Source organism: Tursiops truncatus, chromosome 20, assembly GCF_011762595.2.
Source record: "Tursiops truncatus isolate mTurTru1 chromosome 20, mTurTru1.mat.Y, whole genome shotgun sequence".
NCBI lineage: Eukaryota > Metazoa > Chordata > Mammalia > Artiodactyla > Delphinidae > Tursiops > Tursiops truncatus.
Genome location: NC_047053.1, coordinates 35,388,143 through 35,459,616, shown reverse-complemented (window position 1 = coordinate 35,459,616; position 71,474 = coordinate 35,388,143). Strand labels below are relative to the sequence as shown.

General features: G+C 47.7%; 1 protein-coding gene across 1 annotated transcript; it reads right to left on the bottom strand.

Moving 5' to 3' along the window:
• Nucleotides 1–28,903: 28,903 nt before the first annotated feature.
• Nucleotides 28,904–60,976, bottom strand: TTLL6 (tubulin tyrosine ligase like 6). Its single transcript, XM_033847702.2, has 14 exons — nucleotides 60,172–60,976; nucleotides 58,748–58,866; nucleotides 58,480–58,610; nucleotides 56,830–56,986; nucleotides 55,912–56,055; nucleotides 55,226–55,311; nucleotides 50,360–50,585; nucleotides 48,868–49,043; nucleotides 47,382–47,570; nucleotides 46,527–46,704; nucleotides 45,292–45,573; nucleotides 33,472–33,841; nucleotides 32,726–32,994; nucleotides 28,904–29,027 (listed from the first exon to the last, which is right to left on the bottom strand). The coding sequence occupies exons 2-13, from the start codon at nucleotides 58,766–58,768 to the stop codon at nucleotides 32,726–32,728; spliced, it is 2,229 nt and encodes a 742-aa protein (XP_033703593.1). The 5' UTR covers nucleotides 58,769–58,866; nucleotides 60,172–60,976; the 3' UTR covers nucleotides 28,904–29,027.
• Between the last annotated feature and the right edge of the window lie 10,498 nt (nucleotides 60,977–71,474).

Sequence of the window (71,474 nt, the reverse complement as noted above, 5' to 3'; positions counted from 1 at the left end):
TCCTCAATGAATTTTGTCGTATTTGAAAACAACATGAGGGAAAAAGGAGGAGATATCTCTTTGATGCTTTCCAGTTTCTTATTACAACCTCTTGTTTGTCTGATTATGAAAGGCAGAAATACCAGGATTTTTACCTAAAGACTAAGAATTTTTTTTTACTAGTTTTTGCTTGGTAGATGACAGCACGGGCATGAATAGATCCCTAAATTTTAAAAATAGACCAATCAATTCCATTTCTGGGAATATACCCAACAGAAATGAATGTTTATGTCCATCAATAGGCATGTACTGAAGTGTCCAAAACAGCTTTATTTATTATAGCTCAAAAATAGAAACAACCCAATGTCCATCAATAGTAGAACGGGCAAATAAATTGTACTATAATTAAAGAATGGAGCACTAAACATCAATTTAAAAAACAAGACTGCTACACACAACATAAATCGCACAGATAGGTGGGTGAAAGAAGCCAGACAGAAAAGAGTAACTTTTGTATGATTCTATTTCTATGCAGTTCAAGGATAGCCAAAATCTATCTATGGTGACAGAGGTCAGAAGAGATCACCCTGGGGAGGGGAGCTCCTGACAGGGAGGTGATGTAAGGAAGCCTTTTTGGGGGCTGGAAATGTTCTCAATCTCAATCTATATGACACTTACACGGGTGTGTTCACTGTGAAAAAATTCAAGACGTACACTGGCTATTTCTTCGCTTGACATCAGCCTATCTATTTTTTAGAAGGAAAAAGAATTGAATACAAAAATTTAAAGATTCATAGCAACACTGCCTGCAACTGTGCTTTTTGGATATTAGTGTTCTTATCTGCGTCCATGGAAATAAGCAGCTAAATGCATGTAACTCTGCATCATTGTGGAATGCAGAGGTGACCAACTCAAGCCTTGCCCTGGAGAAGCTCACCAGCTGTGCTGGAGACCCCTATGTAAACAGAGACATTTCAATACAAGTAAATACTATGGGGGTGTTGTTTTTGTTTTACTCTACAATTTATTTATTTTTTAAATATCTTTGAGGCACTTTTTAAAATAAATATATTTATTTATTTTTGGCCGCGTTGGGTCTTCGTTGCTGCGTACGGGCTTTCCTCTAGTTGCAGTGAGCGGGGGGCTACTCTTCATTGCGGTGCGCAGTCTTATCGCGGTGGCTTCTCTTGTTGGGGAACACCGGCTCTAGACACGTGGGCTCAGTAGTTGTGGCGCGGGCTCTAGAGCGCGGGCTCAGTAGTTGTGGCGCTCAGGCTTAGTTGTTCTTTGGCATGTGGGATCTTCCCAGACCAAGGTTTGAACCTGTGACCCCTGCATTGGCAGGCGGATTCTTAACCACTGTGCCACCGGGGAAGCCCTCCTCCCCAATTTATTTAGCATCTAGTAGATACCAGGGAACAGTTCTGGATATCATATTATTAACATATGAGCATGTGCTCCCATTTTCTGTACATGTTTATGTATTTGCAACAATCTGTGATCTATCATAGACCTCAACTGGAGTCAGATAAGGTAAGATTGCCTCCTCATCTGTAAAAATTATCCGTCTCCTCAAAGGCATAATAATTTCTACATCACGGGAAAGCTGTGAAGATTAAATGAGATTTTGCACATGAAAACATTTTCTAAACTGAATAAATGAGCTCTATTTCTGTTTCTGTATGTGTATCTGTTTCTAATGAACTACAAGGCACCTGTTTTTATTTGAAAAGAAAAGGGCACTTTCTCTAAAGAGTATTGGTCACTTCTCACTTGCCTCTTTCAGCCTCGAGCAAAGCCTGCGGTTCCCACATAGAGAACCTGAGGCTCAGTGCCTCCGTATCCTCCCTGGGCTCTACAAGAGTTCAGGGCTGAAGTTTAGGACGACCCAGGCGTCCTGACCTCCCCGTCGGCCTGGGCTGCGCCAGCCCTTCCCCCAGCCCCACAGACTCCTTTGTGTCCTGCTGGGAGCCTCCAGGCAGACCCTCAGGACCCCTGAGCCTCCCCCGAATCCCAACCCCCTTTACTGACCCAGCCAAACGCGTTGAAAGCCTCAGCTGCTCCTTTACATACCGGCCAGACACCTCCAGGAAGGTCAAGGCCAAGTTGAAAGTTAAGAGTCTGTTTACCTCCGGGAGCCCATTCAGCGCGGCCCCACAGACCGCCTGTGACCTTTACAGCCAGGCCTTTGAGCGCGGCCGCCTCGCCCCCGGGGGTTCCGGCCACGGGGACTTGGCACCTCCTTGTCAGCTCCCGCCCCTCCCGGGCTCGGGACCGCCGACGAGGGGGAGGGGGCGAGAGAAGCCCACCAGCCCCGCTTGGGGCATTTGTTAAATTATGGTTTATTTTTTGTAAAGCAAAGCGAGCGCCCGGTGCCGTCGTCCTCCCACCTGGAAGAACGTACGTGGTCGCGACGACCGCGGCCTTCAGGGAGGTCGTGATGAAAAATGAGAATTTATTTGCAGCGGCAACGCTTCTTTTTCTGGAAAGGTTGGGGCTCCGCTGGCCTGCCAGAGTGCGCGGGCCTGGCCGAACTGCTTGAGGAGGTCGCTTACTTCTCTCGGTTTCAGGAAAATGGCCTGATGCGGTGCTCTCCTTTCTTTGGGCTTTTCTTCCGTTCCTTTTCTTTCTGGCTGTATGTTCTCTCATCTGTCTTTTGTCTTTTGGAATCTTTCTTTTCTTTTTATATTTTTCTTTCTGCCTTTCTTTCCTTTAATTTTGATTATCTTGCCTTTGGGGCCGTCTTGCTTTCTTTCTTTCTTCTCGTCTTTACTGCTTATTTTCTCCCCACCCCCCTCCAACCCCGTTTACCTTTATTTTCCCCTTGGTTCCTTTCTCCCTCTCTGTCACTTACACTGTTTTCCTTTTATTTGCTTCTTCCTCCTCTCACTTTTCTTTCTTTCGTTTTCTCCTTTTTCCTTCCCTCCTCCTTTTCTGTCTTTTCCTCTCGTCTAGTTCTTTATTTTTTTTCCTGTTTTTTCTCTCTTATTTCCCTTCTTACTTTTCTCTACCCCCTTTCCCGGCCCTCTCAATTTTCCATTGTTCTTCTCTGCACGGGGCCTGCCCACAGCTCCCCGCGGCCGGAGCCTGCCCTTGGCGGGGCGGCCTCGCCGGGCGCTCCTGGAGCGGCGTCGCCAGCCCGAGCCCGCCAGCGGCGAGAACGGCCAGGCCCGACTGGGGATGACAGGCGACCCGGGCCCTTCTCCCTGAAAAGAAGTCAGGCGGGACCTGGACGGGCCTCAGAGGAAAACCTTTTGGACAAAATGACAGCGGAGTCTGGGAGCTACAAGAACCAGAGAGTGGAGGCCTGACTGGTCAGGAGGAGGCCACTCTCACCTCCGCGTCCCTCTTGCCCGGGCAGCCCTGCGACATCCTTGGGCTTAGGACCCTCTCAGGACGAACCTAAGTGCTTCGGAGGCGGAGGCTGAGGGATCCAGCTATTAGTCCATAAATTAGAGCCGATCGTGGCCTCCGCCACCCAGCAAGTGGATCTGAGGGGCGATCGAAGAGGGTCTGCTAAGGGGAGAAGCTAGTGCCAGCCACATGGCCGCCGCCACCGTCCTGATGGCGCCGAGAAACCGGAGAAGCGGTGAGCCGGGGAACGTGAGCGGGGGGGGGGGGGGGGGGGGGGGGGGGTCCAACACCGAGGGAGGGAGGCGGGGAGTGCGAAGGGATGGGAGTAAAGCTGCTAGGCGCTGAACAGCCGGCTGCTCCTGGCCTGCCACGTGTGCGCATGCCGGGTTGGAAGGCCCGCTGGCCCAGAGACCCCAGCCCCCCTTCGGACTGTGCGCTTTACTGGGAGGGCGACCTCGATCACGCGCCCGCAGCCCCAATCCAGAGAAGCCCAGGCGCATCCGGCCCCAGCCGTTAGGAATGTTGGGCCTAGAGGGCCGCCCTGAGGGGCGCAAGGTTCAGGCAAGGTTTTGATCTAGCTCGGAGTGGTGGGCAAAAGTCATCTCCCCTCTCTGTGCCTCCGTTTTCCTATCTGCCGTGTGTAAGAAGGGAAGCGTTGGACCAGCTGCTCTTTAAGTCCGCATCAGTGTTCACTTTGGGCACAAGAGTGGCGCAGGGCAGGCGGGAGGAGGGAAGGGAGCGCTCCTGGAGGTTGAAGGCCTCAGTGTGGAGGAAAATCGTGGCGAGAGCCAGCAAGAGGCCTCTAGGCTCGCCGCTGATTATTCCGCGCAGGTCTAGAGGGCGGGGCGCAGGTTTTAGGTCCTTGAGGGAACCCAGCCCCTCGACCTGGCCTCTGAGAGGCAACCGTTATGGGACGATCAGCCCTAGGGTGTAAACTCCGCAGTAGCCCATTAAATGGGACAAAACTGGTGCAGGAGATCACCTCCTCCACCCTCACCCTGTAGGTCCCCGAGCCCTCCAGCCTTCTCACCCGCTACACACACTCGGGAGCGGATCCTCAAATCCCACTCATAAAGGCGGGATCCTCAAGTGAGAGCCCACGGCCAACGTCTTTGGGGTTTGCAGCAGCTTCGAGGGTCCCTGGGAGACTCAGCTTCCTTTGTTCCAGCCCCTGGGATCCTGCATGGGGCTCAGGAATGGGGGAATATATCAACAAACGTACCTGCAAATTCAAGAAAGCGATCTGAGTCACAACCTGCCCCCCCCCTTCTCCACCTTGTTTTTTCCCTCAGGGAATGTGGATGTAGGTGATAATTATCAGGATAAATTCTGGCTACTCACGTGTAGACTCTGCTAAGTTTTCACTCCTGAAATCAAGAGGAATGTCAGCAACAAGGCCCTGGCCCCTCCAGTCCCAAACCTGCTTATTTGGCCTGAACTGGAGCTGTAGTTTTGAGGTTTAGGGGAAAGTACAGTTTGAGAGATTTGATTTCTTGCTCTGATTCCCTCATTCCCCTTGCTGAGAGATCTGAGACCCTTCCAATGGCCCAGGACTAGACCATCCTGTGGCCTTCTTCCCTCCACCACCACCATAGCAAAAGCTTTTCCCTGTTCCCCTCACTGAGTTATCTGTTTCAAGAAACAAAGTTGGGAGAAGAGAAAGGCAAGCATTTCGCACACACGCACACACAATGGAGCAGAGGAAAACGGCCCGTAATCCATGCCTTCTAAGACATGTCCTGTCCATGGTGCTCATGAGTTCCTGTCTTTGAAGGAGCATAACCAAGATGGGAGGGAAAGATGCCACAAAACACTACCTTCTGAGAATTCAAGAAAGCCTTGAAAATAACCCTTCTGCCTCCAAGAGTGTCTGGCTGTACACACACACACACACACATACACACACATATGCCCTCTGCCTTTCTGAATCCCAGCCTCAGCCTGAGATGAACATTGAGTAGCTCCTTGTTACCATCTGAGGACTCTGACCTGGAGGAAAGCCCATCTCATTCATACCCCCAAGGTTCTGGACTGGCCACTTATCCCAGAACCTGACACCTATGGGGCTGGAGGAATCTGTCCAACCGTCTACACTGTTACCCTAAAAGTCCAGAGGTGAGATTGGGCCACACATAAGGAACTCCACCAAAGTGAGAGTTGGGATTGGTGCAGAGCTCCGGGCTCATAATCTGCTCAGCTCTAGGTCACTTGGGCTTAAACTAGTGCTTCTTCCCCTCTAGCCCCCTTCAGAGGTTTTCTAAGAGTTCTGAGAGGGTAGACGAAGTGTCTTTTACTTTAAATGGGAAAATCACCCACTAAAAAATTTTTTTAAAAAATATTTGGCCTTGGGCTTCCCTGGTGGCGCAGTGGTTAAGAATCCGCCTGCCAATGCAGGGGACACAGGTTCGAGCCCTGGTCTGGGAAGGTCCCACATGCCGCAGCAACTAAGCCCATGGGCCACAATTACTGAGCCTGCGCTCTAGAGCCCACGAGCCACAAGTACTGAAGCCCGTGCACCTAGAGCCCGAGCTGCACATCAAAGGGTAGCCCCTGCTTGACGCAACTAGAGAAAGCCGCGCAGCAACAAAGACCCAATGCAGCCAAAAATAAATAAATTTATTTTAAAAAATATTTGGCCTCCATAGAGTCCACAGCTTTATCCATGACTGGAAGGGATTGTGGCTGTTATTGTCCCCAGATGCCAGAAATTTTTCCCCAGAGACATGAAAATCTTTGCTCTCCCCTCACATTGCTTAGATGGCCACAGTAGGGCTTGAGAGGAGATTCCAATCTTAGAAGCTCCAGGTGTAGAAGGTAAATCAGGAGTTAAGGATCTAGAAGTTTAGAATAAGGATCTAGAAGTTTAGGAAGCCTCAAATCCCCTAGTTACCCAAACTAGTCAGTTGGCATTTGGAACTGGAGGATCCTTAGAGATCATTCAGTTCTAGCCAGCTATGTGCTCAAGTAGTGGCAGATGCTCAGGAAAAGAAGGAAGGAAAAGAAGCTGTCTTGCCTGAATCAGAACGACTTGACCTCAGGAAACTGATAGCCAGTTCTGTGGGTCCAGGCAACTCTGCGCTGCCACAGTGGGGGCAGGAGGAGGGATGAGCACTGAAGTTAGACGGCTATGGCAGCTGGATGTGATGTTGGAACGTCCAGTGATGCCCTGAGTACCCCTCTCGTGCCTCCTCCAGGCAGACAGGGGACTTTTGGGTACGTAGAAGCTTCGCAAGTTCAGGGTGGTTTTCAAGTCTCAGCTCCCTGTCTAGCAGGTCCTACGGGGCCAAAGCTTGGTCACAAGGGCAACCCGTCCCAGGTTGAGGGACTGCTGGTCTGGCTGTTCCAGCTCCTCTAGGCAAGACCAGGGTTCCAGTTTCTTATTCCTGAGGTCAGTCTGGAAACTTTCCAGAGCAACAGGGCTCAGCCTCAGAGGCCCAGATGGGGGCCTGAGGAAGAGCCATGGGAAGCAGGCCATATCTTTCCATCCCCTCCAGTCCCTCCATATCCCCCAGGATCCAGCACAGGCCCAACCCAGATGTGCAGCTGCCTGTGTGTATGGAGGTGATGCAGACGGGGATTGGGGGTGCTCTCCGTCCTTGGATTGCAATCCCCCCCACTAGCCTACCTTTGGTTTCTGCCGCATTTATCCCCTGCTCGCCCGCCCCATCTGCATGGTTTTTCTAGCTCAGGAATCACCTGTCCCAGGGATGCAGGCCAAGCCTTGGACCAGGGGAGGTGCAGATGGACCGTGGACCTCGTCCCCGGGGGGCCCTTCGTGGCCTGAGACCCGTGCGTGTTAGGCGGGCTAGGCGGCTCCCAAGGGAAGCCAACAGCTCTCCACCAAGACGAGGGGCAGCCTAAGGACTTTCCCGCTTTTGTCCAAGAGCCTTAATTCCCTTCCGTGCTGTGTGTAAACACTTGGTCCGGCAGATTTTTCAGTAACGCGGCGGACCCAGCTGAGGTTTGTCTACTCGCCCGCGCCTGGCAAAACGGCCCCGTTGGCGGCTGAGGTCTCTAACCTCAAAGGCACAGCTGGAGAGCATGGGAGCCAGACCTCCCTTCCACCCAGAGATTTAGGTGCACCTTGCCCTCCAGGGATCCCTCACCCTCAGGCAGAGGTTCTACCTCAAGATGGAAGCTCTCGCTGGACCAAAACCCGCTTAGAGCGTCGGGGAGACACGCGCGGCCGCCTGCCCGACCCGGGTTTGCGACGCAGCCTCCCTGGACGCCGCTTTGGCCAGGACCTCGCGCCCCTACCTCCCTGCGCGTTGTCCCTCCTGGGGGCAACGTTGCTTCTTGGGGAGTCTCCTTTAGAATCCTCAACATCGTCGTCACTCATGTGCGGGTGTGCCAGGGAGTGTAAGCGCTCTGTATGTACTTTTCATTTAATCCCCACAGCAATAGAACTGGGTGGAGGGCAATTGTTATTCTCGTTTTTGTAGATAAGAAAACTGAGGTTTAGGAGATTAATTTGTCCAACTTCAAGAGGCTAATAAATAATGAAGCCTGGACTCCAACATGGGTCTTTTGGGCACCAAATCCAGGCTTTGACCATTTCACTTTCTCTTCCCTATTCAAACACCAAGTCGTTTCCAATTTTTAAAATGGAAATAAATCCCATTTAAAAGTACAAACTGATACACACAGACTTGAGGTATTTGGGAAGTTATAAAAGGAAAAAGGAGGAAATAAAGGGATTGGGGACAAATAAAATACTGACTCCAAAATAAAGGAATCCTTTAACACACACGCATTTTTTTAAATTGAGGCATAGTTGATGTACAATATTATACAAATTTCAGGAACACGCAGTCATTTTTCTATGTATTCCCCGTGACTTCTAAAACTACAAAGTTAGGGACTGAGCTCAGCCCGCTTATGCCTACCCCTCTCCCACCACCCTGTCTCACTTCGGAGCCTAGTCCATAAGACCAAGGAGGGAGCTATGCCTGGAATATTCACCTATAGCTGAATCGCCTGAGACTCAAACTCCTCAGTGTTCGTTGGCCCCATTGCCCACACCCATAGCACTGCAGAGAAAAACGATGGGATCAGTCTGGTGCTAAAACACTTTCCAATCCTGCTCTCTCCCTGGGGAAAAATGGGTGTTTGGTGAGCCTGAAGATTCTGAACTTGATTCCGTGAGGTTCTCAAAGGCTCACCCCTTGATACTGAGGGTGAAAGTTGGTGTGTGTGCGTGTGTGGTTTTTCTGGGATGTGGATCGACAGCCTTATTGATTTGTTTTCTAGTGGCAAATTTCACATATACAGAAGAGTAAACAGTAAAAATAAAAAATAAATTTCACACATACAGAAGAGTATAATAACCCCTTAAACTCATCATTCAGTGTCAACAATTAACAACTCAAAACGAATCTTATTTCAGTTTTTTTCTGGAGTATTTTAAAGCATGTCCCAGACATCATTTCATCCAAAAATTCTTTGGTATGAATCCTTAACAGACAAGGACTTCTTTCTTTCTTTTTATTTTCTTTCTTTTTTCAATAGAACCTTCATGTGATTATCACACATAACAAAATTAACAATAACCTCTTAATACTATCCATGTTTCAGTTTCCTCAGTTGTCTCAAAATTTGTCTTTTTACAATTAGTTTACTCAAATCATAATCTAAATAAAGTCACACATTACATTCGGTTGATATGTCTCAGAATTCTTATGGCAGTCTACTTGTCTCCTTGTCTCCTTTTTTTCATACCATTTGTTTATTTGAAAACCTAGGTCAGGGACTTCCCTGGTCGTGCAGTGGTTAAGAATCCGCCTGCCAATGCAGGGGACACGGGTTCAAGTCCTGGTCCGGGAAGATCCCACGTGCCGCAGAGCAACTAAGCCCGTGCGCCACAACTACTGAGCTTGTGCTCTAGAGCCCACGAGCCACAACTACTGAGCCCGAGTACTACAACTACTGAAGCCCAAGTGCCTAGAGCCCGTGCTTTGAAACAAGAGAAGCTACCACAATGAGAAGCCCGCGCACCGCAATGAAGAGTAGCCCCTGCTCGCCGCAACTAGAGAAAACCAGAGCTCAGCAACGAAGATGCAATGCAGGCAAAAATAAATAAATTAAAATAAATAGATTAAAAAAAAAACCCTGGGTCAACCATATTCCCAAAGGTATTGGTCATCTTCAAAAAAGATTACTGTTCTATGTTAGACCAAACAACTTATTCTTACAGGTTTCTGCTCCACTGTCTAGGGCAACTGGCTGTGGACAGGAGAGCTGCACAGTTTCCTGTACCCGCTCCCAAAGAAAATGGAGCTGGGCCAGGCAATGCCCCTCTCCCCACAGGCCATATTCTGCCCCCCTTTGGTTCCCTTATTGCCCTTGGAATGGGGTACCTCACTCCCTCTCCCATTCCCAGGCAGCCAAGAATGGAATCCTCTGATGAGTCTTTGGATTATCCAAGTTTTGAGGAGTGTCAGAGACTGATACACAGCTTCATATCTAGAGGCAAGATTACTGCCACTGTGGCAGGACTGTCCAGTCCCTTCCTTGGGGGTGCCCCCAGAGGCCTCCATGCTTCCCAAGGGAACCAAAGAACATGGTCTGTTTCCAAGGTGCAGTGGCCAGACTAGCTTTGCCATATGTTACTCTTTCCTGCCCCTAGGGCATTATTGACATGGGGAGCTTGAACGTCTCTCCCTGCTCTGGCACATGTTGCCAGCTGTGTGTCCTTGGGCTGGCCATCTCTCTCCAACCCTCAGTCTCCTCATCTGTAAAGTGGGAGTGATTGTCTCTGCCCAGCCTTCCACACAGGGCTTCTTGGAGACAATAAAGATGAGGGAAGTGGAGATTCTGTATAAAGATTACAACATACATATAACCAATAGGTTGTTTCTCTCATAGTTGGTGTGTCCGAGGAGAATGTGAGGATTTCTACTGGGGGAAGAGGAACCAGCCTACAAGCTTGTTCTGGTCCCACGTCTATGGAGAAGCACTTCCATACACATACAGCAATGCTCCCCCACCTCCAAACTAAGAAGAGATCTGGGCTTGGTGGTGCCCAACCGGAGAAGCTGTGACCTCCTGGCATGGAGAAGTGTACCATGATGCTGACTTTTCTCTCCCAGGAACTGCCAAGGAGCCTGGAGCTAGGATTTTGTTTCATCCCTGAACCCTTTCCCCACTGCCCACACCACTTCCCTCTTTCCAGGGCTCCCAGCTTTGGTGCCTCAGCCACCCCAAAGCCCCAACTCATCTCCAAGAGGAAGTCCAGGAAACACTGGCCGGGCCCTGGTTACAGGAGCTGAAGAGGGTCCAACTCAGCTGCAATAAATGGGCTCTAGCCTTCCAAGCTGAAGTCCCCCCCGCTCCGACTTTGCTCTCTGGGATCTGGTGAGAGGGAATCTCCATGAGCCAGTGCAGAATGCAGTGCAAACATCATTGAAGAGCCCTCACATTTTTCATTTCCAAACTACACTTAGCTCATAAAAAGCTGGTGAATGCAATAAATTATCCCCTGCAGAACATGGTTTTAATTAATTATTGGGTTATTCAAGGTGATTCATGTGTGAAATGCAATTTGCCCTCGTAAACTGAATCTCACATAATCCATTCAGAGTAACAGGCTGTTTGTGGTCCTCTCCAGAGACTTACACCAAACTCATATTTATCCTTAGAAGGTCTTGGGGTGAAATTAAAGTGTGACTTTAGCTTAAAGAGCTAAAGTCGGACAGCAGTACTAAGAGATTGAGTCTTGTTTCTCCAACTGCTGATTTGACAGAGTTTCTTTCCTAGAAAATCTGGTGTTTTGTGTACACGTGCACACATGCACATTTATGTATATTAGTCACTTGTTTTGCAATGTCTGCAAAGGACACGGGAAGCCATCTCATTGCAGAATAGAAACGTAAGCTGAATTTTGCTTCAGCTAACCTGGCATCTGCTGGTCCTCCTACTGCTGGGGCCTCTGAAATTCAGTGTTTATCATCCAAGATTCATGTTTGCCGCCTATCATGAGGTCTCTGCTGTGCAAGCACAGAATTGCTCTTGTCTAGGATTTACACTCCTTTCTGTTTAACTTAAAAGCCCTTTACCCCAGGCCCCACACCTACAAAACAGGCTCCTTCCCAGAACGAGTGTGGGATCCCCATAGAGCCGTTAGCACTGCAGGGCTGGTCCATAGCATCAGGGAGGCTACATTTTTTAGACTTTTTTGAGTAGAGTTGGGGAGCTGAACGTGTTCATTTAAAGAGAGTCTGGAGGTATAGTGGGTGGGGGGAGCAGTCTGGCTGCTCTGAGCAGTGATACGTGTTTGCTAAGCTCCTTCCCCAGATCAAGGCAGTGCTAGTGGGAGGCAGGGAGGGGAGTAGAGGGACGGGGGTTCAAGGTCGATTTAAAGCCCCCCCACCCAGAATTCAACCAAGAAGAGGTGGGGGATTCTGGCACTGTGTCTGGGTTCCTGCCCTAGGGAAGAGTGGGGGTCTTTAGGGGGGAAGAAAAGAGGGGGAGATTTAAAAAGAAGAGCAGGGTGATGTGTTTTCTCTTAGTCTTAGTCTGGCCCCTGAGCTGAGCTTGGAGGCTCTGCCAGGGGACCTGTACCGAGCCAGATGGGAGCCAAGAGAGGCCTCCCCCAGCTTGTTTTCTTTTCCCTTTTGCCTCCTTTAATTTCCTTCCTTGATTTGGGTGCCAGAATTTATTTTTTTTTTTTAGGAAAAGGGAGGCTGGATTTCAAACACCCCTCAGCTCCCTGCGGACCCCAGAAATCTGTCCTGGCTGATCCCTGAAGTGGGGTCTTTCCAAATGGAGAGGAAAGTCTGTCTCAGCTGGAATCTCAGCCTGGAATTTTTTTTCCAGACATAGCCAAGACAAGGAGACTCCAAACTGAAACGAAATAAAATTGCCTTCCCTCTCTGGCTCACTCATATTTTCAGTTTCAGGAGGAAAGAAATTTTGATATCATTTCAAAGTATGTGGGAATTTAATAAGCATAGGTAGGTGGGTCACCCTCCCCACGAAGACAACTTGTCCAGTCCATCATACATCCAAAACAGTACCCACAAGCTCCGCCTGTGGACAGACTGACAGAACCAGTCTGACAGAACCACAGACAGCAGTTGCATCATCACACAGATGCTCTGACCGAACATGTGAGCCAATTAACCAGTGACCTGTTAATTTTTTCACCAGGAGTGAATGAATTCAGCGGAAGGCCCCTAGAAAAATGGATGCAGTCTATGACAGAGAGACGGATAGAGAGCTGGATGGGAGCATATATAGAGAAAAGAATAGGGATCGAAATTGGAGCAAAGAAATTAGGAAATTTCAGTGCATGCAGAACAGAGGAGAAGTCCTAGTGAGCTGGACAGGAAAGCAGCGGGGGCTGGGATCTTCCATAACCTGTGTTGACACAGGTACAGATATCCTAGTTCAGCACCCGCTAGGTTGGCCTTCTAAGATGCCAAAATGCCCAGGCAGCTCAGCCAGTTCCAGGAGAAATCAGCCAGAGCCATTGTTTGTCTTTTCTTCAACCAAACAGCTTTCCCTGAGCTGTTAACTCCTGAAGGGAGGTGGTCAGGCCCCTTCTGCTCCAATCTAGGATTGCACTCTCTCCCACAACTCCCATGGGGGAAAATCTCTCACCTTTACTGATTCAATATTGGAAAGGAAGTGCTTTGGTTTGTTGCGTATAAACAAAACAACCTTGAATGATCTCGAAGTTTTATCAACTTCAATTTTATTTCCTTGATCAGGTTATAGGCCAGAAGCAGGACCAGAGGCCCAACCAGAATTTTCAAGTCCCAAAAAGCCAATGAGTTTTTATTTTATTTTTATTATTAGTCTTATTCTTGGTCATCTCCTCTTGCCTGGTGTGACAGAGCCACAGCCGTATTTACATAAAGAAGGCTGGAGCATTTAGGCAAATACTCAGATTCCAAGCCACCACCACCCCCATTTTAGCCACGCCAGTCAGATGGGGGAGAATGTGACAGAGGAGCAAGATTCCAAGGGCCCTGCTGGGCTGACGGCGATCTTTCCTTCATTTAGAAGTTTCCTTGGAGAGGGCTGAAAATGGGTAGCAGAATCCCCAGGAAGGGAGGAAATGAAGGAAATTCATGGTTTGGGGGTAAATCCAGTCAGTTTATAATTCCCATGACGTCTGGACCATTTCAGCCTCTGAGCAGCTGCTCTTTGAGGAGACACGGGGTGTGGGGGGTTGCCTTGCTGTCTTTTAAATCAAAATCTCCCTCCCCAGGGCTCTTCGTGAGGGGCTCCGGGAGTGTGGGATCTCAATGTCCTCCAGCAACCCCTCTCCTGACCCCCAGCTCGGACCTCCCTTACTTGTCTGTTCCGCCTCACACAATTCATCCTCTGGGTTTGCCAGATATCCTGCTGGCCAAGAAACCGTCCCCAAGATCTCCTTCTTGACCCAATTCCAGCAAATGTCTTGAATCTTCCTGGGCCTCAGTTTCCCTATGTTTTATTGAGGGAGGCTGGGAAGAGAGCTGAGGCACTGGTCTAGACAGGGGAGGATTTGGGCCACAGACTCATGTTTCTTCTGCATGGATTGGAGTCGGTCGCTGGTCGCTCCAGTGACACGGAGAGCAAGTGCCAAAAGCCACCTCAACCGAAGCGGGTGGGAGCAGCGGACCCACAGGCGCCCCAGAAGCCGCCTGGCTCTCGCCCCATGTCCCCCAACTCACCCCCGGCCCCCAGCTCTATGCAGGGATCGGGAGAACTTCAGGCCCGCTGGCTTCCTCACCGTATCCTAGGATACCTGGCCTAAAGGGCCGACTTTCTTTAGAACGACGCGCGGTAGCCGGCCCAACCCGCTGAGATTGCCCGAAGCGGTCCGGCGGTCAAGGTGGGTTGGGAAGCCAGGGACTGGGGAGGCCGCGAGGGGCGCAGAGGGAGGCATTTCCCTCCAGGAGCATTTACTCCCATCAGGGGAGGTGCCTCTACCTCTGCTCGGTCTCCATCCCCAGATGCCCCAGGGCAGCCCCAGCTCAAGTCGCCCGCCGACTCCCCGCCAAGTGGCCGCCGAAACAGCATCTCCAAGAGCGCCTCGGCCGGTCCCTGGGCGAAATGGACGGAAGATCTACAGAGCCGAGCCGACAGGGAGAAGGCGGGAAGTCCCGCAACAGTACATATGTTTCAACTTGATGAACGGCTACAGTTTGGCTTAATTTTTGCTCTGAGTGGTGCAAACAATGTCCCCTTTTCACTCTTCGGTCGGAGATCGCAGATGTATAGACCTGGTCTGGGAGCTAAAAATTAATTCCTACTGCCCCCGCCCCCACCCTGCCAAATAAATCTTTTTACTCGGACTACCAGCTAAGTGCCTGCTGTAGCATCGTTCTCACCGAGTTAAACTCTGAAAACTTGCTTCAGAAAAAAAAAAAAAAGACAAAAACAACCAAAAAAAAAAAAACCCTTAGTTTTTATTTTTTAAAACGAATAAGTCAACGGCCTGATTTTTATTCTAATTCTGAGAGAAGTCTACATTTTAGTTGTTACAAAGACTGTGTGGATCAGACCTCATAAGCAGAAATGTAATTCGTTTTTAATTTTTCTGTTTTCAATTTTTCCATAATAAATTTTATTATCTATAAAATTAAAAATGAATACTACTAACATAATAAATACCAGATTTTAATCTATCTTTTTAAAAATTAGGTAATGTATGCTAAAAGTAGAATTCCAAGGTTACAAAAGGACATAGATTGAAAAGTAGTTCTCTGTCTCTTCTGACCTCCGTTCCTCCCAGAAGCAACCACTGTTCTCAGAGTCCTCTGTATCCTTACAAATACCTTTAACACAAAAGGCAGCATACCATACACATAGCTTTGCATTTTGTCTTTTTTTTTAAGTGTTAATGATGTTTTTATGTCTTTACTAATGTCTTTTTAATGATTCCATTTTATTGTATGAATGTGCCACAATTTATTTAACCAGGCTACTACTGATAGATATAGATTGTTCCCAATTTTCTCTTCCTTTTTTCTTTTTTCTGCTATTGCACCAAAATACACCACTCTGTGTATATATGCAAGTGTATCGGTATGAGATATTCTTAGAAATGGGAGGTATTTGATATCTTTGAGGCTTTGTGAATTTTTAATATTCATAGAGGTTGAACATTGCTTCACAGTGTTAAAGCAATTTGTACGTCCTTTTCCAGAGAACTGTCTTTTCTTGTCCTCCCATTTTTCTATTGTTTTTTGTTAATCTAGTTTCCTACTAATTTGTTTTTTACGATATTTTACTAAAATGTGAGGTTGTGGTTTTTGTCCCTATGATTACCCTTGTGACTGAGGATTTGGAGTTTATAGGTATTAGAGTTTTCCTGACATTTTTTTTTTTTTCTGGAGGGAATAGAGTGTAGATTTCAGACTAGTGCCCATTTGGATTTTCTCTTGCAGAATTCCATTTTTATTGGAAAGTGGGGATAGAATTGTTTTTTCTTAATCATTTCCTCATCTCCTCTGACTCTCCTTAAGATTAGAAGACAAAGAAAAGTCCCAGGTTGGACTCTGATGGAAACGGCTTCAGCGCTACAGAACTAAGACCTCAGGCCTGGCTCCCCCTCTGTCTCCTTCCCTCGAAGCCTCAGCCCAGGGCAAACCCCTCAACAGGTCACAGACTCTCACCCAAGAACTTAGAAATCACTAGAAAATTGGGGTGGGGTCTAAGATACGGTTCCTCCAGACACCTGGCAGATGGGCCTTTGGAGATTTGGCCCTTCCACTCTGGACGGCGGGGGTTGGGGGGGGGCGTCTGTCGACTTGGCCTCTGGTTCTCTGGAAACTGAGAAAAAGCTGCTCCGTCTCGGAACTTAGTGATCACCACGCGCTTAGTTTTCCCCAGAAGACATCTGGGACGGCCAGGACTGCGTGGGGTCGGGAGGGTCGGCGGGGATGAAGCTGGGGAACGAGGGAGGCAAGCGAGGAGTCGGAGGGATCGGAGGTGCTGCAGAGGCCGCATCTCGCTCTCCGCAGAGGCGCCCATCAACCGCGGGATCCCGGCAACGAGCCGACCTCCCCGCATCCTGCCTCCCAAAACTCCAGGCGTGGCTCCGCGATCCCAGGTCGCAAACAGAGCCTCTTTCTACCGCACCGGATATTCCGCTGGTGGACCAACGAGCCTTTGCCAGCGCTTTGCTGGGCGGGGTGAGGGGACCTTCAGCCGCGCATTCCCACCACTTTCAGGAACTCTTTGGAAGGCAGAATGGTTTGCGTCTTTATCCTACCTGGGCAGTGGAAAGAACCTGGGCAAAAAACGTTAGGCAGCTCTGTAGAGAAAAGGTCAAGAGAGAATTCGGGCCCTGCAGAGTTCCTTCGTCAGGAGCCGGATCTACCCAAGGAGGAGAGGACGCGCGCTGACACTGAGCGCTTTGTGACCCAGACTAACAACCTGGAATTGGGGGGAATTTCAAGGTAGTCAAATGCCTCGGGGCAGTGTTTCAGATTTGAAAACAAGATATGCCTTCCCCAAGATTTTGTTATAAAGTTTTATCCCGTCAGAATTGTCAGAATTGAGGTATGGATTTGGTAAATCGAATTTTAAAGGTTTTTTTAAAAAATTAGATAATGACATTATCTATTTATTTTTCAGTCAAAAGACCTCTTTCCCAGAAGAGGCGTGAGGGGCTTTCTTACCTGATTTCTGATCAAAGGACGTTTAACTTCTTGGTCCCCTTATTGCATTATTTCAGGTGAGGAAATGATCCAATTATCCAAATATTTGCTTGAATTAGTGTAAGCCACATACTTGGGTTTAAGTGCTCAGCTCCAGGAAGAAGAGTTCCCCATCCCCACCCTCGGGACCCTTCTGCCCCTCCCTGTGGGTGCCACTTCCCCACAACCCCACACTTCCTCTTTGGCCAGAGCCTGTCTTCCTGGGGTCTTTTTCCAGTAGCCATCTCTTCCTCTGGAGGAGTGAAGAGAAGAGATCTAGGGAAGGATTTGAGGGCAGAACCGGTGTCGCTGGTGGCAGTCGGGGTGCTTGAAGCACGCAGCTGCGGCGAGAAGACCCAGCTTTGTAACGGTGGCTCCCTCCACCCTGGACAGAGGGTCTGCGAACCTGGGGCCATGACCCACACGGGCTTTGTCCACGCTCCTGTGATACCAGGGGGAAACCACCAGCATCCTGATGTTTCCCAGCAGCTGGTTGTTTTGATGCAGACGGTCTCCTATTAGCGTAATTCCCTTTTCGTGTGTGTGTGAGCAAAATTTCAAAAAGCAAAGGAAACTGAGAAAGCAAGAACATTAGCTGGTGGTTATGTAGTCCCAGTGGACAGTCCAATCCTTTTCACTCCCCCCCCCCCCGCCCAAGTTCAAGGTGGAGCTGAGAGGGGTTTTAAGCTTCAGTTTCTGAAACCGTTATTGACACTCTGACATCAATTTCTCCTTTCTTTGTCTTAATTTTTACTGTTCCCTGGAGCTCTTCTGAGACAGAATCTAACAGACAAGGGGACTTGTGGCAAGACAGAGGGTGAAGGAACCCTATTTTAGACCAACCGTGTTTCACAGAAAGCTGGCTCCGGGTCCTGAAGCATGAGGATGGGGGAGGGGATGTGGGGGGAAAGGCCAAAAGCGTGGTGCACCGGAGTCCAGCCCCTGGGGGAAGTGCAGACTCACCAGCTGAGCCCTCAGCCGGGCTCGTGGAAAGGACAGGCAGAGAAGTCTAGGAAGGCAAAGAAGTTAACGATGTTTGGCCGTCTGGGGACTTATCAGTGGGTCGGGGTCAGGCGGGGGCCGAGGCGACATGCTCGGGCAGACAGGGCCCGGGGTGGAGCTGCACAGGTGAGGACGCTGACCCCACTCGGGACGTGGCGGCTGGCTGGGCTAGGGGACAGTCCATCCCGGAGCCTCCAGGTGGGAGGAACGGGGTAGCTGGTGAAATATCAACCCCTTCTGGGTTCTGAAGCGGGAAGCCATTCCTCGGAGGTCATGGACTAGAAGAGCTGGGAGGCTGCTACCCCTTCCTCCCCGCATCCTGAGATTCACTTCCAAACCCTTTGAATCCCCAACCCCTGGCCTTTGGGACGGTGCAAGTTCGTGAGTTTACCCCGCCTCCTGGCTCCTTCTCTCCAAGGGCAAAGAAGAGTCGCTCAGCTAGGTTGGGGGGTGGGGTAGGTGGGGGGAGGTGAGCAGAAATCTCTAGCCATTGGACAGGGATGCACCAGACAAGCCAGGAAAGTCTTAAAGTAAACTGTGGGTGAGGTGGGGTGGATTATGAGAACGTCCTCTCTAGAGCCCTCAATTCTGACAGCGACTGGGGCTGGGAGCGCCCCTCGGAGTCCTCCCACGCTTGAGCGAGCATCCGGGCTTAGCAGGCGGGCTTGGGAGGAAGGGCCGGGTCGCTAGAGGGATGCCTGGGAGGCTGGGGAGTCACAGACGCAAGTCATTGGCAGGGCTGTGTGGGGTTTCCAAGGCTGGATTTCCTCACCCTCTGCCGAGCTCGGGGCCGTTGGCTGGGGGCCGGGCTCGTGTGCCTCCCTGCGGTGAATCAGGCTTCTGACCTCAGCGCCATCCCGGCCACACTCCAGAGGGTAAACATCCTCTCCACTTTGAAAATTGGTGGGACAAGAAAGCGAGGGGGTGGCTGGGAGAGGGAGGGAGGAAAGAGAGAGACTGAGACGAGGGAAGTTTCTGAGGTCCTCTCTCTCTTTCTCCTGCCAAGAATCCAGTGGCGGTCTTTCTTGAGGGTAGCCTGGCTGCCTGCTCGAGGCCGAAGAAGGAGCATCCCATGGGGGCATTGTTTCTCTCCAGCTAGATAAAGAATTGGCATGGACATATATACACCAACAAACGTAAGGTAGATAGCTAGTGGGAAGCAGCCGCATGGCACAGGGATATCGGCTCGGTGCTTTGTGACTGCCTGGAGGGGTGGGATAGGGAGGGTGGGAGGGAGGGAGACGCAAGAGGGAAGAGATATGGAAACATACGTATATGTATAACTGATCCACTTTGTTATAAAGCAAAAACTAACACACCATTGTAAAGCAATTATACCCCAATAAAGATGTTAAAAAAAAAAGTGAGGGTCCACTAATAAATTAACGTGATCAGAAAAAAAAGAATTGGTTCTCTAGGGCCTCCGAAGTGGGACTTTGAAAATGGTTCCAGCCTTGGGGGATGGGGGGAGCAGGAAAGAGCTGGCAGGTACCAGCTGGATTCCCATCCCTCAAAGGACATCCTTTTGAAGGGACACTGGGCATCTGTGAAAGGTTAAGGGCACATACCCAACAAGAGGAAATCCTCACTGTTTGGGGAGGGACTTGGTCACTAAACTTTAAGAACATAGTTACTATGATTATCATTTTTAATGTTGAAGATGATGTGGAGGGAGCCTGTTTTGACTCTCAATTCAAAGTCATTCTTGGGCCATGGGCGGAGTAGGAAGAAGCTGTGAGGTCAAACAGATCCAGCACAGACCCGGATCCCTCTCCCCACCAGCTTCAGCAAGAGTCTTCATCTCCCCGAGCATAACCTTCTCGTCTGTAAAAGAGGGATGATACTAACAGCTACGGTGTTGATGCTGGAATCATATCAACACGGTATAGCCGAGGACTTTGCGTCAGCAAAAATATCCCACCAGCCTCAGCTTCCTCTCAGACCTTGCTAAGGCCCCAATTACATGAGTCCCAGAAAAACCCTGAGCCACTCGCCCTCTGTCTAGTCCCAGCCGAGTGACTAGAATGACTGAGAAGTGAATTAAAGGAAAAGTAACATCCAACTCCACTCTTCTCCACAGCCCCCAGAGAGGGAGGAAGGAAGGAAGGAAAGGAGGGAGGGAGGGAAAGGGAGAGAGCTCAGTTCCCTTTCTTCTGGTGTCCAGGCTGTAGCCCACCACACCAAGAGAACCAATGGCTCTGGGAAGAGACAGATGCTAGTAAATCACAGCTACCATGGGCAGAGACACCCCTAACAGTCTGCGTTTTACTCCGAGGCTGAAAATAAGTCAGGAGAACAGCCGGGCTGAAAGCTCTCCTTGGGTTTAGGACATCAGAAGACCTTCCTTGAAACTTCTCTAGAGTATAACTTGGATGTAACTAAGCCCAGTTCTGAGGTTGAGGTTGCCCATTCCCACCCTGTGTTCATGGGAGTCCTTATGGGAGCAGCAACGGAACGGAGGTGACCACGCTGGAATGTCCAAGCTCTGTTCCCTGCGTGGGAGCACGAGATCTAAACACTAGAAACTAATTCCAAGCCTGAAGTGTAAGTTCAAGCAGTGGTGGTCCAGGAGTCCAAGGTCTCCCCTGGCTTTGGAGACATGGACTGTTCAATCTTGAATCTGACACGTATTGGTTTACTCTGCTTCTCAGGCTCAGTTTTCTCATCTGTAAATGAGGATAGTAGCCCCCTTATCAGGTGGTTTGGGGAATAATAAAGCTCGTTATGTGCTTTGCCCCGGGGTCCGGAACATCATATTTGTTAAATAAACAGCAGCGATGCGTACTGATTCGGATTCTCAAGTCCGTACCGGAGGAAGCCAATTTCACGCCTCTGGGGAGTCGACTTTACTTCTCCGGCTTTGTGGGGCGAAGCCGGGAGAGGAGCGAAAGGGAAGCGCCTGGTAACCGGCTTTCCGGCCCTGCCATGAGCGTTTTCAGCGGGAGCTCAGGCACAGTTCCCCCAACCTCTGTCGTGCTTCCGGCCCCGACAGATCCTCCTCCGACCCCGCTGGGGCGAAGGCCTGGCTTCTCTGCGGGGAGCCCTTTTGCCCGCCCGGTCCGGCGCCGGAGCCCTGATGCGCTCGGCCGGACAGCGCGCGTGAGGCTCGGTGTCGGGGAAGCAGGCTGGGAGTAATGGTCCACCCGCGATTTTTCCCCGCTGGGGAGTGCGGGGCTCAGCGCCCCAAATCAGTCGTACTGCTTGGGTTGCTTGCAACCGCGCTTCGGGTCTGGGTGGTGGGGAGCGAGGTTTTTACTCCGCGTGTCCTAATCTCCAGTTACCGGCAAATTCGCCCTGATGCGCCTTTCCGGGGCCGCACCTTCTCCAACAGAAGCTCCAAACCAGCTCCGCACAGACCTCGCTCTCTCCTGGGGACCCCCAGCCCCACTCTGCCTTCTAAGTCTTCTCTCCAGAGAAGGGGATGGAGGACCTGCTCCAATCACGCCCTCCACCTCCACTTTCCCGGACCCCTTCTGACAGTGGCTTTTCCCTGCAGGGTTCCCAGAAGAAGAGCAAATGAAAATGTTAGGGGGAAAAGGACTGGTTACAGGGTCCGAGTCCAATGAACGATTTCTCTTTCTTCCTCCTGTCCCTCCTTCCCCTCAAACAGTCATGTTGGAAAAATAATCAGGAAATTTCAAATAACCAGGGAATCTGCTGAGGAATGGGGACCCAGAAGGAAACAGCCATCCCAACAGCTGGCTTTTCTTTTCTCAATAGGAGCCCAGTGCCTCCATTAGATATGAATATAGCTACTGTGCAACTCTCCGTGAAATATAAATTTCCCAACCAGGTGGCAAGGGATATGAATTTTCATTGGGCCCTAGAGACACCAAGAGGCTGCAAGTCAGAAGAGGGTCTATTCAGACGATGTCCAAACACAACCAAATTTTAACATGAAAACCAGAGATCTTGATTCAGATCTTTCCTGTTTAAATAAGGGGTGGGGGTCAGAAACACTATTGAAATATCCAAATAACTGAAAATATCTGTAAACAAATTCATCTCACTGGGCCTCCGTTTGTGTTGGTGGGTGTGGCAGACAGACTCTTTCCTGGTATAAAAACAAAAAGAACCCCCTCTCCCTCCTTTGAGCGGCTGCTCACTTTCTCAGAAATGGAAAGAAAGAACTCAAGTCCTGCTTAGAGTCTGGGAGCTCTGCCAGTGATGGGACTGGGAACTGACATGGGAGAGTTTGGGGTGGAAAGGCAGAGGGGATGAGAAGTGCAGCAGACACTGAGTCAGAGGCCCTGAGACAAAGTCCAGGCTCTTTGTCTTTGATGTCGCCTAGCCTCAGTTTTCTCATCTGCAAGATGGGGATAATACTGATCTACAAGACTGCTGTGAAGAACAAAGTAATACATGTGAACATGCTTGATCATTATCAGACTTTCCTTGGCCTGTGCCAAATTCAAAGGGGATCATGGCAAGGAGAGCAAGGGTCCAGGTTGTGCCCCATCCTGGGGATGGATATGAGTGTCCCCATGGCTACTTGATGCCCTGACACCTGGGTTTGGCTGCCTCAGTCTCACCCTCTACCAGATCCAAGGGGAAGTGAGAGTCTATCACAGCGGGCTGCCTCAGCTCCTGTTTGCTTTGGCCACGTTGTGATGACCCTGCTTGGTTTGCTAGCAGGATTTGGGTGTTTGCTCTCCCGCCTGGCATGACTGAGGAGGCAGCAGGCATTCTGCTCCCAGTTATCATGCTGACCAATGTTGCTCATAGCAAGGGAACCTCAGTGCCTGCTTGGACTTCCTGCTGCTTCCGCCCCTTTCTCAGATGGGCAGGGTCCCTTTTTATTATCATCACTAAGACTCCTAGGCTTGGGGAAGCAGGGTGTTAGAGAGACACCATAGTCTTTCCCTTTAAAATGGCTGATGAATGGATAAAGGAGATGTGGTACATACATAGAATGGAATATTACTCAGCCATAAAAAGGAATGGAATTGGGTCATTTGTAGAGACGTGGATGGATCTAGAGACTGTCATACAGAGTGAAGTAAGTCAGAAAGAGAAAAACAAATATTGTATATTAACGCATATATGTGGAACCTAGAAAAATGGTACAGATGAACTGGTTTGCAGGGCAGAAATATAAACACACATGTAGAGAACAAACGTATGGACACCAAGGGGGGAAAGTGGCGGGGGGTGGCGGTGGTGGGATGAACTGGGAGGTTAGGATTGACATGTATCCACTAATATGTATAAAATGGATAACTAATAAGAACCTGCTGTATAAAAGAATAAAATAAAATTCAAAAAATAAAATAAAATGGCTGCCCAAGTAGTACATACTCAAGAATTAAGAGGAGCCGGGAAATAAGTCAGCAAAAGAAGTCAGACAGAGAGCTGAAGACACCAAGCACCAAATCTAGATTTTTAAAATTAAATCCTAGATTTTGCTTTCTTTCCTCATGCTTTTTGGGGACAGTAGATATTCAGGAATAAAGAGGAAGAGGGGGCTTGATGAAGACCACCCCAGACCAGTCAGGGCCCATGGTTCGGGAGAGTCATGGCGGAAGCAGGATTAGTAGGTGCCTGGTGGGAAAAACACATGCTCAGGACAATCTCCTCCCACCTCAAGGCAGCTCCCGGAGCTTCTCACCACCTCTCCAGCACACAGCGCGTTCTCAGGAGACGTGAAGTACCCTCCACAGGACACATGGCCTGATCCGCTTTCCCAGGCTGCTGGTTAATAACAAGAGTCATGGCTGGAGAATGCAAAATAATTGAAAGCAATGCTTAGTAAATTGCAGTTTCAAGGTCTTCATTGCCTTCCTAACAATTTGCAAAACCCGTTTTATTGCCTTTTTAGATTCCTCCAGTTGAAATGCCACTGTGTGCTGTAATTAAGCTAAGTGATATGCCAGCTGTGAAGACAAGGGTTGTGAATGATTACATTGGGCTCATGTAATCAGTCAGTATGGGTGGGGGAGGACGCTGGAACAGCTGCCAGTCTGCCTGCCTCACACTCCCTGCCAGGGTGGAGGGAAAACTGGAATCTGAAATGGCTCTTTTAAGGCTAGGGAGAGCTACCCAGCCTGTTTGAGGTGGGCTGGGGCCGTCCAGTGGGATGAGCCAGGTAAGTGGTTCCCAAACTTGGCTGTTCTCTGGACGCTCTGAGGGAGCTTTCTAAATCCAGGTTAACAGCCCCCCTCACCCCAGCCAGACTGACCACTTTCGTGTGATGGGTGGGGGCACAAAGATCTTTTAAGCTGCCGGGAGAACCTACCCAGTTCTGAGCCTGGAGGACCTACCCAGTCCAACATGGCTACATTTAACAATTTTGTCTTTAGGAAATCACTTTTGTATTTGGAAATGTTTCCTTCAGTGCTGCTCTTTTAAATCCATCTGGAGACAGAAACTCATCCATCTGCTTTATGAAACAATGACCCTGATCTCCTCCCCCAAAGCTCCTTCTCCCAAAATTCCTGTTCTCTTTCGAGGGACTCGGTTCTTTTGAAGCCATCTTTCTTGTTCTCTTTTCCTTTTCCCCTCCATTCATTCAGCTGCTATGTCCAAGCTCGACAATGTTTTTCTCACCTGTCTCCCTTTCTTTCCCACAGTCAGCCATCCTGATAGGGGCTGCAAGGGCTCGAAATCTGGGTCATTGTAATGAGCCTCCTAATCTCTCTCTTCGTTCTCTTCCCTTGCCAATCCTCCGTTCTACCATCTACTATGAGATTCACCTTTCTAACACTTAATAAAGTCTCTCTTCCATTCAAAAACCTTCAGTGATTTCCCACTGCCCACTGAATTAGGTCAACACCTCCCAGGATAACATTTTAGACTCTTCACGATATCAATTCATTCAGCAAGTATTTACCGAATCCAATTATGTCCTAAGCACCAGGCTGAAAGCAGGGGATACAAAGAAGTAAAGACACGGTACAGTGCAGTGGAGAGACAGCCACACAAACAGGTCCACCATCACGAAGGGTACAATAACGACAACATAAACAAAGAGCACCTGGGTCTCCAATGTCTTCTTTTAAACTATCTTTCTATCGTCATCTCCCAATTTTTCCTTTCTGATCCAGCCAAATTGGACTAGACCTTACTTCTTCTTCTTTTTTTTTTTTTTAGACCTTACTTCTTAATCATTTTCAGGGTTGTTTTTATTTTCTTCCAGGACTTTATACCTCAGTCCCACACCTCATATACACTTTAAAAAATCCTATTTATAGGGAGAAGATATGTGTAGATGATATATCCGGTAAGGGGTTAATATCCAACATATATAAAGAAATAGCACACAACTCAATAGGAATTTTTTTTAAAGCCAAACAATCCAATTTAAAACAATGAACAGAGGACCTGAATAGCCATTTTTCCAAAAAAGACACACAGATGGCCGACAAATGAAAAGATGTTCAGCATCACTAATCATCGGGGAAATGCAAAGAAAAACCACAATGAGAGATCACCTCACACCTGTCGGGATCCCTACTATCAAAAAGATGACAAATAGCAAGTGTTGGTGAGGATGTGGAGAAAAGGGAATCCTCGTGCACTGTTGATGGGAACATAAATTGGTGCAGCCACCATGGAGAACAGTGCAGAGGTCACTGAAAAAATTAAAAGTAGGGCTTCCCTGGTGGCGCAGTGGTTGAGAGTCCACCTGCCGATGCAGGGGACGCGGGTTCGTGCCCCGGTCCGAGAGGATCCCACATGCCGCGGAGCGGCTGGCCCTGTGAGCCATGGCCGCTGAGCCTGCGCATCCGGAGCCTGTGCTCCGCAATGGGAGAGGCCACAGCAGTGAGAGGCCCGCGTACCGCAAAAAAAAAAAAAAAAATGAAAAGTAAAACTACCATATGATCCAGAAATTCCACTTCTGAGTATTTATACAAAGAAAATGAAAGCACTAATTAGAAAAGATATATGCACCCCTATGTTCATTGCAGCATTATTTACAATAGGACAGTCATGGAAGCAACCTACGTGTCCATCGATAGATAAATGGATGAAGAAGATGTGGTATACATACACAACGGAATATTACCTAGCCATAAAAAGGAACGAAATCTCACCATTTGTGACAGCATGGATAGTTCTAGAGAGTATTATTATTATTTTTACATCTTTATTGGAGTATAATTGCTTTACAACTGTGTGTTAGTTTCTGCTTTATAACAAAGTGAATCAGTTATACATATGTTCCCGTATCTCTTCCCTCTTGTGTCTCCCTCCCTCCCACCCTCCCTATTCTAGAGAGTATTATGCTAAGTGAAATAAGTCAAAGACAAATACCAATTTTTTTCGCTTATATGTAGACTAAAACACAAAACAAATGAACAAACAAAATAAAACAGAAACAGACTCATGCTGGTGTTCACCAGAGGGGAGGAAGTTGGGCTAAATAGGTGAAGGGGATTAAGAGAATCAAACTTCCAGCTATAAAATAAATAAATCACAGGGATGTAATGTACAGCATAGGGTGTGTAGTTAATAATATTGTAATAACTTTGTTTGGTGACAGATGGTTACTACATTTGTGGTGGTGGTCAATTCATAATGTGTGTAGACACTGAATCACTATGTTGTACCCCTGAAACTGATATAATATTGTATGTCAACTATATACATCAATTTTTTAAAAATGTTTTGCTTTGTTTTTTGCCACACATGCGCGGCATGCAGAACTCCCCCAACCAGGGGTTGAACCCATGCCCCCTAAGTCCTAAAAAAAAAATTTGTAGGAGAAAGGGATTTGAACCTAAATTTTTTTGAACTTAAATTTTTATACAAAACTTCATGCAAAGGCAAATAAATCATCGCTGAAATGGAAAACTTTCTTACATTAAAAATCTTTTTAATAAAAAACAGTCCATTTATCTTTTTCTGTCACCTCAAGTATCACCTCTTCTATTGAAGCAGACTTGACCCTCGCAGCTGGGTGTGAGAGCGTTTCCTTCTCATCCACCGATGTTCTTTTTCAGCGGCACTTAACTCAGGCTAGTTCTCCGTGGACCTGTCTTACCCGACTGTGCACTCCATGGAGGCAAGGACCACCACAAGCGTCTTTTGTCCCCCATGAGCGTTCAGCAGACAGCTGCTCTGCATAGCCCCAGGCAGGAGGCGGGTGGGGCTAGACAGGCAGACTACTGTTTTGCCTTCTCATTGGACAACTCAGAGCCGTTACAGTCTCTATAGGCAGGACCAGCTACCTAATTTGGTGGACCCAGTGCCAAATGAAAATACAGGACTCCTCACTGAAAACTTATTCAGCATTTCAAGATGGTAACGGCAGAGCATTAAACCAAACGCAAGGCCCTTCCTAGTGTGGAGCCCTGGGTGACTGCACAGACTGCATGCCCAGGAAGCCGACCCTGTCTCTAGGATCAAAATTGTCCCTTAGAAAGACAAATAATTCTGACTTCACCTTATTAAGAGACTTCCTTTTTATCAGCTCAGGAACCTTGAGTAGCTGGGGCTGGTGACTAGGGAGAAAAGGGGAAAGATACAGAGCTTCCAGGAAGCCCCATTTCAGCAAGTCTTACATCTTTTGTCTGGGCCAGACTATGACCTATGGCAATCTGATAGTGACAGTGGCATCAGGAAAGGGCTGGTGAAAGGGGGTGAGGTGACAGTTAAGCTTTTACTAGCCTGCCCAGTGGTAACCAGGGCTTCCTTCTTCTGGTATTCAGGTGGGCCTTGAATTACTACTAAAAAGAACCCTCTACCAGGAGTCCTTGATAATCAGGCCTAGGTCGGGATAAAGGTAGTGTGTCTTTGTGTGTGTTTCACAGCTGGACACAAATGGCTAGAGCCTAACTTCTCCATTCAATGTCTTGGATAATTAAAGTCTTTTGCCTGAAGGGTAATCTCAGAATCCCCTGACATCCTTGAGGCCAGAAATTCATCCCATTGGGAATCCATCAAGCAAAGCGAGTCAACATTGCAAAGCAGATGCTTGACTTCAGACCTCACCCTTCTCCCTCCTCTTCTGCTCCATACTCCTCCTCTAAAGCTCATCCCAGAGATCTAACTCAGGAAGAGCAAGTGAGGCAAAACTCCTGGCTCACATTCCTGGAGAGGGTAGAGAATGAACTGGCGGACAAACTGAGATGTTATGCCTCGAGTCTAGCCAGGCCCTATGCTAGCCAGAGACATGGCAGCCATGGTGCCCCCAAAAGGGCCACCTCAGGCTGCGGGCTCCCAGCAAGGAGGACATGGCTTATTGAAGACCACTCATCCAAAAGAATTCTTCAGAGCCTCCTGACATATTTGGGGCTCTCTTAATGAGAGGCGCTCAGAACTCTCTCCCACCCGCCCCTTCCCATTCTCACTCTGGTTCAGGCGGCTCATCCTGGCATGGAGCATGGCAGTTTATTTGATTAACGCACACTCGAGGGGAAGATGCATCATTTATGCAGGTCAGTGGGAGAAACACCTGCAGACAGGGTACTCTCACCTCACCTCTGTCTTCATCAGCAATTTGAGTTAGGCTGGTAAGGGAGATAGGCAGAAGATGTTTGCACACTGACGTGCTGGCATAGGAGGAGGTCTGGGCTTTACCTGATGAAGTTACAACCGCCTCAACTCCCTTACTCAGGGCTCAGAGTTCTCCATCAAGCTTAGCCTTCTGTCTTTTCTCTCTGGAGTTGAAGACAAACTGACACTGGCCTGTTGGTGCCCTGAGGGCTTTGGGCTCCTGGAAATTGTGAGTCCTTCTCTGCAGCTCTTCTCCCTTCGTGTTGCTCTGTCCTTGGGAGTGTTCTGGATGACAGTGCTCTATGCGGGACCCACAGGAATGTCACTAGTGGGGCAACTGGGGTGTGTCCTGGGCAGCACCAGTAACTCCCAGAAGTCATGGTCCTCCAGCACTGTAAGCTAATGGGGGGGTGGGGGGGTGGGGGGGTGGGGGGTGGGCACAAAAGTCAAGGCTATTAGCCTCAGGGTGCTAATGGGTGGTAGTCATAAGACCAGGATGTCTAGATGAGGAAATAAAACTCAGTTGCTTCTATGGGCATTGTAGACACTGTAGGAAGAAACAAATCATTTCCTGGGAGTAAGAGGAGGAAAGGGACACAGTGGCAGAGATCCAGTCTGATTCTGGAAAGAGAAAAGAAAAAAAGATTTTTCTTATATTTTCCTTTAAAATGGCTTCTAGAATATTCCAGCCAATTAACTCATCGTCATCATTCCTATCTAATGGGTCAGGAGGCACTCAGGTGATTCACATCCACAGTAACCGGAAACTTTATTTTTTTTTAACATCTTTGTTGGAGTATAATCGCTTTACAATGTTGTGTTAGTTTCCGATGTATAACAAAGTGTATCAGCTATACGTATACGTATATCCCCATATCGCCTCCCTCTTGCGTCTCCCTCCCACCCTCCCTATCCCACCCCTCTAGGTGGTCACAAAGCACCGAGCTGATCTCCTATACAACATTCATCTTCCTGTATCCTTACAGCCCCAAACATTTGATATGGATCATTTAAAAGCTGGCCACAGACAACAAGTGGTAGCAGTTCAGAGTACAAACTTATTAGCTCTTGGTATCTATGTGCCCTTGGGCACGTTACTTAACTTCTCTAAACCTTGGTCTCCTCATTTAAAAAAAGAGAATAACAACAGTACTTACCACAAAGGGCTGCTTTGAGGATTGAGATACTGTATGCAAAGCTTTTAGTACACCAAAAGCAAGTGTCCAGAGTGCTGGGCTCAACACCATGAGCACAGTATCATCATCACCATCAACATCATCATCATCATCATTGCAGCTACTTATTCAGTAGGGTGCCCGGCACCCTGCTTTAGCAAGCTTTAAATCATCCTTAAAATCCTACAAAATGGCCTATTTATCCCCTAAATAAGTGGCCCACTCACTATGAAAGTGGATCCCAAGAAAGGATGATGAGATCATAGAGATTTAAGCAGAAAAATGGAGGAAATTGTCAGGGGTCCATTCCTCAGGATGGGTCAGGATGCGATCTAAGTTCATGGCAGAGTGGTAAAGGGGAAGAAATATCAGGCTATGTTGTCCAGAGCCCACCACTCATGTGAGTTTGGGCAAATCATTTAATGTCCCCGAACCTTGATTCTCTTCATCTGCAATTTGAGGATAAAGGAATAATGTCTGCCTTGCCAAACTCACAGCACTGACCTGAGGATTATATGAGATACAGTACATAAACTTGATGTGGGAGATTTTATTATTACACCTACCAAGAAAGCCCATGATCCATAATTTGGACTTCTGTTCTGCTCTTTCCCTCTTTCATTCAACCATTATTTATTATGCAGAAGTCCTATTCTCACACCACATCCTGCTCCATTTGTAAATCAGTGTGTTGACAGGCATTCTGCTGTACATAATCAGACTTGTATGTGTCAGTCCTTTGCAATCCGGCTAGTTGGGAATTTTTAGAAGCCATTATTTGATCCAAAAGCAGAGGACCAGCTCTGAGATCTGGTGACACCACATGGTATTCTAGGAAGCCCTGCTTGGCCTTGGCCATCACTACTTCCTACAGAAATGCCTTCACGAAAGAGCCATTTATTATTCCCTCAGCTCTAACTGAAGCCTAATATTAAAAATGCCATTTGAAAGAACAATAGTGTAGCTTTAAGAGCTTGAGGGCTGGGAATCGGCAACGTCTGACTCAAATCCTTCCTCCACCACCGTGGAACCTCCTGAATGTTAAGCCTTATGCTCTTTGAGCCCCAGTTTTTTCTTTTCTAAAGTGTACAGTTATGATTAGAATTAAATTAGATAATATATATATATTTAGAGGAGTGCTGGCGCCTAGAGAGTGCACTACCAAAAAAGGGGTAAATTTTACCATCATTAATATTTATTAGAAAACATGTCAATACCTTCAGCCATTATCCACCATGGATGGTAGTAAGTCTATAATAGCAAACGACCACATGACAAACTGCTCTTAGAAATTAGAGGCAGGGAAGGAAGTCTCCCCTAAAGAATCACCTATTTACTAGATGAGTAAACTTATCTTTACTCATATTTTCGATATGAAAATATCGAAACCTTCTCTGCCTACAAAATCCCAGAGCTTCTCATGGAATCTGAACCCAAGCTGACTTTGCTAAAGAACGGCATGAAGAAGCAGCATCCTGTGTCAGAGCTGTTCGCCAAGGTTCCACTGAGGGGGAAGCTGTCCTTGTTCCCAGCTCACTACAACCCAGAGCTGATGCTGAGTGACCGGTCATGTGAGTGCCAGTGTGTACAGGGATGTCCAAGAGCTCAGTGTGGGGTGGGGGTGGGAGGATGAAGCCCCTGCCTTCAGAGAGACCCCAGTGCGATGGTGGAGGCATAGTCCATGTCCTTAAGGAGTCTCTATTCTGACTGGGGAGACCACAAAGTCCAAAACAGAATGCTATGTTTGGCTTTTTCTGTCTAGAGCCAAATTCAATGGTCATTACGGGAAGCACTTTATCACATCCTTTCAATATAATTATCTCTTCCCTTTCCCTGTGTGGCTTCTGATCATTATAACTTCATTTTAACAGTCATATTAAATACAAGTTTTTATTGTAATCTGCTACATGATCCCCCTTTTTAAAAGTAGGAGCATAAATAACTTAAAATTCTGGAAAATTACGAACCGAAGACAGTGGGGGTAGGTTTGAGCCCCATCAGGACTGGGGAGTTTTGTTCCTATCACAGGCCCACAGGTCAGGCCTGGCCGTCACAGGTTCCTCTGCCCAGACCTGGGTCTAAACACAGGACAGTGTTCACTACCACACCTGAGATACTTCCTTGACAGGCAAATTCTCAGTGGCCTGTCCCAAATCTCTTGTGTCAGGATGTCCAGAGGTGTGGCCTTGGAAACGACAGGCTTAACAAGGAGCCCCATGTGATTCATGTCATCTGGGAAGTTTGGGAAACACCAGGCCCAGTTTTTCTCTGATGGTGGTAAGAGGACCAACAGAATCACCTAGAGGAGCTTCTTAAAATGCAGATTCCTGGGCCCCAGTAGGACCTACTGAATAAGAATTTCCAGGAGCAGGCCTTGGAATATGCATTTTTATGAGCACCCAAAGTGATCCCTATGGGCTGATGTTCACTCGCCAGCCCTTCTGCAGTGTGAGCTCCAGGTCACGAGGGGGTCAGGGCAGACTGTCTGGTCACAGTCTGCTTTAGGTGGCTGGCAGGAGTGAGGGAGATGATTAAAATGTATCTCCTTCCATAATCCGCCGAGCAGCACAGATCCCTCCACCACAGGCAATACTACGTTGTAGAGTTCTCCTAAGTTTTTACATATCACCTTCCTTTAGAAGCACTAACTTTCTGACAGAGGGCTCCCTTGCTATCTCTTTGGTCCTTTTACACAGTGGAATCAAAGCTTAAGGGTCTTTGTTTCCAGATCTTCTCAGACGCCACCATCCTGGTGTTCCGTGCCCTCAGTACACTCCATCACAGGGCCAGCTCTCAGGGCAAGTGACCTGGACCTAGGCCAGGCTGGCAGAGCACGAAAGGTGTGGAAATCAACCCCTCACGGTTGGCCTGGTTCTACTTACGGGACCGACATCAGCGACTGTCTCAATTTCACCCATGAGTGGAAGACAAGGCTAAGTGTACCTAAAGCAGCGGGGCCGGATCAGTCATAGCAGAAATATACATTGCAAGGGGGTCACATTTTGACTGAGGTTAAGTCTTAATTGTCTACTTACCTGTATGTATTTATGGATCTATCAGTCCACCTACCTACCCAACGTTCTAGAAGTATATGTACAGCCTGCCAGTGCACCAGACACATGAAGGGAATATGGGTGGGCCTACCTAGTTCCTCTCACATCCTCTTTGGCCAGAGGTCAGGCAGTGGCTGTACGCTTCCTGATCCTGTGTACACCGGTCTCGCACAGCACCTGTATGGCTCCTGCCAGGCCTCGGATCCAGTCGGGCTGCAGTGGCAACCACCAGCAGGTCCTTCAGGGAAACAGCATGGCTGTGAGGATTCTGCAAGAGGAGGAGGGAGGGCACATCCAGCTGCTTCTTCTCGCCAGAGCTTCGGCCGCAGAAGCAGCACTCCCGGGGCAGGAAGGGGTTTTCTGGAAAGGCAAAGGCATTGGCATCATCCGTCTGTGCTGCTGGACTCAGCACAAATTCCTGGCGAAGGCCACCTCCCACTAGGGTCTCCCACTGAAAATTGGCGGAAGCTGCTGCATCAGAATCAGCCACTGTGCCTTTCCTCCAAACAGTTTCTCTTCCCTGTTGTTTTTTTTTTTTTTTCAAACTTAACACGCCCAACTTGTACAGGCTAAGTTGAGTGGGCCTCATCTGAATGAGAACAGGAAAGATTGAAGAGGGTACTTAGACATAGCTCTACTTTTATCATTGTTTTGCTTTCCCAATAAGACTAGAGACTCCCTAAGAACAAAAACTATGTCTCCACCATCAGACTGGGGTCTCCCTGAAGGCAGGGAATACAGCCCCCCTCAGATGGGGCACTCCCCAAGATTAGGACAGGTTCTGTTGGTTTCTCCATCCCCTAAGCTCTTCGCACATCCCTGTACACTGGCACTCACGTGACTTGTCACTCAGCACCAGCTTTGGGCTGTAGTGAGCTGGGAACAAGGACAGCTTCTCCCTCAGTGGAACCCTGGCGAACAGCTCTGACACGGGATGCTGCTTCTTCATGCCATTCTTTAGCAAAGTCCAGCTTGGGTTCAGACTCCTTGAGAAGCTCTGGTATTTCGTAGGCAGAGAATTGTTTGATAATTTTTCCTGGATGAGGTGCCAAGGCATCTGCTGCTGCTTGCATTTGAAGGAGGCCCCCCTGTCCATCTCTGAGCTACTGCACTCAGAGCTGGTTTCCATGGTCACCCCTAGCAGAGACTGGGGGGTGTCTGAGACCTGGGTGGTGAATTCTGGGAAGGTTTCTACTGAGGTTAGAGGCTGAAAAAGAAAATGGTCCAAAATGAGATTGTGGAAAGCAAAGGGCTCCCTCCTATGCCATTTTTAATTAAAACAAACAGACGAAGAGCTGAGTTCATGAGGAGCAAGAAAGATTTTGGTTAGAACAGTTTCTTAACCATGAACTGGTTAAACACTAGGGCAGAAGATGGTGGGGAGTGTCCACAGAGCTTCCTCTGAAGGTCTTTAAACATGAGATCAATTTTATTTATTATTATTATTTTTAACATCTTTATTGGAGCATAATTGCTTTACAATGGTGTGTTAGTTTCTGCTTTATAACAAAGTGAATCAGTTACACATATACGTATGTTCCCATATCTCTTCCCTCTTGCGTCTCCCTCCCTCCCACCCTCCCTATCCCACCCCTCTAGGTGGTCACAAACCACCGAGCTGATCTCCCTGTGCTATGCGGCTGCTTCCCACTAGCTATCTATTTTACGTTTGGTAGTGTATGTATGTCCATGCCACTCTCTCACTTTGTCCCAGCTTACCCTTCCCCCTCCCCATATCCTCAAGTCCATTCTCTAGTAGGTCTGTGTCTTTATTCCCATCTTACCCCTAGGTTCTTCATGACCTTTTTTTTTTTTCTTAGATTCCATATATATGTGTTAGCATACAGTATTTTTTTCTCTTTCTGACTTACTTCACTCTGTATGACAGACTCTAGGTCCATCCACCTCACTACAAATAACTCAATTTCGTTTCTCTTTATGGCTGAGTAATATTCCATTGTAAATATGTGCCACATTTTCTTTATCCATTCATCTGTTGATGGACACTTAGGTTTCTTCCATGTCCTGGCTATTGTAAATAGTGCTGCAATGAACATTTTGGCACATGACTCTTTTTGAATTATGGTTTTCTAAACATGAGATAGATTTTAAACCCTGGAGACTGGTAATCAGAGAAATAGGTATTACTTCACACCTATTAGACTGGCAAAAATTAGAAAGCTGGATATCAGTGTTGGTGGGAAGGGCGGGGGTGTCTCATGAACTGCTGTTGAGAATGTAGGCTGGTCCAGCCATTCTGGTGAACCATCTAGAAATACTTGGTTAGATAAGATTGCAAATATCCTGTGACCCAGCAATTCTGCTCCTAGCTATATATGCTAAATAAGTTATTAGATTGCTCCTTTTAAACAAGTACACCAAGGTTCCCAGCAACATTATTCACAATAGCCAAAAGTGGACACAACCCAAATGTCCACCAACAAATGAATGGATAAAAAAAATGTGGTGTATGGGCTTCCCTGGTGGCGCAGTGGTTGAGAGTCCGCCTGCCGATGCAGGGGACACGGGTTCGTGCCCCCGTCCGGGAAGATCCCACATGATGCGGAGCGGCTGGGCCCGTGAGCCATGGCCGCTGAGCCTGCACGTCCGGAGCCTGTGCTCCGCAACGGGAGAGGCCACAGTGGTGAGAGGCCCGCATACCGCAAAAAAAAAAAAAAATGTGGTGTATACACACAATGGAATATTATTTAGCCTCAAAAAGGAAGGAAATTCTGATACACGCTACAACATAAATGAACTTTGAACACATTATTCTAAGTGAAATAAACCAGACACAGAAGTACAAATATTGTATGATTCTATTTATATGAGCTACCTAGAGTCCTGATAGAGACAGAAAATACAACAGAGAGGAACAAAATAAGGCAGGAAAGATATATGAAGACATAATGGAGAGAAACTTCTCAAATTTGGTGGAAGACATCAATATACAAAACCAACAAGCTCAAGAATCCTAAATAGGATAAATACAAATAAAACTACATCATATTGCATTTCAAATTGCTGAAATTCAGAGGTAAAGAGAGCAGCCAGAGAAAAATGTCACATTACATACATGGGACAATGATATGAATACAGTTAATTTCTCATTAAAAAAGAAAAAGAAGAAGATCAGAAGAACTGGAACAGCATTTTGAAAGTGCTTCAAGAATAATGTTAACCCAGAATTCTAGGTCCAACAAAAATCTCCTTCAAAATGAAGACTTTTAAATAAAGACATTTTCAGATAAACAAAAACAGAAAATTCATCACCAGTATACAGATGTGCACTACAATAAATACTAGTAGTGTATGTTAGTACAAAAGAGAGAATAAGTTTGCCATATTTAAAATTAAGTACAACGTTACCTCTAAGTAGATTCTGACAAGCTGAAGATGAATATTGCAATCCATAGAATAACACCCCCCACAAAAAGGCAAAAACTTATAACTAAAAAGATGACGGAGAAATTAAAACTAACAAACACTTTTTGATTAATCCAAAAGAAAGCAGAAAAGGAGGAACACGGGGAAAAAGCAGAAACAGAAAATATGTATAGAAAACAAACAGAATTTCAGCCCTAAATTGTATTAATAACTACATTAAATGAAAATGGAGTACTCCAATTATAAGGCAGATGTTGTCACACTGGATAAGAAAGCAAGACCCACTTATGTCTGTATATAAGAGAAATCCTTTAAATATAATGAGAAAAGTGAGTTGAAATTAAAAGAATGTTTTTAAAAAAGATATACCATGCAAACACTAACCACAACCAGCTGGAGTGGTTATATTAATATCAAACAAAATAAATTCTAGGACAGGGAGTACTACCTGGGATAAAGAAGATTTTATCATTTCATGATGATAAAAGGGTCACTACATCAAAAAGACAAAATAATTATAAATGTGTACCTAATAAAAGAGCTTCAAAACACATGAAACAAAAACTGACAGAACAAAAGGTAGAAATACACAAATCCACAATTGGGGTTGAGATGTTACCATCCATCTCTCAGCAACTGATATAAAAAGTAGAAACTAAATCAGTCTAGATATGGAAAATCTGAGTGACGCTGTCAACCAGAGTGATCTAATTGATTCACAGAACACTATACTCAGCAACTGTAGAACACACATTCTTTCCAAGTGCACATGAAACATTCATCAAGATAAATCATTTGCTGGGCCGTAAAATAAGTCTTGATAAATTTTAACAAAGCATTTCTACTAATCGCAAAGGAATTAAATCAGAAATTAATAACCATAAGATATCTAGAAAATCCCTAAATATTAAAAAATTAAACAATATACTTCTAGATCACCCATGGAACAAAAATGAAATCACAAGGAAATTAGGAAATATTTCAAACAATGATAATAAAAATGCAACATATGCAGATAAACTAGTGTTTACAGGGAAATTTATAGTGCTAAACACATATTAGAAAGGAAGAAAGGCTTACAATAAATAATCTAACTTTCTACTTTAAAAGGCTGGAAAATGGTGACCGAATTAAACTAAAAGCTAGTAGAATAAAAAGGAAGTAATAAAGATAACACTGGAAAGCAATGAAATAGAAAATAAACCATAGAGAAAATTAACAAAGCTTAAAGCTGGTTCTTTACTTAATAAAATGGATAAGCCCATAGTAAGATCAAGATTAAAAAAAGAGGAAACAGAAATTGCTTTTATCATCCATGAAAGAGGGGATATCACTACGGATCATGCAGACATCAAAGGGATAAGGAAATTTGAAACAATGAGAAGGGACAGTAGTCTTGGTTCTAGCTGAGATGGATTAAGCATACTGCATCTGTCTCTCCCACTGACTGTTCCTATAAAACCTGCACAGAATGCATGCATAGAGTAGCTATCCGACAATTCTGAAAAGTAAACAGTAGCAGGCAGATTGAGGAAGATGAGAATTTAAAGTACCAGCAAGAGAGCAGTGAGTCTACTGTTTTTCCTCCAGTATCCTCTGACCTGAACTCAAGGCAACTCAAAACTCAAAAGTGGCTACTGGGGAGTAGACAGAGAAAGCTCTACGAGAAGCCCTATAGCTGTGGCTCAAAGACCTTTTTTTCGTCTTTTCTTTTCTCCGCTCTCTGTACCCCCATGTCCATGATGAAATCCTGAGGTGGGTTTCGGTAATTAATAGAACTCAGTGATTAACAGAACTAAGTGTACAGAAAATTAATAAGAATATAGAAGGACTGAACGACATCAGCAACCAAACAGATCTAATTGACTCACTACGCAACAGCAGGAAAATAGACATTCTTCTGAAGTGCACGTGAAACATTCTCCAAAAGAGACCATATTCTGAGTTATAACATAAACTCTAACAAATTTAAAAGAACTGAAATCATATAAAGTATGTTCTCTGACGATATGGAATTAAAGTAGAAAGCAGTAACAGAAAAACACCAGGAAAATCTCCCAACAACTGAAAATTAAACAACACATTTCTCAATTGCCAAGATATGGAAGCAACCTAAGTATCCATCATCAACAGACGAATGGATAAAGAAGATGTGGTCTATATTTACAATGGAATATTACTTAGCTATAAAAAACGAAATTTTGCCACTTGCAGTAACATGGATGGACTTAGAGGACATTCGGCTAAGTGAAATAAGTCAGACAGAGAAAGACAAATACTGTACGATATCACTCATATGTAGACTCTAAAAAATACAACCCACTAGTGGATATAAAAAAAAAGAAGCAGATTCACAGATATAGTGAATAAACTAGTGGCTACCAGTGGGGAGAGGGAAGGGGTGAGGGGCAATATAGGGGTAGGGGATTAAGAAGTACAAACTATTAGGTACAAAATAAGCTACAAGGATATATTGCACAACATGGGGAATAAAGCCAATATTTTACATAAAATAAATGGAGTATAACCTTTAAAAACTGTGAATCACTATATTGTATACCTGTAATTTATATAATATTGTACAGCAACTATACTTCAATAAAAATAAAATTTTTTAAATTAAAAAAACCCTACATTTCTAAATAACCCATGGGTCATAAAGAAAATCTCAAGTGAAATTATAAAATATTTTGGACTAAATGAAAATGAAAACATATCAAAATTTGTGGTATCTAGCTAAAGTTGTTCTTAGGAATTTATAGCATTAAATGTTTATATTAGGGAAGAAGGTCTTAATCAACATTCTAAGCTTCCCCTGTAAGAAATTAGAAAAAAGAAAAGAAAAATAATCCAAAGCAAGCAGAACATAAGTATTAATAAGGGCAGAAATCAGTGAAATAAAAAATTGGAAAATAATAGAAAAAAAATGAAACAAAAACCCAGTTTTTCGAAAAGAATTAACTGATAAACTCCTAGCAACACTTACCAAGAAAAAAAAGAGAGTGAAAGAACAAACAAATTACCCATATCAGGAATGAAAGAGAGGGTATCACTACAAACTCTGCAGACATTACAAGGATAATAGGGATGTACTATAAACAACTCTTCACATATAAATCCAACAACTTAGATAAATTGGACCGATACCTCAAAAACCACAAACCACCAAAACTCACTCAAAATAAAATACATAACATTAAAGAAATTGAACTGTAGTTTAAAATATTCCAGAAAAGAAATCTCCAGGCCAAGATAATTTTACTGGAGAACTCTAACTGAATATTTAAATAAGAAATAATGACAATTCTACACTATCTCTTCCAGAAAATAGAAGAGGAGGGAACACTTCCCAATTTATTTTATGGACCTAACAGACCAAAAAAAAAAGAAAAGAAAAAAGTAAAAGAAGAAATAAAACCTTATAAACTAACATCTTTTATGAACACAGACATAAAAATCCTCAACAGGGCTTCCCTGGTGGCGCAGTGGTTGAGAGTCCACCTGCCGATGCAGGGGACACGGGTTTGTGCCCCGGTCCGGGAAGATCCCACATGCCGCAGAGCGGCTGGGCCCCTGAGCCATGGCCGCTGAGCCTGCGCGTCCGGAGCCTGTGCTCCGCAACGGGAGAGGCCACAACAGTGAGAGGCCCGCATACCGCAAAAAAAAAAAAAAAAATCCTCAACAAAACATTATTAAGTTGAATCCAGCAATGCATAAAAAGAACAATACATCATGGTTAAGTGGGGTTTATTCCAGGAATGTAAGACTGGCTAAAGATCAAAAATTAATCAATGATGGGACTTCCCTGGCAGTCCTCTGTGCTTTCACTGCAGGGCGCATGGGTTTGATCCCCGATCCACAAACTAAGATCCTGCACGTCACGAGGTGCGGCCAAAAAAAAAAAATAATAATAATCAATGTAATCCACCATATTAACAGTCTAAAGTAGAAAAACTATATGATACTATCAACTGATACCGAAAAAGCACTTGACAAAATTCATTATCCATTCATGATTAAAAACAACTCTCAGCAAACTAGGAATAGAAGCGAACATCTTCAACCTAGTAAAGAATATCTACAAAAACCCTACAGCTAACACCATACTTAATGATAAAAGACTGGAATGTTTCCCCTTTAAGACTGGAAACAGGGCAAGGATATCGGTTCTTTCCACTCCTGTTCAACACTGTACTAGAAATCCCAGCCAGGCAATAAGGTAAGAAAAAGAAATAAAAGGCATAAAGATTGGAAAGAAGGAAGTAAAACCCATCTTTATTTGAAGATGACATACTTGTTTGTTGAAAATCCTACAGAATCAACAACAAAAATCCTTACTAGAATTTATAAGGCACCCAAGCAATTCAATGAGAAAGGAAAGTCTTTCAATAAATAGTGTAGTAACTAGATGTGCATATGGGGAAAAAATCCTAGTGCCCATCACCTAGCACACTCAAAAGTTAATTTGAAACAGATCATGGAACTATACACAAAGCTAAAGCTATAAAGCTTTTAGAAAAAACCTAGGAGAATATCTTTGTGATCTGAGAGTACATGAAAATTTCTTATATAGGACACAGAAAGCAAAAACCATAAAAGAAAAATTGATAAGCTTCGTCAAAATTAAGTTTTTTCACTAATCAAAAAACACTATCAAGAAAAAGAATAGGTAAGTTTCCAGACTATATAAAGCATTCCTACAACACAACAGTAAAAACATAAATAATCCCATTTCTTAAAAGGGAGGAAGGCAAAAACTTGAACAGACTCTCCATAAAGAAACATACAAGAATGACCAATAAGCATTTGACAAAGTGCTTGACATGCTTAATCATCAGAGAAATGCAAATTAAAACCGCAATAAGAAATCACAGCATAGTCATTAGAGTGGCTAAAATTTAAAAGACAGATAGCACCAAATGTTGACAAATGTGGAGCAATTGGTACTTTCATTCATTGTTGGCTGAAATGTACAAAAGATACAATCACTTTAAATAAAGACTTTGGAGTTTCTTATAAAGTTATACATAGATCTACCCTTTGACCTAGTAATCCTTCTTCTAGGTAATTATCCAAGAGAAATGAAAACTATGTCCACAAAAAGACTTGTACAGGAACGTTCATAAGAGCTTTAATTACAATAGCAATAAAAGAATAAAAACCGGGAAAACCCAAATGTCCATCAACAGGAGAATGATAAAAAAAAAACCTGCAGTGTATTTGTACAATGGAACACAATTCAGCAATAAAGAAGAACAAACAACTGATACACCCAACAACATGAATGGATCTCACAGATATAATACTGAACTAAAGAAGTCAGACTCAAAAGAATATATACTATATTATTCCATTTGCACAAAATTCTAGAATAGGCAAAACTACTCTAAGATGGAAAAAGTCAGAGTCAGGATAGTGGATGCCTTGAGGAGGGATGCAGGGAGCAGGAGGGCAATTGCCTAGGAATGGGCAGGAGGGAACTTTGGGGAAATATCAGAAAGTTCTATATTGTGATAGGGATATGGATTACACAGGTGTATTTATTTGTCAGAATTGTACAGTTAAGATTTTAGGAAAAAAAGTGGGGCTCAATAAGAAAAAAAATAGGACATAGAATGAGATAAATAACCCAATCACATTTAAACAGATTTTAAATGCATGTATTTAAAAAAATCCCTTCTTGGGACTTCCCTGGTGGTCCAGTGGTTAAGACTCCGTGCTTCCACTGCAGGGGGCGCGGGTTAGATTCCCTGCTCGGAAAACTAAGATCCTGCATGCCACACAGCGTGACCCAAAATTTTTTTTAAATAAAAATTACAAAATAAAGATTATAAAAAAAGTTAGAAATCCCTTCTTTACAAGGAAACAAACTAACAAAAGATGGTGGATAGATGAATGGGAGGTGAGCATAGGGATAAAGGGACAAGTAAATAAACAAACCAGTCAAAGGCTTTGAATGAACCAAGTATGATACAACATCCTGAACCAATGATTTTGATTAAATCAACATGAAATCCAAAAAAGAAAAAAAAGAATGAATTGTTGTTAGCTGCCTTATTTTTTTAATCTCTTTAGTGTTCAATAGTACTGCTTTAAGCCTTAAGTTAATGCAAAAAGAACAAGGGCAGTCTTAAGAAGTAGTTATATTAAAATAATAGCTAATGCGTACTGACTCCTGTGTGATAAACACCACTCGTGGATCCACTTTCTTGGCTCCTTTCGTTTACTCCTCACGATGATCCGCTGGTAGGTACTATTATGAAAACACCATTTTTCAGATGGGGAAACTGAGGCTTAAGCAGATTAGAGTGACTAGATGGGAGTCATACATATAATAAAAGGAGACCCCAGGATCTAAACAGTGGCAGCCAGATTCCCCAAAGTATACTCTTTACTCATTATTATTATTTTAAAATTTTATTTATTTTTGGCTGCGTTGGGTCTTCGTTGCCGCACGCGGGCTTTCCCTAGTTGTGGTGTGTGGGCTTCTCCTGGCGGTGGCTTCTCTTGTTGCAGAGCACAGGCTCTAGGCACGCAGGCTTCAGCAGCTGTGGTTCACATAAACCCACATCATGTAAAACTTACCATCATAACCATTTTTAAGTGTACAGTATAGTAGTGTTAACTCTATGCACACTGTTGTGCAACACATATCTAGAACCTTTTTAACTTGCAAAACTGAAACTGATACCCATTAAACATCCTTTTGTTTCTGCCTCTCCACAGCCCCTGGCAACCACCCTTCTACCTTTTGTTTCTAAGAGTTTGACTACTCTAGATGCCTCATATAGGTGGAATCATGCAGTATCCGTCTTTTTGTGACTGGCTGTTTTCACTTTGGAGAAATGTCTATTTAAGCCTCTACCCATTTTTTTTTTTTTTTTCAGTACGCGGGCCTCTCACTGTTGTGGCCTCTCCCGTTGCGAAGCACAGGCTCCGGACGTGCAGGCTCAGCGGCCACGGCTCACGGGCCCAGCCGCTCCGCGGCATGTGGGATCTTCCCGGACGGGGGCACGAACCCGCGTCCCCTGCATCGGCAGGCGGACTCTCAACCACTGCGCCACCAGGGAAGCCCGCCTCTACCCATTTTTTAATCGGGTTGTTTTGTTGTTGTTGTCATTGTGAGCTGTAAGAGTTCTTTATATATTCTGGATATTAACCCCTTATCAGATATATGGTTTGCAAACGTTTTCTCCCATTCCACAGGTTGCCTTTTCATTTTGTTGACTGTTTAAGTCTGATGTAGTCCCACTTATCTACTTTTGCTTCTGTCGCCTGTGGGGTTGGTGTCATATCCAAGAAATCATTGCCAAATCCAACGTGATGAAGCTCCAAAGCATACTCTTGTAACGGTGTTTATCAAACCACGGTTGCAAACCTACCAGTAGGTCAGGAAATTAACTTAGTGGACTGTAATGGGTATTTTTTTTTAAATAATTCCACAGCATTTCTATTGATTGATTGATTGGCTGTGTTGGGTCTTCGTTTCTGTGCGAGGGCTTTCTCTAGTTGCGACGAGCGGGGGCCACTCTTCATCGCGGTGCGCGGGCCTCTCACTGTCGCGGCCTCTCTTGTTACAGAGCACAGGCTCCAGACGCGCAGGCTCAGCAGTTGTGGCTCACGGGCCCAGTTGCTCCGCGGCATGTGGGATCTTTTCAGACCAGGGCTAGAACCCGTGTCCCCTGGACCGACAGGCAGACTCTCAACCACTGCGCCACCAGGGAAGCCCATGTAACGGATATTTTTAAAAGAATAGAATGAGGGTTTCCCTGGTGGCGCAGTGGTTGAGAGTCTGCCTGCCGATGCAGGGGACATGGGTTCGTGCCCCGGTCTGGGAAGATCCCACATGCCGCGGAGCGGCTGGGCCCGTGAGCCATGGCCGCTTAGCCTGCGCGTCCGGAGCCTGTGCTCCGCAACGGGAGAGGCCGCAGCAGTGAGAGGCCCACGTACCGCAAAAAAAAAAAAAAAAAAAAAGAATGAGTCACTATATGCAGTGTGGCTAAGCACCGTTTTAGAAAATTTTCTCCAGTTGTATGTGTGTGTATGTGATGGACTATGAAATAAAATGAATTTCTACTATGGGCTATGGTTAGAAATTTGAAAAACATCGCACTACTCTGCACTGCATTTGGACCAAGCAAATACCCAACAACGCAGAAGATTTTCCAGTAGTTACAGTAGAGCCATCACATAGCTCTTGGTGGGCCTAGGTATGATGAACACAAGAGAACCTGTGTTAGCATTGTTGGTACTACATTCAGGTGGCAACTTAGTTTCCAGAAAAATAGAAAATCAACTGTCATATTAAATTAATATCTTATGCAAATTTTATTGGTGCTACTTGTTTTGTTTTGCAGTTGCATAAGAGCTATATATGTGTAAAGACTTTATATCTGCATATAAATATATGCAATATACTTGCATATAAATATATGCAATATACTTGCATATATTTATACAAATAATTTAAGTTTACAATTGGAATCTAAAAGAGCTTTCTTTCCTTCAAAAGGTGTCCGTACAACAATGGAGTTTGAAAAACACTGTTTAGGTCGTGGACTGGGTTCAACAATATCCCCCCGAAAATTCATGGACACCCACAGCCTCAGAACGTGACCTTATTTGGAAATAGGATCTTTGCAGATCTCAAGTTAAAATAAGCTCATATTGGATTAGGGTGAGCCCTAAATCCAATGACTGGTGTCCTTATAAAGCCACGTGAAGAAACACAGAGGAGAAGCACAGGAAGAAGTCTGTGTGATGACAGGGGCAGGGATTGGAGTTATGCTGCCACAAGCCAAGGAATGCCAGGGATTGCCAGCAACCACCAGAATCTAGCAAGAAGCAAGGAAGGATCCTCCCTAGAGAGCCCTCACATGGAGCGTGGCCCTGCCAGCACCTTGTTTTCAGATCTCTAGCCTCCAGAACGGTGAGAGAATAGATTCGTGCTTCAAGCCACCAACTTTATGGTAATTTGTTACAGCGGCCCTACAGAAACTAACACAACAGGTGGCAACCTGCCCAAAAGAGGGGATGCATAAGACGGCCTTTCTAAAAGCCCTAAAGGTATAGGTCTAGACTCCTAACAGTATGCCATTCCACAACTTGGGCTTCACAAGTGGGGAAATCGAGGCCCAGAGAGGGTAAGTGGCTTACTCAAAGGGCCATAGTACGTGCAGAGAAGGGACCAGAAAGCCAGACTCCTACCTCACCCCCCACCCCACCCCACCACCAGTTCGGTCCTCAGGGAAGGCAGACTGCTCTACTTACCACAGTGCTGGTGACTGTGTTCACTGCAGAGGTGGACTTGGCTTCCTTGATTCCGGAGACGGGTTTACTGAGCTCTGGCCTGGAGCAGCTGAGGAGGCTTGAATTCCTCAAGTCAGTAATAGAGCTGTAAGGCCTCGCAGATGTAGGCTCATGGGGAGCAGGGCCAGCCTCCTCCCTGGGGGCCTCCTGCTCGAGGCTGCTGTCTGTCTCATTTTTCTTTGTGTCTCTGATGCTCGACAGCAAGTCGGGTGTGCAGGACTCTAGTGTCAATGGCTGGAGGTACTGGGAAGGAGGAAACCAAACGTATAGCCCATGGGAACCCAGCTCTGTCCACTTCCAGATCATCTGCCCCCGAGGGTAGGTGCAAAGGAGATGAGGAGGAGAGGAAAGCAATCAGAATCAAAGTCTCTCTAATCGGGGGCTCTTAACCTGGGGTTCAAGGACCCCTAAAGGGCTCACGGATGGTTTCACGGGGCCTTTGAGCCACTTGAAACTGCAGTTTTAAAATTGTTTCTTTGTATACGTTATGGCAAGAGATTCCATAGCTTTTTATCAGATTCTCGAAGGGTCTATGACCCTAACAAACTTATTTTTTTAAAAAATAAAAACCTGCTCTAAACCTGTCCCTTCAGGTAAGTCTTTGAGAAGGAGATAGACTGAAAAGTCAATGAATCTTTCCAGGGAGCCAGAAGAGAGAGCTAGGCAGAGAAGCAGGGGATCCAGAGATTCAGATGATAGGACAACTGGATAGCTGGCCCCAGCCTAGAGGCTGGTCCACACTTTGAGCAGAGAGCAGGCTGGAAGCACCAGCTGTGTTCAGTCACCCCATGTCGTGTTCTGAGGTCCTGCCTCCCAGAAGCTTTTCCCTGTGGCCTCCTCTCTCAGCTGTGCCCCTGGCCTGCTGGAGGGGAGCATTCCAACCCAAACTAGAGTTGGGGACCATGACCACAGGTAGTCTTAGAGCCTACTCCCTACATGGGGATGGTGCTCAGCCTCCCAGCTGCTTTTACTCCAGCTGAAGGAAGAAGGGCAGACCAGTGAGAGTCCTCTCTGCCTGGATGGAGGGATCCTCTGAAGGCCTCCGGGCTCCCCTCCCGGGGCCCAGCTCTCCATGCGGCCCCATTCCTTCAGTGTGCCTGAGATCTCAGTAGCGGGCTCCTCAGCACCCCCCCCTGGACTGGCCCCAGCCAGGGAAGGGCGCTGGGCATGCGCGCTCCCCTCCCATCCAGGTTTACTTGTTTGGAGGCCGGGCTGGTGGCAGTCTTGGACTCCTGCCTTTGTTTCTGTCGCCAGTGCTGCGTGCTCTTGCCTCTCGCTCGCTCGCCTGCTGATTCCCCCTGCATTTCCACCCTCTTATCTTTCGTTTGGAAGGATATTTTCTCCTGTTTCAGTCTCAGCTCCTGGATCAGCTGCCTGCCCAGTGAGGAACAGTCATGTAGGTTAGGGATGGGCTGGGAATGTGGACACTCTCCTTGAGGGCAATGAGACACCCTGCCCTGCCCACCTCATAGAGTGGAGTGGCGGGCTGCACCCCACTCACCACACCCCACCGCTCTCCTCACTTCCCAGTAGGCCAGATCCCACAGCTGGCAGGTGCTGGGAAGAAGGTCTCGGTAGGACGCTAAAGTTAGGGGCTCCCACGTTGGACCCCGTCATATGCTGGGCCTCTCTGGCCAATGATGTGACGGAAATAACTCAGTCACATGACTCAGGAGACAGGGGTTCTAGAGCCTCTTCTGTTGTTATCTGCTGTACGATCCTTTTTCTGCTCCATGAAATGAGGTGGAGGGCGGGGAATGGACCGAATGGGATGAGTCCCTTCCGGTCCTTAGATTTGACACCTGCATGAATCCAGGAGGCAGCCCTGAGGGGCTGGGCATGCTGGAGTGGGGTGGGGGTGCCTGTCTCATGGGTGAGTTTCTAGAAACAGCCCCATATCCACTTAACAACATCCCACACCAAAGAATCTTACGATTCCTGGTCCTTGCGAGACCAAAGCAACTTCAAGGCTGCCCCAAGGTTACCCCTCAGGTCAGGCAAACCCCTCTTCCCCCAACACCCTGCTCCCCTAGCCCCAGGAGCCTTCCTACCGGGCATACATCTCCCGAGCCCTGGAGGCAACTGTATTCTGGAAGAGGGAGTTGTTGTCCTGGAAAAACTTCTCATACTTCTCCGAATTCACACTGGGATAAATCAGGCGGAAGCCTCCGCAGTTTTCCTTTTCATACTTCTCAGTTTTCTCTAGAAGCACGGCCTGAAAGCCCTTGACTTCCTCCTTCCTGTTGGGAAGCAGAACACAGGGCTGCAGTTAGGGTTTCCTGGGACCCAGCTTGGAGAGGACATGGCCTTTCCAAGGACACGGATGTCATCTAGGGCCAGACGGAGGCCTTGCACGCAACAGTGGTCAGTCAGTATTTCCTAAATAAATGAACGCGTGAACGTTTCCCTGAAAGGAGATTCTAGCCTTCCCGGGACAGCAAGTGTCACAGGGTACTGAGAGCTGGTTGGAACGGTCTTCCTGACAGCTCACCAAATTCTCTCCCGTTACAAGTAGAGCCTATTTCCCCCTTGGCTTTGTTCTGAGGCAGACTGTCACCATCTTCCCAATCACAGCCCCTGCTACCCTTCTCTGGCGAACTGACAGCTTGTGTTTTGCTAAATTTGAGGGCTTCGTGGATGAGCCTGATGAGCTTTTATGAGCTGTGATGATCTCATTCTTCCTCACAGCCCCCCGGGGAGGTGGAGGTCAGGGAGCGAGGAACGATAAGCCCCTTTTACAGCAGGGAAACCAGGAGCCCCTGAGCCACCCAGGGCCAAGTCATGACGAGGAGACTGATCCAGAGAAGGGCCCTGGCCGCCCCTTAGCTGACGCTGCCTCCTTCTCCAGGAGTTTAATGGAAGGCAGCCCACCCAGCGGGCTCGGTGTCCAGACCTGCCACTGACCAGCGAGGTGACCTGTACAAGGCAGTTCCCCTTCCAGAGTCTTGGTCTTCTTAGCTCCAAAATTAGGACCATACAACACCCCATGCTACCGCCTACCCATCCCCCTTCCAGGGAAGACAGTGCACGTGAACACGCTCTGAGAAACACAGTGCCATCCAAACCGAGATGCCATGCCCCGGTTCCAGAAGCTCAGTCCCGAAGGATCAGGCTGGCTCTGCTCATGCGGGGGGCAGCGGGCCACCGTGGGATCTGAAAAGCAACAAAGCCACTCCTTGGCCAGGCTCCTGTCTTCTTTCTCACTCTACAGAGGAAGGCCTCTGTTAAAAGGTAAATGCTACCCAGCAGGGAGCAGGGCGACAGAGGCTCCTGCCCACACAGTGGCAAGGGGAGGATGGACAAATCTTCCTTTTTGTATAGATAAATGGTTTTGCTTTTGAATTGGTAATCCCTGGATCTTCATATGATATTAATAAACTCATATCCATCACAGGTATTTATGTCTATAACTTAATCTCCTATTTTTAGGAACAAAGGAATAGCCACAGTAAAACTGTTCAAACTGCCACATCCTGCCAATATATATTAATTTTCCAAACAGGATTATCATTTGTTAGAATTGACCCATTACTGTACCTGGTCTCCCGAGAACGACACTGCTGCAGGAACTGCGCCCGTTGTCTCTCCTCCTCCAAGACTTTCTTTTTGTCACAGCTTCTCAGGTTGATCAGGACCAAAGTGTCATACAGCAGACTGTCCTTTACCTCTTTATCCAACCAGGAGTCAGTGGAGAAGCTCGGAGAGTGGTTGACCTGTGAGGGCAAGACGGCAGCTGGGGAGGCTGGGCAGGGTGCAAGCAGGGCGTGAGGCGGGACGGCCCCTCCAGGGAACCACCCGAGCCCACCTCGGTCGGGGTCCTGGCTACGAAGATGAGTGGAAAGGAGAGGGAGAGAGGGTCTAGACTGGAGCCACAGTGAAGAAAGGAGGAAGCAGAACCCCCTCCAGTTTAACTAGCTTTCATTTTAGTCCTGTCTTCCTGAGAAGCACGGCAGGGGGCGGGGGGGGGCTGTCTTTGGTTTCCCCTCCACCTGGTGTGCGTGTGCCCCGTCCCGTGCACTGTGCATCCCAGAGAGTAGATGGAAGGGGCCAGGCTGGGAGGTGGGGAGGGAGTGATGCATATGGGATCCTGACCGGGGTTGACAGGGAGACTGGTGGGAGGACAGAGAGGACTCATTTCTGCCCACAGAAGAGTCTGCGTTGTTCAGAGGCACTGTGTGACATTTGAAGGTTTCCAGCAGTTTCTGAAGGCCTGCTCCTGGTGGCTTATTCTGCTCTTCGGGTGAGAGCTCCAAACGGCCATATTCTCCTTCCCAGCCACACTTGGGAATAAGGGCTGGGAATGGAGGAAAGGCAAGGCCCCAGGAATCTGATCTGTAAATCTGGGTCTTGCGCTCTGAGGGCTGACGCTGTGTCACTGGCAGCTGTCACCAGCACCTCTGATTTGTACCGCAGCCCCACTCCCACCCCCACTCCCGGCGTGCACCCTGAGTGGCCACGGGAAAGGGCTGCTTGCACAGGTCCAATCGGGAAGAGAGGAGGCCACCCAGGAGCTTCTCTTCCTCCTCTTCCCACCACCCCATGGGTCTGGGGGAGGCAAGAAACTCACTGAGTGGCTCCCCACCCATTCCCGTGCCCACAGACACCGGGCCGCTCTCCGTTGGTGCTTGGGACTGAGTGGTCCAGGCCCCTGAGAACCAAGCCTGGTGGCTCCTGTCTGATCTTGAACATCCTCCACCCAGCTTTGGTGAAGAACCACCCCTTTCTGGGAGATGACTCTGTTATGAAAGGTAGAGCTGTCTTCAGAATCACTCTGGGCCTGAGATCAGAGCTTCTAAGTCTGGGTGGACCTCGAGAAGGCACAAGGAATTCTCTAATTCCCGGCCGTCTACCTCCCTCTGGTGGCCACTTTTCAGCAAAGGGAGAAGCCCCAGGCAGCAAGCGCCTCTGGGGGGCAGTGGCTTGGGAAGTGGATTACAACATCCTGGCTGAGCGGGAGGGCGGAAGGATGGGCCCGGCCGGCTCACCCTGGTAACAGGCGTCAGTTTCACCCCTCGCCCCAAGCCCGCACCTCCAGCAGCCAGGGCTTGAGTTTGTGATCCAGCAAAATGTCGAAGCCCAGGATTTCAAAGCAGGCGCTGTTGAGTGTGTGATTGCGGAAGCAGGCGTGGTAGTTATGCTTGATCATGGGGTGAGCCGAGATGAGCGTCTTGATGATGATGTCCTCGATCTCTCTCCAGATCTGCCCCACGTTGTAGCCGTGGCTCTCCATGTACACGTTGAAGGTGGAGAGCTTCCTGGAAGGGACCCACGGGCCATGAGGCAGGGCAGCCCACCTCTGGTCATCTAAGGCCATGGCATGCTGGAAACCAGAAACTTCTGGAGAAGATAAGGCCCCAAAGCCAGTGGGGAGGGACACCCAGGAGCCAGGGTCATACCAGGGCTGTGTCGGCTCAGGAGGACCTTGCAGGAGCCGCAGGGCCGTACTCCTCAAGCCTCCACCGTCCTGGAGTGGGCAGAGATATACTGACATGTAAGCCCTGGCCTGGGCACTTTCACTGTAACATAGAAAGCACCTGTGGGCTGGGGCAGGCATTCGGTATCCCAGGTGAAAGCTGAATGGATGAATAAAAAATTTTTTAAAAACACACCCTACGGGCTTCCGTGGTGGCACAGTGGTTGAGAGTCCGCCTGCTGATGCAGGGGACACGGGTTCGTGCCCCAGTCTGGGAAGATCCCACGTGCCGCGGAGCAGCTAGGACCGTGAGCCATGGCCGCTGAGCCTGCGCGTCCAGAGCCTGTGCTCCGCAACGGGAGAGGCCACAGCAGTGAGAGGCCCGCGTACCGCAAAAAAAAACACCCTACATCATGGTTTTGCTTTGGAGGCAATGGTTTCTCAGCCTGTGGTGTTCATTAGAAGCACTTAGGGAGGCTTTGAAGGCCACCGATACCTGGGTTCCACCTCAGCTATCTGAGGGGATTCTGGGGACGCTAAAGACACAGAAATTTTGTTCATTGTTTACCCCCTAAAGGGCTGACCAGAGGGGAAAGGAAACCCCAGGGCATCTCAACAGATAGGGTTACCAACTGTCCCAGGGCAAACCAGACAGTCTGATTTTAGAGCTGAAAGTCCCACATCCCAGGAAACCCCTCAGTCACAGGCAAACCTAGATGGCTGGTCACCCTATCACAGAAATCAGAGGATATCTACCCCATGAGGAGAGGTTTGTGAGGAAACATCTGAGGAAGTGCTCCGGTCAGCTCTGAGCTGGGCAGTACAGAGACAGGGCGAATCTGACAGGTCCCAATGGCGGGGACAGACACCCCCTCACATGCACACAGGTGTGCACAGAGAGTCAAAGTGGGAAGTGGAAATATTGGAGGAGGAAATACGGGCGATGCGGGGGAATGAAGAACAAAGAGAAGGATGAGAAGACAGGAAACACAGCTCACCCGGGCCATCCAAAGAGCTAGATGGACTCCCGTCAATGGAGCCAATGCACATTTGCTAAGGACCTGCTGTGTGTGCAAAACTCATGCAATGAGGGGATCCCAAGAAACCAGCACTTCTCTTCTGGGAAGCCTAAGGACCATCTGAGGAGTCAGCACACACATGAGACAACCAAAGAGGCATCTATATCACGACAGATGGACAGAGGCCACTCAATATAGAGGCACACCTTTTCTACCTGCCATTGTCAAGGACGGAGTGTTGCACGTACATGAATTTTCCAGATCGCTTGAAAGCAACCCTTTCAAGTGCAAAAAAAAAAAAAAGTGTTTAATTTGCCTAACTGGAAAATAAATGTTCCCAGAGTAGATTATACACACCTCTACCTTCTTATAACAGACGTTATGAATCATAACATAACCTCTTCTCGATGACTCAGGCACATCACAATGAATACACATAATTGTGCAATTTCATAACGGCCAGTGGCTAGTCCATTCAATTGAACACACCAGCTATGTGCCAGGCACCCTGAAAGACGAAGAGGACCCGGTCTCTGCCCCAGAGGCCTGCCAGGTTTCCAGTTTCTCTTCTTCTTCATTGCTCCTACTGAGTTTGCAGCCTGGCAGGGGTTTACTGCCGGTACAGCTGGCCTCAGGCTAGGGAGGGGGGAATTTGAGGTAGGGGATGGGCTAGTAGGAGAAGCAGATTGTCTCAAAAGATGGGGAAGAGGGAGATGAGGAAAGGTGAAAGCAAACAGGAGGGAGAAAAGGCAAGGACTCTGCCCCGCAACATGGGAGGCACCTAGAAGGCCAGGGCACCATTCTAACCATCAAGGAACTTAAGTACCATTGGGGACACAAGGAAAACATGTGCCCCAAGCACAGAGAAGTTACGGGCTACAGCTGATGCTGACCGTGAGGGTGGTGGGAGTCCAGAGACAGAGAGGTTACTGGGGGTGGTTAGACTCGGATTCCATAGGCTTGTCCTTAGAGATGGAAGCCAGTCCTCTCATCTGACAGGTGAGGAATCAGAGGCCCACAGAGAAGATGGGTTTCACCCACACTGCAGTGGTTATATAGCTGAACCAGCACCTAGAACCAGGTCAGAGAAGGCAACACGGAAGCTCAGTTTGACAAAAGGGCCTTCAAGGATGTTCTCCCATGTTTTCAGTTGGAGCTGAGCAAAGGCAGAGAGGTGGGAATGAGCAAGGCCTGTGTATCAAAAATGAGCAAAAGAGTGTCCTGGGAGAACACCACGGAGCGGGTGGCACCGGCAGTACCGCTAGTGGTTAAGGGCACAGACTCCAGGGTTAATTCCAGCTCTGCCACTTCCCAGCTGTGCGAACTTGGGCAAGTTTCTTAACCTTTTTACACCTGTTCCCCAATATGCAAAATCGGGGTGATCATATCACGCCAACTTTATAGTGTTGTTATGAGGATTAAATAGGTTGAGGAATGTAAATTTCTTAGAGCAGTGCCTGGCAGACAGGAAGCGCTCAACAAATAAAATGGTAACTATTAATGTAGTAATAATAATAGTGGGAAATGGGGTCTGGTCAAAGCATACAGCAAGCAGAGGAGTTTGAATTGGATGCTCTAGGCACCTGGGAGCCACACTGGTTACCTGAGAGCAGAAGTAATGAGTATACGGAATGTGTGATAATAACAGCACCCACTTGCATAGGGGGTATTGTTTTTGAGGCCTATTCATACCCATCATCTCAGTAGGTCCTTACGGCATATTTGTGAGGCTGGCCAGCCGGGATTCATTTTATTTATTTATTTTTGGGCTGCGCTCCCCGACCAGGGATCAAACCTGGGCCCCCTGCAGTGGAATTGCAGAGTCCTAACCACTGGACTGCCTGGGAATTCCTTATTGCGTCATTTTAGAGAGGAGAAACCGGAGGTACAGAAAGGTTAAGCAGAGGCGGCTGGGGCTAAGAAGAGTGAGGAGGCCGTGCGGCTGTCGAGGATGAGGCTGAGGCTACGTCTGGTGGAAAGGAAGGGATGGAGGGACATTTGAAGGAGGAAACTTCAGAATTCAACGACATGCTGGAAAAGGAAACATCTAAGATGACACCAAACTCTCCAGTCCTCGGGTTAGAAGTTAGAGAGGGGGAAGCTTGGACTGCTGAGGTAGAAGTGATGTGAGAGAACACGTGACATTGGGAAATGCTGAGCTGGAAGCAACGGGGAGACATCCAGGTGCAGCTGAGGAGAGATGGGCCTGGAGCACCGCAGGGGGACAGGTGGGGGGTAATGCAGGGGCAGGGGAAGGGGGGGCAGCCGACAGCTCCAGCAGGAGGGAGGATGGAGAAGAGGGATGAGGCCAGGCCCCGTGAGTGAGGCGAGGAGAAGGAAGGGGAAGGGGGGAGGGGGAATTAGGGTAGCAGAACAATACTCCACACCCTCACCTTAGCCCTGGCGCCACATAACACGCCCCCCCATCACAGCCTGAGGGCCCAAGGCCTGTTAGTGGGGTGTCCATTCTCGTAAGAGGAGGGAGATGAGGGCCCTTTGATGACATGCCTTTAGACGAAGGAGAAATCACAGTAACTACAAGCAATATCTGTGCTCTGTCACAGGTCACTTGAGTCTCAGAGTGACCCTACGAGGTGGGCAGGGCAGGGCGTCTCACTGCCCTATTCTACAGACCAAGAAATGGAAGCTCAGAGAGGTGAAGGGACTTGCTCCAGCTGACTCAGCTGGCGTGGGTCAGAGCGGGGACTGGAAGCCAGGCCTCACCGAGCCCCGATGTTCAACATGCAGCCGCGCAGGTGGCCAGAGGGTGCCCACAGACCAGGTGGGCAAAGAGGAAGTGTGGGAGCTGTGGGCAAAGTCAGGTGGCCAGCGCCCTCCGACAAGGGGGAGCTCGCCTCCTGCCAGCCCAACACATCCCCTTCCAGCAGGCTTAACCTAGTGATTTTCCATTTGCTTTTTGGAACTCTGCTACCAAGGGAGTCATGAAATTTCCTGTGCTTCTCTGATGCTCTGAAGCCAAACAGACTGCCTGTTTATCAGTCCTTTAAGTCTGATGCAAGAGAAAGAGCAGGGGCATCGTGACACATCACTTGAGAATCTCTGTTGGAGCAACACCCCAGGGAACCACAGGCCTGGCAGGTCCTTCTCCGGTGTCAGACCAGCAATCGATAAATATCTGTTGGTCTAGAAATGTCAGAAGGGCCAACTGTAATAAGAGTATGTTTCGGTGTGTGTGTGTGTATCCTGCTGAGGAAACAGTTCGTGTTTATCTCTCCTCCTCCCAACCTCCTAGGGTTTATGATGTGGCCTTCTTTTAATGATTAACAGCCAGAGGACAGAGACTAAGGAGTCTGTTCTGGGCTTAGAGGCAAAGAAATATTTTCTGACACCATGTGACCCAAGATGGAAACACTGATGGGGACCGACAGGGTTTGGATAGAATCTCAGAGAGCAGCTTGGAGCCCAGCAGGGAAAGAAAAGAGAAGGGAAGCCGCTTCCTTACCTCTTGCTGCCAGAGTGAGCATCTCGAAGGAAATTGGAACTGTGCTTATTAATGGAATAATTAGTCAGGTGCATGCAGATATCGTCCTGGGGAAAGAGACACAAGTGTGTGGGGTCAGGAGGAAGGGCAGCCTTCCACTTCCTCTCTGTGCCCTTCCATGGCCCCTGGAGCTTAAAGAGATGGAAAAGAAAGGGGGCGTCTTAGGGCTTACTTACACTGGCAAAACAGAGGAAGTAAGAAGGCGTATCCTACAGCCTGGAGCATAAGAAACTCCCACTCCTGAGGTTGGGTGGCGCTGTGCTGAGGGGGGACTTCAGGAGCCCTGAGGGCCTGGGGATGTTGGGGGAGGGCTGGGGCCTTGCCCACATCCTTCTTTCCTTGAGCACCACGGAATTGTGGCTTTGCAGTCAGGCCACGAGTCCCCACCTCATCTCTTCCTAGCTCTGTGACCTCGGACAAGTCCCTTATAACTGGATTTTAATTTCCTTATCTGTAAACTGGAGATGATAATCCCTATCTCTGAGGGCTTTGGGGAGGGCTAAAGGAAAGAACAGATACACCCTGGCACATAGTAAACCACAGTTCAGCAAGTGACAACCACATCCACCATGCCTTGAGAATGTAGGGGCAACTAGGAATTTTTACCAGCTAAGAGAGGAGGGGAGGCGGCGTGTCCCCGAGCTCACCAGGTTGTCTGGGCAGGGGCGGGAGTAGGAGGTGGTGGCGAAGCGCGCCAGTCCTTCATTGTATACAAAAATCCTGAGAGGGTCACAGGATGTCATGAGCACGTAAATCCGCAGGTCAAACTTGAACCCATCGATGATAAAGGGCTGGGAGGAGAGAACAGAAGACACACGGCGTCAGAGGAGAAACCCCGACTTGAAGCCCATTAGCGCCCTGTCTTGTTTTCATGGCTTCAGCTCCAGTGTTACCTGCGTTACAGAGGCCAGGCTGGGCTGGGGTTGGGGAGGGGGACAAGGGGATTTAGGCTATGTGACCTTGTGCAAGCCACTAACCACACCAGCCCTCAGTTTCCTCATCTGTCAAATGGCATGAGTAACCGCCTCCAAGAGCTTTCCTGGCAACAAGACAAAATAACATGAAAAAGGCCTGTGATGAAGGCCACGTTGCCACCACGCAGGGCTTGCTACCGTCGCACTTCTGCCAGAGTTCTCCCTGCAGTTGCAGTATTGATTGCAATGCCAGCCAGGTCTCCTATGCATCTTCTAGAAGGCTCCCTCCCTGTAAACGGCTATACCTCCAGTCATGGACAGCTGGTTACCATGCTCTCTCCAGGGCTACTTCCCTCTCCCAAAGGAGGTGGGGCCTCCACAGACCCAAGGGGCTCTCCCAGCTGCCGTCTGTTAGAGGCAAGGGGCCAGCATGGCAGCGCCAGACCAATCGACAAGAGGGCAAGGGCAAGGGCGCTCTGGCCCAGGCACATGTCGCGTCTCTGGTCAGAAGGCTTGGTCTGACCAAGTCCAAGGCAGGACTTGGCTCCACCCCCACCCCACCCTCCCTTCCCTCTTTTCACAACCAGTCCAGCGGAGCTACAGCCTGAGGTTGCCGTGGATGATAAATAAATAATCACGAGGAGGAAGTACCTTTGAGATATAGAGTTGACAGATCATATCCTCCCCTGGTTTGATTTCTTTCACTGTCCGGGTGATGAATATACCTCTGCCCTGGCAGCCCGAATCCGGCTTACAGATGTACACCTTATTTTTTCTTGACCTGCTGTAGTTCTGCAAATCTCCCCAGCTACCAGAGCAGGAAGAGAATGAGAGACACCTTTAGCGGGGGGATCAGTGAAAATGAAGGCTAGCTCTTTATTTAAAAAAAAAAGAAAAAAGTGACAAAAGCCCTGGAGTTGACAGACAGACGCCCAGAGATCTGGTTATAGGAGAGGCAGTCGAGCACACACAGCGGAGAGAAGATGGGCTCCGGAGGGAATTCAGACCTGGATTTCAGCCCCGGCAACAGCACTCACCAGCGGTGTAGCCCTTTACCAGGACTTGACCTCTCTAAGCCTCAGTTCCATCATCTACACAATGAAGACAATGACAGCTATCTCACACATGACATGATGCGGGCACGGTGCCGGTCCACGCCGCACACCCCACACCCCACAAAGGTAACTGTGATCCGAGCGCTTCGGCTCTCTGAGTTTGCAGACAAGAGGTGTGAAGTTCTGAATCTGACTCAGGCCCTGACAAATGATGTGACTTTGGATCCATCAGTCTCTTCCCCTGCTCTGGGCTTCAGCCTTTCCTCTGTAACACCTCCACTCCAGTTAGAGCGTGACAGGGCAAGTACTATCTTTGAATGTAGTTTGAAGAAGGTATATTCAGAAGAAAGAAACCAACTTAAAGGGTTATAAATCTCAGGCTTGCTATACTTCTTGTTTTGCATTTTAACTCAAAGGAGCATTGGAGAAGTCACATGACTGCAATGTCCCTCAGTGGCCATGAAATCTGGAGACGCCTGTCAACCCGATGGCAAACACATTTTCTCTGAAGTTGCTGCTAAGCTCTGCAAATTGTTCCAGACAAGTTAGGAAAGGCTGAGAACCCTGGGGTGCTTGGTTTGGGAAAGCACTGGGGGGAGACGGGAGCGTGGGATTCCTGGGGGGCCTTTGTGAGTAAGTATAATTCTGATGGCAATGCTTCTCTACTCCCCCACCTCGTCCCAAACACCAGACTGTACCCAGGTCATGCTCACGTCATCTCACATTCCTCCTGCTTCTCGTGATGTGGTCCAGAGTATTTTAGGTACCAGGAATGGATGTCCATTTTCCAGGTGGATATAGTGAGACCAGAGATGGGAAAAGGCTGAATGCCATCCACGGCACTGCCATGGGTCAGAGGTTAGGTGTCCCTCCCTGCTCCTAACCTGGGTGCTAACGATTACCTCACTCCCTCCAGAAATGCTCGAGGGCCTTAAAAATTCCGAAAGTGCACAGTGAAAAGGCTGGAACAAGTTCAAAATCAACAGCTTTCAAGGTCAGAACAAATTCTCATCCCAACTGCAGGCACAGGCTCCAGGCACCCAGCCCCTAAATGTCATCTAATTGTATAGGCAGAGCCTTGTGTTTTCTCAACCTTGGACACACCCTTTATTCCTTCTCTTCCTGAAGAGGAGAGAGAGATGGGAGACCCTATGGGAAGGGAAAGTAGCAACCAGGGACTCGGGGGCAAGTGGAAAATGTAAACTGGCGGTGGGGAGTGGAGAAAGGGGCGCAGGTGGGCACTCACTCAGCAGGAAGACACCAGGTCCTAGGGAAAAAGTGGAAATCTTTTGGGAATATCTTTAACATGCGGCTCATATTCCTGGCCAGCAAGTCCTTGCGGCAGATTTCAGTCATCCCTGGGAAGTGATTGATTTTCTGCAAAGGAAGCCGGAAGTCGTGAACAAGGGGGCCCATGGGAGTACCCATGAGCTCCCCCTGGGGACAGTCATAAGACTGGGGCTCCACGGGGTAGATGCCACGCTTACACAGAGGACCGGCTCTGACCCAGATACCTGGTAACTTTTGATTTCCATCACCCGCCCCAGCGACACCGAGTAGTCAGTCCAGTAGAGAGTCCAGTCGTCGTTTTCCCCTCCCTCTCGAAGGCCATACTGTTGGGCAGCCCTACGCACTGCCGTGGCAGGTGGAGAAAGAAAGGCCCATCAGCCGGGAAGTGGGGGAGGAGCACGTGGTGGGGAGGTTATGTTTCTAGGTGCTCCCAGACCGTACACTGAAGCCAGGCAACTGGGCTCCTTGGGACTGGAAGCCATCTTGCCCCATCTGGACACACCGTTGCCGAGAAAGGAACAGGGAGAGTGGAAAGCTCCTGGAGAACACAGCCTGTGCCCAGGGACCTCCACAGAAGGTTTTCTGGGGTGAATGTTTCACCCACCCTTGCCAGGAAGTAGGCCTCTGGGTTTCCTCCAAGCACTAGCACTGAATGTTCAGGGGATATAAACTAATCATTAACGTCGACCAGAGCCAAGCTTAATTAGCAAGGTAAATTGACAGAAAAAACTATGCAGTGGGGGCTTCCCTGGTGGTGCAGTGGTTGAGAATCTGCCTGCCAATGCAGGGGATACGGGTTCGAGCCCTGGTCTGGGAAGATCCGACATGCCGCGGAGCATCTAGGCCCGTGAGCCACAATTACTGAGCCTGCGCGTCTGGAGCCTGTGCTCCGCAATAAGAGGGGCCGCGATAGTGAGAGGCACGCGCACCGCGATGAAGAGTGGCCCCCACTTGCCGCAACTAGAGAAGGCCCTCGCACAGAAACGAAGACCCAACACAGCCATAAATAAATAAAATTAAAAAAAAAAAAACAAACAAAAAACTATGCAGTGTATTTCAAAACCATATACATGCTATCACGTCCTTCTTCCCCGGTCCCCATTAATCTTAATAACTAGGAGCTGACTCCAACACAAACTCAAATGCCTTCAAGAGCCTGGAAAAAAAGAAGGGCCTGCAGTGACCAGGAGAGTCAGGACCAAACTAAAGCACCCAAATTCGAAATGAAAATAGTGGACTTCCCTGGTGGTGCAGTGGTCAAGAATCCGCCTGCCAATGCAGGGGACACGGGTTCAAACCCTGGTCCGGGAAGATCCCACATGCCGCGGGGCAACGAAGCCCATGTGGCACAACTACTGAGCCTGCGCTCTAGAACCCATGAGTGTAGAGCCCGTGCTCCACAACAAGAGAAGTCACAACAGTGAGAAGCCCGTGCACCGCAACAAAGAGTAGCCCCCACTCGCGGCAACTAGAGAAAGCCTGGGCAGCAACAAAGACCCAATGCAGTCAGAAAATAAAAATAAAATAAATAATTTTTTAAAAAAAATCACCCTTCAAAAAGAAAGAAGAATATATGAGTGAGCCTTTCCAACTCTTTGGGGGAATCCAGTGGGTCCCCATGGTGGGTGCCTTGAATGCAGGTGCTCACCACTCTCATATCGGCAGCTGGATAGATTGATCACCAATCATCTGGAAAAGAGAAAGGGGAAAGCACCAAGACAGAGACAGACACACATGCCAGAACAAGGGGCTGCACGTACAAACATCGTGTCCCACGTGGAGCTGCCTGATACCTAAGTGGTCCCGCTAAGCCCGGTTTGACCATCCCTGTTACTGAGGACACAAATCCCCAGGGTTGCAGAGTGACAGAAAACATGGGTTCAGAGTACTGTTACTCTGCCCACGAGCTAGAAATTCTGTATTGTGATTATAGCTGATTTTGCTTGAAGCTTCATATTAACATCATCGCCTCCTCAATCCTTTTACTCCAGTGGCCCATCGGGAACGGGAAGTGAATATCTTTTTGGCCAAAATACTTCATGGCCTCCCTCCTCTTGCCCCCCCATTAAGGGAAGCTGTGAGTTAGAAAGCAGACAAGCTTTCAGACATCAATCAGTCTGAGGAGGAATTCACTCCCCCTCCAGAATGGAGCAAAAGGCATGGCAAAATATTAAATAAGAACTAGAATGTGGAAGCTGCGGTCAGATCCTAAGAAGTCGGCGTGATTCTGTTACAAGTACTTTAAGTACTTTCTTAAAACAAGGAAATCCATCGTCTCTCCCCACACAATTTTTTAAAGGGATTCTAAACACAAATAGAATGAAGATTAGGACGGGCACGGTTTTATATTACACACCATTATTTGATTCTATAAAACAGATGATCAAAAGTGGGTTCTTTTTATATGAACCAAAAGTGGTGTGATTTTTACTCCGCACAGTTTCTCCTTTACCCACTCCTTAGCAGCCGAGGCCCGCCCCGCTCCAGGTCCCTCCTGCTCTTACCAACATGGATCCCCATTCCTCATCTTTCAGTCCTAACCTCTTTTTCTTCCTCTTCTTCTTGCCTTGCTGCTGGGCATGCTGAAGCCCATTTTGAGCCCCAGTGTTCTCTCTCACAAAAGCCAGGGTGACGATTTCTTTTGAATCTTCTATGGAACTGTCCTCTCTCTCTTCCGAGTCTGTCCCTTCCTCTCCTTCCAAAAGCAGGCACCGGAGCATCTCCCCTGCCTGGGGGAAGCTCTGGGGAAACACGGGTCCTCCCCTGGAGAGAGGGTAAATGGAGTGGCAGTTACTCGGATCCACCTGCAGGGGGACCCCCCTCCCTTGCTCTTGTGGGCGGTGGACCAGCGCTCAGAGACCAGACAACAGGTTGCAGTTTATAAAATGCCACGCCACCTCCACAGTTGGTGCAGGCTCCAGCAAGGAGCTGATTCCACCTTTTGCCATGACTATGACCTTGGGGACTCATTCAGCCAACACTGGCCTTGGTTTTTCCCTCCTGGGGTTTTCAGAAGCAAGCTGAGATGCTATGCATGGCACCATGCCATAAACAATCTTATTATTAAAGTGAGTAAGCGTCTGGAGACAGCCTCAGAACCAAGCCCTAAGCCTCCCTAGCTGAGGGAGTTAGTCCCCGTGGGTGCAGACGAGGTGCTTTGAGGAGGTCTGTTAACTATTTGGGCTCTGCACCAAACCTCCCTCCCACAATCTGCTGGCCTGAGAGTGAACACAACTGGCGCTCATGAGTGCAGGACTGACTCGTAGCTGGTTGAACAAGATTCAAGCCCGGGGCCAGATGCAGCCCTTCGGAGACCTCAACCACAGAAGAGGCTACAGTGTCTCCCTCACCATCCAATTCAAAATAAAAGCAAGACCAAATTGTAAAATACCTACAAGGAAGTCCAGCAAAGTTCCCATTCCACCCCCACCCCCGCCACCCCCATGATGACTTCTGTGATGTTTGCTTGAAATTTCAAATATCAAATTTTTTGACATGGTTTTTAATGCCCCTGCTTCACTAATCCTTAGGAATGTGCTTAGTCTGCCTTTGGGTACCCAGAACTGCTCAGGCCCAATAAACTGATTCATATCCTCTTCACATCTGAGGCTTCTATGACCATAAAGCCAAATTTCTGGTGCTTTCCCCTCCTCTCCTCACCTCCCCAAAGCCCGCCAACCTCCTCACTATTTCAGGCCCTCTCTCTTCTTGCTACTTACCCTGTTCTTTCCTCACAAACTCTTTGGCTTTGAAAAAAGATATTAATAATATCTTTATTATAATTTATTCTAATGTATTATTATCATTGAAATACTATAACATTAAAGGAAGCTCAGAAAAGGGCAGTGTGGGAAATCACCCATAGCTAACAGCAACTTTGGCCCTACTGTGTATTCTTTTTTATTCTAAATTTCTAAGCATAATTATTCTTATAGGATTGTAACCATAATAGATAAACAATTCTGTATCTGCTTTTCGTCCACTTACTATCATAACATAACCATCCTTTTGGCTGTGGCAAAGTTTACATAGTTCTAATTCTTAATGGTTGTGTAATAATATCCCATTGAAGGGACGTGTCTGAATTTAACCAACCATTGCCCTATTACTGGCAATGTAAGTTGCTTTCAATCTTGCTATTACATAAATAGCTCTAAAATGCACACTTTCATGTACAGAAGAGCTTGTATTTCTTCAGGATTATATTCTTAAGATATTTATCCAGAACTAGAATTACTAAGTTAATGAATATGAAAATCATGTAGCCTCTGATATTTTATTTATTTATTTATATCACCATGTTATTTCCCAGAGGGATTCCAACAATTTCGACTACCACCAGCAACGTGCAATGATAGCAGGCTCACCAGAGTCACACAATCTCTTGGGAATCATCTCCCCTCTGTACCCAACCGTGCTAATTCTAGACAACTTTTATACCTTACGGCCAGGTTTTTTTTTTAACATTAATACACCCTGCCACCTCTCTCTGCTTCTTTCTCAAACCAGAATGGGGAAGGGGGCTCTAACTCAGAGGCTACCTATGAATAATTTCATAATAAACCCTTACATGGGCATCATTCTTTAGGCTTTCCAAAGAATTGTCACATATACGATCTCACTGAATGCTCGTAGCCACTTCTCAGAGGGAGAGTAGAGTTTTTTAATGGCCAGGGATTGCCACTTGTTTCTCTCTCTTGCTGAAGAGGGCTGTCCCTTAACACCCAAGGCCTCTGTGGTGACACCGGAACAGGGGCAGAAAGGGTTGTGCTCAGCACAATTAACGATGAAACCTGGGTCTTGTGAGTCAGTTTCTCTTAGTGAACGGGCACATTCCTGGCAAAAGCTCAAGAGGACTATAGTACATGAGATCTTGACCTTGGGCTGCTCCCTTCCTGCCAGGTAAACGGCCATCTCCCCTCCCATGGCCTCCACAACAGCTCCTGTTTACCAAGCCCTCCAGGAGCACTGGCTCCGTTTACCTCAATGTTAATGTTAACTTGAGGAGAGAAAACTGACCCTGAATTTCGTCTCTGGAGTTGTGAGCTGTCTGTGCCCTTTTTCGAATCCTTGCCCAAGTGGTATAAACAAGCCGTGGCTGCTTATATGTGTCTGCCTCAAAGAGAAGAACAAAAAACAGTCAAATTCTGTTTACTTTCGCACAAGAAGGCCTCAGGCACGTAAGCAAGGAAGGGATGGAGCCCATGTATTGATACTTCTGCAGGAGCTGGTTCATCCCGGCAGCCTTGCCCACCTTCCCCTGTAAACTATGCTACCTATGACACGAGAACCTCTTGGAAGGCACCCGAGACAGGTGCAAGACGGCAGACAACAGTCAGTGCCACATGTGACTATATTTGCTTTCTCTTTGGGGGCTTTCTCTTTTCCCAGCCCTCTCCTTCCTGTTTCATCCCCAAGGCTAAATCCTTCTGGCTTCTCTCCAACCCTCGAAAGAGAACGGCTCACTCAAAAGTTGCCCACCGGGCTTCCCTGTTGGCGCAGTGGTTGGGAGTCCGCCTGCCGATGCAGGGGACACGGGTTCGTGCCCCGGTCCGGGAGGATCCCACGTGCCACGGAGCGGCTAGGCCCGTGAGCCATGGCCACTGAGCCTGCGCGTCCGGAGCCTGTGCGCCACAGCGGGAGAGGCCACAACAGTGAGAGGCCCGCGTACCGCCAAAAAAGAAAAAGTTGCCTACCAGGGCTTGCGTCCTGAATCTAGCCTACAGAAATGTTTACTGGGCCACGGTGGTAAACTAGAAGTAGAAACTAGAAGTAGCTGCCAATAACTAGGAAATGTAAACTAGAAGTAGCTGCCAATAACTAGGAAATGTGGATTTCTCATAAAAATCTAGATTTCCATTCCTCTTTGGAAAAGCAGGTCCCCATTGCTTCACGCCAGCAATCAACTAGGGCCGAGCAATGGCTCCCTCTTTAGCCATTTTCCAGCCTGTCCCAGTCCCTGTCTTCCCCTATTGTCTCCGTGATTCAGGAGCCAAGTGACAGCTGCCCCTGTGCTATTATCTTCCATATAGTAGCATTAAGAGAGAGGGAACATTTTCATATGCCTCAGATCACTTCTCTCTCATTTAGGCTACACACCTGACCCCAGACATCTGAATTTACCCATCCTCCACCTGCGCATCTCTACTTCTCTTTCCCAGTCTCAACAACTGCTCCCTGCTAACCCGGGGGTTCCTCTCCTGCCTTAAAATTTGTTCAAAAGCAGTCTTGCAGCCTCGGGGAATCAAAAGAGGTGGGGCCACAGATTCAAAGGACAAGGCTAAGGAGAATACAAAAGAGAGAAGGGGGCTGCTGCTGGCATCCTGAAATACTATATCTATTTCCCAGTTTAAGGGCCTCTGCAGTCAGGGATGTGGCTTTAAATCACTTGCTAAGAGGCAGCTGTAGTGACGTGGCTAAGAACTCAAGATTCTGGAGTCTATTTGCCTGGATTTCAATCCCTGCTCTGCCACTTCCTAGTTGTGTGACCTCAGGCAATTTACTTATCATAACAGCCCTCTGCCTTAGTTTCCCCATCTGTAAAATGGTCTGCCCCAGCCATGGGAATTAGATGAGGTAATTCATTTGAGTTAATACAATGTGCTTAGAACAGTGCCTGGCACATAGTAGGTGCTCACTAATTGCTACCTATCATTCTCAGCTGTGTGGCCCTGGACCGTGGACTCCCTGATGGAAGAGGCTATGTCTAAATTCTCAGCTCCTACCACAGTGTCTGGCGCATAGCAGAGGTTTCTATGCTTCTTGAATGAATGGACTGGAAGGATCAATAAACAAATGAACTAGTTTCACCTAACTAAGGTTCTTTTTCCCCATTTATATAATAGAAATGTTGCTGTGAGCATTAAAAAATAAAAAACACTTTTTAAAGCATCGACCTTGCATCTTTTCATATAGCAGGCACTTAAAACACTTAGTTTCATTCACTTATAATAGTAAATACAATTTACAACCTACTTACCAAGTAACAGGTATTAACTATACTAAAGCACTTTATATACATACTGTCTCATCTCATCCTCATAATATCATATCACAGATACTCTCTTCCCTCTATTACAGATGAGAAGGCTGAAACATGGAGAGGTTAAGAGGCAGAGCTGGGATTAGAAGCCATGTCTGTCTGACCCCACCAGCTGTCTCTCCTCTATACTCCATGCACTGCCTTTTCCTCTCTGTTATCACCTATAAATGATTGTGACCATAAAGAGAAGCAACTGACTTCTTAGCTCCCAGAAACAGTCTCGGTGACTTCAGTCCCTCAAGAATCAGCTGGTCCCACATTGTTTTCCTTAAAGCCAAGTGCTTCTAAATTCCCACTTCCAACAAGGGGCCTAGGTCTCCTCAGGTTTGACATAATCTGGGACCAGCCCTATTGTTTCTACTTCGCATTTATTTTCACTCTGTTTCTTTCCCTTCTTTTCACCAGTACCATGCTGTACCAGGGCTCTTATTTGGAGTGTAATTAGAACATTTTCTAGTGGAAGTCCTGAATATTACAACTGGGAGGGACCTTGGAGAGTGTCTAGTTCAATCTGTTTGCTTTTTAAAGGTTTTGAAATCCCCCCTCCCAGCTACTGGAGGGGACATGCACAAAGCCGGAGAGAAGTCTGCAGAGCCAGGATCAAAGCCCCAGCTTCCTGCCCTTCTACATAGCTTTCCATTATGCCAGGTAGGTGGGCAGGCAATGAGGACCAAGGGATTTGGGGAGTTCAAAAAAGAACACTATGTTGTACAAATATATGTAGCAAACATAGAAAATACCATCTTCAGTTTTTCTTGATGACACAAGACACATTCAATTCACCTTCCCAAGTAGGAGAGTTAAGACAGTGAAAAAACCCTGATGTTTCCTTCCATTTTGGTATGGGATTTGATCTTGGGATCTTCCAAGTCAGAGGCTGCCAACTAAAGCCGGGTTACGCAGCATGAAAATGACCTTCATTGGCCACCAGGGGGAGGGGATGAGCACTGGGATGGCTCCATGCAAACAAACACTTTGCAGGTTACTTGGAGGGACTCGTTTCCACTTCTGAAGGACTATTCATGTTGACTACTCTTCTTGGCTCTAAGGGTATTGCAGAAGGGTGGGAAATGTTTAGTGCTTTCCTTTGCAAGGCTGCATTAATATGGGTGTTCTGTAAATGGGAGGAAAAGAATCATTTGGTAGTTAAGTGTTTCAAGTTTTCGCCAAGTTTTTTCACCCTGACCTTCACAGCCTAGACTTTTCTTTCAGTCTGTAGGAATTCATACGGCACTGAAGAGTTTTTCCTACTGTGTCTGCCTGTGACTTTCCTTCTCTTCTCCCAAATAATAGGCTTTCCTGCACTCCCCTCCTCTTCTCATCTTCTGGTCCTCATTCCCCTTCTAGATGCATCCTCTGAAGGCTTTCAGTGGGTAGTCCTTGGAAAAGGTCGAAGTAGATAGGGGAAAAAAAAAAAAAAGATGTGGAGGTAGGACCCCTGAATCTTGCTTTCAGCTTTGCCTCTTTGACACAGTATGTCATAAGAAGCCAGTATTTATCTCCTCCCTCATTCCCTGTCTTCTCCATCATTACAGAATCACCAGGAAGATAAAAGCTTCATATCCAGAAAAGTGCACTGAGCTTTGAAGCAGGCAGGATAAAATAAGATGCCTTCTATGGTCTTTGGCTTTGCATTCTAGCCACCCTTTGAATTTCAGCACAGGGCCTGAAGGGATCCTTAGCAAAACGTGGACTAACAAGGGAGGGGAGGGGACACTCAAGTACTCAAGGGCTTTGCCAGTAAGTGCTGAGAATGACTGACCACATTCCCTGGGAACAATAAGAATCTTGCTGACTCAGATGCCACCTTTTATTCTGCTAGAAACTGAGGAATTCTGCAAGACTGGAAGATGCACTTTTCAGAGCAGGCTCATGCCCAGTCATTTTCTCCACAAAACGCAGTGCATAACTAACAAAGACAGATGGTTCTGGATCTAAATCCCGTCTCTACCACTTACTACAAGGGCGACTGTGGGTGAGTAACTGAGTTTCTTTGTACCTCAGTTCCCTCATAAGTAAAGTGAAGATAATAATATTCATCTCATGGGGTTGCTTTAAAGATTAAATGAGTTAATATTTCTAAAGCTCTTAAAGCAGTGTTTGGCTCAAAATAAGGGCTATATTGTCAAATGAAAATATAATGGTGGCATTGGTGTATACAATAAATAACTTATTTAAGTGCCTGGCACATACCAGTGCTTAGTAAACTGTTAGCTCCCTTCCTGCGTCATCCCCAAATGGAAGTTACATTTTTTCCCTAGGGTTCATATCCCAAAGAACTTTTCTCAAGCTTAGAAGAGTTTTCCCTCAGGAGGGTGAGAAATAACATCTGGAAATGAAAGAAAAAGAGGCTGGAAAGGGGGTAGGTTATTTGCAGAGGGCTGTGCTGCCAAGAAAAACAGCAGTGTCTTTCTGTTAAGGATTCTCCAGGCAAAGGAAGAAAGGTTATCAAGAGAAGGATCCAAAGATGGGGAAGGGGGAGGTGGAGAGGGTTGTGCGATTCCCAGGGATCTCTTGTATCTAAGGGACTGCTCCCTGGGGGCACCGGGTTTGGGAAATCGAGGGAGGTCAGGAAGTGAGGGTGCCCACAAAGGGCGACCCGGGTTCGGGAGAAAAGCTAGGACAGGAGGGGAGTAAGGAGCTGGGAAAAGAAGGGTCGGTGTGCGAGAAAGGTCCTGGGCATGGGGGTCTTGAGGATGAGAAAAGGGTGTGAGAATATTTTAGCAGTGAACTCAGTATGGGGCGTGGAAGAGGGTGAGCGATACCTAGACCTGCTGAGAAGCGGTGGGCTATGGAGCCGAGAGGAAGCGGGTGCGGGTGGCTTTTGCCACCTGGTAGAACGCCACCAGGGAGGGCAGAGGGGGTAGCCCTGGGGCACTGGGCACCGTGGGGGCCAACGGGGACATGTAGAACCTGGTTTTCAGTGGGGAGGCACTAGGAAGCCGCGGCCTGGGGACAGCACCGAGCTTTGGGGCGCTCTTACCCGCGATTTTTACTCTCCTGTCTCGGCCCCGCTCTGCCACCTGTACCGCTCGCAACCACACTTGTGGGTCCACTGCTCCAAGGATTGAGACACGCTCCCATTGGCTGCCAGACAACCCGTAACCCCAACCCGCGCCCCTCCTAACTTGGGGTCTGCCCGGCCCTCCTATTTGCATATAGGGCTTTCCAGGCCTTCGACTGGCCCCTGCGGTAGGCTGACATGCGCGCCCATCCCGCTCCCCAATTAACCGCTCGGAGAAGGAAGCGCCCGAGGTCGCCCTGGGAGACGCCAAGGACGCGGGGACGCCGGGCCGCGCTCCCAGCGCGCGAGGCGCGACTACCGCTCACCCTACGCAGGTCCCCGCCCTCCCCGGTCCGCCCCGCCTCCGCGTCCGCGTCGGTCCGGGCCCGCGCCGTCGGGGCGTCGTGCGCAGGCGCGGCTGGAACGTCCTGGCTAACGCAGATCCGCAAGTCTACCTCCGGAGCTCCGGCGGCGCGGGTGGCGCCGAGCTAGGGGCACCTTGCCCTTCGGGCCTCTGCGGAGGATAAAAAGCCAAAACCGGGAGCAGGAGGCACCTTGCAGAGAGCACTGGATTGAGACCTAAGTCAAGATCTCAGGTTGCTTGTGTAACCTCAGGCAGCTGACGTGACCTGAGGCCTCGCTTCTTTAGCAGTAAAATGGGCATCACAAACCTGTGATGAACAGCTCAGGCTTATTGAATCATGCCATCTCCTCAGAGTGTGAGGGGTCCTGGCCCTTGCACTGAACTGGCCAATAAGAGAGGGCCGCCCAGGGCTCAGGGGTCTTGGCTTCTCGAAGCAACACCTTGACTGTCCTTAGGTGGAGAATCAGAGTAGTGACTGGATTTAAATAATTGTGGTTTCCTAATGTTTCCACCTGTCTAAGCTCAGAGTCCTGCCTGCAAAGGATTGGCAGCCAGTAGGGCTGTTTCTGCCTGGGTTGATTCAGGATTGGTGAAAGATTGAACAAAGGATAGATGTTAAGGTCTTGAACCATAGTGATTTGGAGAAACTCCCTTATGGATTGAGCTGAGGAGTCTTGCTGCCTGTGTCCATCCCTCTTCATTCTTGAAATTTTTCCAGATGCTTAACTTGATGCCACTGAAATGTAACTGCTCCTGTAAAAAAAATCATTTAGTCCCAAGGAGTAAGATTTATGTAAGATTTGGATCGTTACTCTCCACTGAGGGTAGAGCTCTTTTCCAGCAGTTGAGGGGAGACATGTAAAAAGGAGAAACAAGGCCATCTCAGAAAACCTGTAGTCGAAACAACTAAGGGAAGAGGCAAAATCCACGTCTCTGATGTGAAGCATGTTGGAGTTAGTCCAGGAGTGTTTCTTAGAGTATGTAAGCTTTTAGCAGATTCATTGGGAACATTCTGGTCAGTGACTATGCCCAGGACTTCATGCTATGCTGTGATAGGATATTGGAGAAACAGCAGGTGAAGGGACTAAAAAAAACCCTTCAGGATGGTTTTTACTTTAAGGTGGAAACATTTGAGCTACAGCAGATGCAGAAAGAAATCTTATCTGAACTTCCCTTATCTGAATAATGCAGAGGTTTACAAGAGCCAGCAGTTACAACCCAGCAACACCCCCACCCCTCCAGGGAGACCTCCAGTCAGGGAGGCACCATCCCGGGATACACGGATATTCCAAACAAACTGTCTAAATAAGTCTCATCAGAGCCTTCTATCCTTTGAAGCCTTGAACACCCCCGCACACACCCTTATTAAACTGATGTATAAACCTTAATTCCTAGCTATCGGGGGAGTTACTCACTCTAGACTGCTCTCGTATGCATATAAACTGTTACCTTTCAGACGTAAATTGGTAGAGGAAAAGATTTCCTGCCAACACAGGACACTGCCCCTTTACCTGCTGATCTGCCCAGGCAGGAGGATAGAGGCAAAGGCATAGCTTAACCCGAAGCAGACACTGAAATCCTGCTACATGGTACTTAAGTTCACACTGTAGGGCCCGAGGTGGAACCAGCAGCCCATCTGCTGCTCTTCCAGAAAACTCTCTGCCATCCTGTCCTCTTCCCTTTTCCCTCTTCCCTCTTCCCTCCAGGTGGCCCCAGGCCATCTTGCCCTTCCCCCTCTCCAGGGCCTCGAGGACCCAGGTGACCATCATCGACTTGTCACTCAGCAGATGCTTCCCTAAGACCAACTGTCCCAGCTTGGTTCCCCTCCCCCCATCCTGCCTCTTTCTTTCCCCAGTGTCCTACCAATCTGCTCTGGCAAGCTCACACTTTGGTCTCTGGTTCCTGTGGAGTGATATTGTGATGGAAATGAGGGAGAGGATGCAGGAGGGAGCTGCAGAGATTTACAGCTTCCAGAGGGCTTCCATTAAAATCCCTGACAACGGGTTATTTATGAGAGGGTTGGCTGCAGTGGGAGCTAATAGGCCAGAGCCTGGCACTGCTGTCCTTTCAGGGGTGATGACAAGAACAAACGCAGGGTGAATAGTAGAGCTGCCCCCACTGTAGAACAAAGCAGGCTTCGACCCCATTGGGCATCCTCTCCAGGGCCAGAGAGTGACAGCCAGGAGAACTGAGAGCATCAGCGATTTGTAGCAGACAAACCGGAAACAGAAAAATACATGTGACAAATAAGTGAGGGGTTTTCTGAGCCTGGGTATGAAGGTTGAAGCAGTGTGTTGGAGGGTCCTGCCGGTCGTTGCAAAATGTGAACTATGTACCCTCCTCTGAGCTCCAACTCAGAGGAAAGATTGTGTGAAAAAATACAGGTCTGAAACTTTGGTTTTCACTTTTTGTGCCTAAGGCACCCACCTGACTAAATAAATAGTAAGACAATAACAGACCCCTCAGAAGGTTGTTTACAGTTGACACACACTCTCAGTTTGAGATGCTTCCTTTAAGTAATTAATGAAAAAAGAGAGAGTC

What these genes read in the sequence shown, in the direction of transcription:
- TTLL6 (XM_033847702.2), bottom strand. Translation starts at nt 58,768, where the DNA reads ATGGAAATCAAAAGTTACCAG. An exon ending in ACCTGGTGTCTTCCTGCTGA is followed by an intron (nt 56,987 to 58,479) that starts GTGAGTGCCCAC and finishes CTGCTCTGGTAG; the next exon opens with CTGGGGAGATTTGCAGAACT. An exon ending in GCCCCTGCCCAGACAACCTG is followed by an intron (nt 55,312 to 55,911) that starts GTGAGCTCGGGG and finishes CTCTTTCCCCAG; the next exon opens with GACGATATCTGCATGCACCT.